Source organism: Schistocerca nitens, chromosome 1, assembly GCF_023898315.1.
Source record: "Schistocerca nitens isolate TAMUIC-IGC-003100 chromosome 1, iqSchNite1.1, whole genome shotgun sequence".
In the NCBI taxonomy this organism is placed as follows: domain Eukaryota; kingdom Metazoa; phylum Arthropoda; class Insecta; order Orthoptera; family Acrididae; genus Schistocerca; species Schistocerca nitens.
Window position 1 is genome coordinate 520,365,602 of NC_064614.1, and position 72,089 is coordinate 520,437,690.

A 72,089-nucleotide genomic window follows, 5' to 3' on the forward strand; every position below is an offset into this window, starting at 1 on the left:
AGTTACTTTAGAAATGTGAGACGTTAATTACTAGTGAGCAAACCATTAAAGGTCAGCTGATTATGTGCCCATAGTTGTAAATGGGAAGTGAATATTATTTGACTTAAAACAGTTTTCAACTCGTAGCACAGGAATTATTGTAGCTGAACAACAATTTCATAGTTCTCAACTTTTGGCAAGTGAAACCATTAATGAACTGTTGTATTATATCACGTTCTTGTCTGTTTTGAAATGTGTTCAAAATATGTAGGAATTCACACTTGGTGACAGCGATATCTTAGCTTTGAGCGACTGCCATCCAGAGAAGATTTATCAGTTGTCAATGTAGGGATTCCATGCTGCTATTGTTTTCCACTCACTGTTTGTTTATGTATTATAAAATTAAAGTGGCTTGAGAGCCCACATCTACATGCGTCTTCTTCTTGACTTATTCTTGTCGATTTCCTCTCCATTATCGTTTATTGTCAGTTACCTAGGTATAATATTCTGAAGAGACGATAAAAAATGTTATTGTAGTTGTATTTTCTTCTTTAGCAGTCTAAAGGTATTCATGACCATTATCCAAAAGCTGTGATATGTTAATCTTAAAACAATTGCCTTCAGCTGTTAAAATATAATCTAAGGGGCCTCGAGCTCTATTTGGATTTGTATTCGTTGTGTGCTCCGTTTTGTGCCCTTATTTTGTGTGCATGATTAATAACGAAATTCGGTTGTCTGATTGTTTTTCATGTCACAGATTAGAATCTGCATTTCTTTATAAAGTAAGATAAGCAGAGTTTTCTGACATTATCAGCACCATATTGTCGAATACAGATTGTGAAGTTAGTGGGTGAGGTAGCTAACAGTTGAAGTGATGCATTCTTGTTTTCGTGACAAAGTGGCAGTCGCTCAAAATAATCTTTTCTATGCAAGACCATGCCCAGTGTATACAGGGTGTTACAAAAAGATACGGCCAAACTTTCAGGAAACATTCCTCACACACAAACAAAGAAAATATGCTATGTGGACATGTGTCCGGAAACGCTCACTTTCCATGTTAGAGCTCATTTTATTACTTCTCTTCAAATCACATTAATCATGGAATGGAAACACACAGCAATAGAATGCACCAGCGTGACTTCAAACACTTTATTACAGGAAATGTTCAAAATGTCCTCCGTTAGCGAGGATACATGCATCCACCCTCCGTCGCATGGAATCCCTGATGCGCTGATGCAGCCCTGGAGAATGGCGTATTGTATCACAGCCGTCCACAATACGAGCACGAAGAGTCTCTACATTTGGTACCAGGGTTGCGCAGACAAGAGCTTTCAAATGCCCCCATAAATGAAAGTCAAGAGGATTGAGGTCAGGAGAGCGTTGAGGCCATGGAATTGGTCCGCCTCTACCAATCCATCGGTCACCGAATCTGTTGTTGAGAAGCGTACGAACACTTCGACTGAAATGTGCAGGAGCTCCATCCCGCATGAACCACATGTTGTATCGTACTTGTAAAGGCACATGTTCTAGCAACACAGGTATGAAATCATGATAAGGTGGAAGAACATGGGGCCCAATCAAGACATCACCAACAATGCCTGCCCAAACGTTCACAGAAAATCTGTGTTGATGACGTGATTGCACAATTGCGTGCGGATTCTCGTCAGCCCACACATGTTGATTGTGAAAATTTACAATTTGATCACGTTGGAATGAAGCCTCATCCGTAAAGAGAACATTTGCACTGAAATGAGGATTGACACATTGTTGGATGAACTATTCGCAGAAGTGTACCCGTGGAGGCCAATCAGCTGCCGATAGTGCCTGCACACGCTGTACATGGTACGTAAACAACTGTTTCTCCCGTAGCACTCTCCATTCAGTGACGTGGTCAACGTTACCTTGTACAGCAGCAACTTCTCTGACGCTGACATTAGGGTTATCGTCAACTGCACGAAGAACTGCCTCGTCCATTGCAGGTGTCCTCGTCATTCTAGGTCTTCCCCAGTCGCGAGTCATAGGCTCGAATGTTCCGTGCTCCCTAAGACGCCGATCAATTGCTTCGAACGTCTTCCTGTCGGGACACCTTCGTTCTGGAAATCAGTCTCGATACAAACGTACCGCGCCACGGCTATTGCCCCGTGCTAATCCATACATCAAATGGGCATCTGCCAACTCCGCATTTGTAAACATTGCACCGACTGTAAAACCACGTTCGTGATGAACACTAACCCGTTGATGCTACTTACTGATGTGCTTGATGCTAGTACTGTAGAGCAATGAGTCGCATGTCAACACAAGCACCGAAGTCAACATTACCTTCCATCAATTTGGCCAACTGGCGGTGAATCGAGGAGGTACAGTACATACTGACGAAACTAAAATGAGCTCTAACATGAAAATTAAGCGTTTCCGGACACATGTCCACATAACATTTTTTCTTTATTTGTGTGCGAAGAACGTTTCCTGAAAATTTGGCCGTACCTTTTTGTAACACCCTATAGGAAGAGGAATTCTACAAAGGCTTCATATGTCCAGGCACTGTGCAAGGAAACACGAATATACTGTATTTCCGTTGCAGCCCCAAATTCAACCAAGGCTTATTTCTTTATTATGTCCCACTTGAACTTTAGTTTAACTAATAGTAGATGTTTAACTTCATAATTAAGAAATAAGCAGATAGTGCTCAATAGGAAATACTAAGAATAATCATGAAACTTAGTACACTGACTCTGTTCACAGTAAGAAAGCCAAAGAAAGGAGTGTGGTGGTGTATTTGCGACTGTCATCTCTAGCTAAAGAGGGGTATAGGATTTAGCGATCTAGATGGTAGCTACAGCTGGTCCTACCAAGTGTTTAGTTTAGACGGTCTCTAAACGGTATCTTATTTGTTTTAGTGAAATATGTTCTTTTTTTAAAAAAAATGGGTGTCAATAGTTCTGTCAGACTGACCAGATATCGTTTACAACAGTCGTTGCGTTTAATTTTATACACACCTTATGCAATAATTTTAGGATTTGATTTAATTATTCAATGTTACAGTCTACGTTTTTCTTGCGTGGAAGCCTACAGCTGAACGAATTTTTTCGATGTTTTTGCGGTTATAATATCTGACACCTTTCCTTTGTAATCTATAGGCACATTAAAGGGTTTCTGGCTTTGATGACCCTCTTTTAACTCAAAGTTATCTTTTCTCCATATGCTTTCTAATGTTTTGGACATTTTAGTGACTAATTCAGTAGAGGTAAGACAGTGAAGAGCTGAGAGTGTTACGTGCCAGTGACAAAAATATCTACCAAAATCAAAATTGTTTCGAGGTCACCGCTGTACCAAGAACTAATGTCTATACACGTTCAGTACCAAGAGGCTTACAACAAATACATGAGAGTTAATCACACTTAAAGGCCTTTGTAACAATGTGGGTTAGTGCAGCCAATTTACAATAATGATGTGGCTCCTGTCACAAGAGTAGACGTGCCCACTGGATGTCACTGGCAATCTCAGGTGCTAAATGGTCATACGTGGTACCTACATTTGGAAAAAATCACAAAACATGGAAACGGATAAAACGTACAAAACAGGAATGTATGAAAACATGCAATATGAAAATCTTTGGGAATTCTGGAAAAATTCTGTAAATCTATAACCTGGCAATATTATACACAGGAACCATCAACATTGGACAGCTTCTTAGACACAGTGGCAGCGATTTACTAAAACTCCTTAACCATCTGGCAGAAAACTAATCATCATAATGAAAAACATATCCAAAGCCAGAGCGCACTGCGACACTGAAGGAACAGTTTAAGCCTGCCAACCAAAATATTTCTTGTTCATCTCGTAAGGATTACTCATGCAAATACACTAGTCACTCTGCTGTGGGACACAGTAAAACTGAAAGTCTTTGTCTGAAAATGTTTCCCAGTGGGTTAATTTTCCTTGGCGTTCCACCGGCTGTGCATTGAATGACGCAGACAGATGCTAGCAAGTAGGCGGAGAAATTTCATCAGCTCCTCGAGGTCACATCCAACTGTAACTTACATTCGCTTTTAAGCAATTGCCCTCCACTGTCAAAGCAAGTGTTACGCAATCTAATAACAAAAGAACCCAAGGGCATATGATGTCACAAGTTATGTCGCAATAATACCTATGCTCTGCAACCCGAAGGGCTAGATTTCAACACTGGCACGTGCAGATATCTTAATTTTCATATAATTTAATTAAAATTACGCAACAACTTTTAATGCTCAACCACGTAGTTCCTCATAAATATGAGACTTCCTTAACATTTTTGGCAGGGTAGGGAACGATGCATTCAACTGAAAGGAAATCACGTTATATACTCAAATGAAGTCTAACATTGAATATGAGCATTTGTTAGTCATATGTACATCGGTTAACTGTATGATTACACTTACTTTGAAGGTTATGGCTTGAAAATGGACGTAGTGGTCCGAATTGAGTCACCACGAAGACATGACAACTTTCGCAACTGAGATGGATACTGGCAAAAATAAAAATATTTCATACCGAAGTTGCTCGTCCTATCCTCCTTTATGGTGGAACTCCATAAACATTCTTGTATAAAATTTCAGCTAATTTCTACATGTCTATATTTATACACAGGAATAATTCTTTCTTTGCATTGTATGGCGTAGTTTTAAAAATGTACAGCTTAATCTTCAACATACAGTTTAAATCTACCTCTGACTCACGTATTTCTTTCCCCATCCAGGAAATTGACAAGGACAGAGAAGTTATGTTCTCTAATTATTATAAGTAACTGATTTTCTTCCTATACTCTATCTCCTTTAGGGCTTTAAGAAACAGTTCTGTTTTTCCTTGCATTTGCTATATCTGAGAACATTTCGGAGTTTTGATTTTTCCTCTTATTCCTTTCATAACACTGTTTTTAAAATATTCCTGTCAGCAAATCACCGAAGTACTTCAACTGTCTTTACAACTCACTCCTCTCCATCTTCATAAACCGTACTTCAGTATTACATTGATCGTTGTTGAGTTCTAATGTTACTCACAGTCATAATGTAGTGCTATACCAACACTCACTCATTTAGAACCACATGCCATTAACATGAGCATACTGGTAAACATTTTTGAACTGGACTGATACTATGTTCTTACTGCAAGGTTTACATGCCTCTAGATAGCAGTTTGAGGTTTTTTTTATTATTATTTCGTTTGGCATCAAGGATACATTACTTGAATTGAACAGCAATGATGTTACTGGTAACACAATATGCATATACTACAAATAAAATAGATTACTTTCATTTATGGTAATAAAAATCTTAGATTAGATCGATAGATCAATAATATACATATGGATAAAAACACTAGGATGAGTTACATGTAAAAGAGAAAATGTGGTTTTTATAAACAGTAATATTGACAAACAGAGCTTCAAGTTGTAATAAAAACTATAGGTTAATATCTAAAGTATCCAGCCAGGAGATTGCTTCCTCAGAGACCTCATGTATGCTGGTCAGAGTTCCAGCATATTTCCGTAGGGGACTCTCTGTGACCATGTGGTGTATTGTTTGTCGTTGGTGCCCGCAGTCACACTTGGCACTTTCAGCGATTCCCCACTTATGCTTCAAGTCCTGGCATCTTCCGTGCTTGGTGCGTATGCGATTTAGGTTGGTCCACGACCTCCTAGGTAAGTGGAATCCAGGAGGGACTCGTTTAGGATCAGCAATGAGACCTGCAGAATCGGGATTGGCTGCGAACCATTCTTCCCGCCATGCTGTTTCTGGTTGGAATCCTTCAGAAGTAAGCCTTTTTCCATGTCTCCAGTTTGAGGTGACAGGCAACCTTGAAGATTCCTGAGCTTAACGCAATGCACGCTGTTACACACACATGCCTGTGACCTCAAAGCACTGAAGCTTAGAGTTGTTGGTACAATTGCAGTCAACTGAGACTATTATGCTGTTTTGTTTGGGATTTTTACTTTGGCATCAAAGCTTAAACGCTGTTATGAAGTTGCACTGTTTTATTACGTGAAATTTCATGCAAGTTAAGGTATTTACACACATGGAAACGATTGAACTCAATACCTGGGGGCTCCGAAATTTGTAACAACTGCGTGAAGTTAAGACAATGCACTTTTGTATACGATATTTACTTGTGGTATCATAGCTTATTAGCTTTTATGAAATTACACGGTTAGTTACGTGAAATTACATGTAAATTAACCTGTTTACACACATGCAAGAGGTTAAACCTGGGCGCTCTGAAGCGTAGACAATTCAATGAAGTTGAGACAGTTACTCTGCTTTGTTGACGATATTCACTTGTGACATCGGAGCTTATGTGCTGTTATGGAATTACCCTGTTTTGTTTACGATATTTACTTTTGGCTTCAGAGCTTTTGCATTGTTACGAAATTACGCTTTTTTGTTATGTAAAATTACATGCAAATTAAGCTACACTGTGCAACAAATTGAATTATCACTTTTTCAAAACTCTGTAATTGTCACCCATTACGACACGTAAGTTTGAAATTTGGCTCAAAGTTGCCTAGAACCTTCCTCTGTTACTGATGCAAAAGCGTGGCGACCTGCAGTATCACCAACGGGCTCGGCCACGCTTCAAATAGGAATGTATAGCCAAGTAAAAAAAAAAAAAAAAAAGGCCAATTTTGCCAAAAGCCTGCGCAATGCTGCCGTAGACGCGTCACGCAATGGCAAGGTCGTCACAACCCTTGTTTTGACACCTCTGTTGTGGACATCAGAACCGTGTTGGAATCACGCGGTTTTCTTGTGGGTGGCCGAGCAGAACATTTCCAGACGAACCGCAGCCCAGAATCGACTCGAAAATACCTAAGACGGTGGCATAAATGGCGACAATGCAACCACCTCTTCCCTTGGGGCTTTGATTCCCACACATTTTAAGCTCGAAAACGACGGTTCGCAGTGCAATGAGCAGCAGCATGGCGATCGTGGCCGGTGTTAAAAGGCTCGGTGCCGTGACGGAATTGGACCATCACACTACTGCACTGAACATATCTGCACAACATTGTAAATGTCTAAGGTATGCGCTGTGGATCTCGGTACCACACTTGTTCCATTCTCTCTGCATAACTGTGATTGATAATAATAATGCTCGATTACCTTGTCTCTCAGCTTTCTTTCAGAACTTCCAGGTTCTGTCTCGGGGTTGTTTGCACGGTAGTGTTAGTTGTACATTAACAGTGATGGTAGATTCACTGATAAAGAATTGGCTGTTACGCACTTCGTGCGTGCGTTTATTGAATGCTGTGGGTCAGCAGTATAAATACATTATGCTGAGCTGTTCTTGTAACAGTTAGGGGGGGGGGGGGGACAAGAATATAGGAACACCAACACACAACAGGTTACCAGGTTTAATGTGGCTCAGGAAACACATTCACATTGAAAGCAACTTCCAGTCTTCTCGTGACGGATAAATTCAGTTTCTGCATGGTTTCCATGTGAATCTCATATAATTCTTCCTGAAAAATACAGGCAAGTTCGGGTAACAAAGATAGAGGAGGACAGCAGCAACGCAACCCTCTCTTCAAAGTAGAGCACAATGGCTCAATAATATTGAAATCTTGTGATTGTGGTGGCCGAGGAAAATGCAACAGTTCATCCTCGATCCTCGTGCTCACAAAACCAGTCCTGGACGACGCGAACTGTGACGGGTCTCCCTGGAAGATAACATCACCATTGGGGAACAAGCATTGCACCATGGGATGGAACTTATAGCGAAAATGCTCACTTTATTCTTGGCAGTAATGCGACCTTGCAGAGTAATCACGGCGCCCACGGAATACCACGATAAGGCTGTCCTCTTGGGACGTAAACTCGGCCACAAGTTGTGAACAGCGTGACTCATGCAACCAAACGACACTCTTCCATAGCTCTATAGTCCGGGTTTCATAGCTTCGACACACCGTTTCCCTGATGGGAATTTGCATCACTGGTGAGTGGTTTTGAATACCAGCTCGCTTATGGAGCTCTATTCTGGTTGTTTTGGTGCTGACTGGGTTCGCCAGTTCTACATTCAGTTTCGCAGCGTCTTTTGTAGCTATCGTTCTTTTATTTTTCCTCACAACCTCCATCAATCACCATCCGTTACTATGAGTCAATACAAATTTTCGTCCATGTTGTGACTAGCGGATGACCAGGCAGCAATCAGTCGCAGATAATGTTTATTGCAAAGCCATACCTATGGCAACTAGTGTAACTAAGTGAATGAATTACACATTCTCACTTTTCAGCGAGCTAACGGACGTCTTGAAACCCTTATACTGAAATATTTCGAAAGGATTTCTGAAAAATCTTAGATATTTTGTCGGTGGAGTTCTGGTTCACCCTGGACAGACGTGAACAAACGTGAACTAATCTTATGGGGATGTTCACAGATGATGGCTGTTGCAGAAGATAGTAGTGGATATATTGTAAATGTGGATTACGACACGTAAAGTCTTCAATAAACCTGGATACCATTTTATTTCATGTGCTGGCTTTATCACTGTCACTTGAAACATACAGGATCCCTAAGGAACACCCTTTGCCTATAAGGAAAGTGTTCACAAAACAGAAAGAAACGAATTTAGCAGCATCACAATTACCGAACTAAGGAAATCAGTTTTCGACCAATTTATACTACCATTAGTGAAGTATGACTAGTGGATGTGGACATTAAATGTGTTCATTTTTTTGTCCAATTTGTCCTAGCATTAGTGACTATGACTATGGGACATGGACATTAAATGTGTTCATTTTTAAAATAACTGACAGTAGCTCAACGTGCTATGGAAACTCAGTGTTGGGCTACACAAAGAAACACAGAAAGAAACTAGTAGACGTCAGACATACAACAAGTAACGCAAAGGAATGAGTATATATATATATATATATATATATATATATATATATATATATATATATATATATATACACTTTGAAATGGCTGTGAGCTAGTCATGTCACTCGTAGAAAAATGCCAGATGACCAAAACAAATGCTAGGTTAACCGCAAGCCCATAAAGGAAGACCACCGTACAGATGGAACAAAGACGAACGACAGCTGGATTTGGTTGGCATCGAGAAGCTAAAGATCGGTAGAAATGGATGAAGCTGCTAGGACACTTTGTTGCACGTCGTCTCAGAGAGGCCACATCACCAAGTGGCTTATTTGGCTGATGATGAAGATGATGATCTTATTGCTCAAGTAGAATATTTCATGCAAACATTGTTAACAAATATTTCAAACTATAGCCACTCTGGCGGTTCGCAGTGCTACAACATACGTAGAAGTCATTGTAAGCACAGAAAGTTGTCCCCTCTTCCCTGCTTGGAGACCCAGTGCGAAAACTGCCCTGTGTAACACACATTTCTACTTGTGACGACTTATTTTTTTTTAAACCTGAAATAACAAATTTTCCGAATAGCGTAAAGTAAAAATCGATTGGGTCTCAAGTATTAAACGTTTACATACTCGCGTTATTGCCAGAAGTCCTAGCCAGCTTCCTTTGAAAATAAAATCTTTATTGTGATCCTGAATTTCAGTACCAGGTATCCAATTAAGTTCTCAAAAAATCAGACAACAGTCGAAGGGAACTGTATCGCAGTTGTAGTTGATATGGGGGATACTGTGAAGAGTATACAAGGTGTGGCTGGAAAAAAACCGGACTAGTACTGGTGAAACAATAAAACGAATGCAATAAGGCTCAAAGTCGCGTGGCCTGTCACGTGACTCTCGCTCCGCCTACTGCTCGAGTTTCATCTGCCTCCTGCACTCAGTCTGCCCGTGGCGTCTGTTTTAAGTAGCTGACGTTTTGTCTGTGCGTAGGAAAATGTTGAGTGTACAGAAAGAACAGCGTGTTAACATCAAATTTTGTTTCAAACTAGGAAAATCTGCAAGTGAAACGTTTGTAATGTTACAACAAGTGTACGGCGATGATTGTTTATCGCGAACACAAGTGTTTGAGTGGTTTAAACGATTTAAAGATGGCCGCGAAGACACCAGTGATGACACTCGCACTGGCAGACCATTGTCAGCAAAAACTGATGCAAACATTGAAAAAATCGGTAAACTTGTTCGACAAGATCGCCGTTTAACAATCTGCTCTGATCGCTGTAACGTACTTTATCAGTGAGATTACGAGTAAATTAATAGATTAGATCTGTTAAGTGCCAAGCAAGGCGGATGTTGCTAAGTATAAATTGAAACCGCTGGAGACACTGATTCAGTCAATGGATTTCACAAACATGAGGCACTTGCTGGTGGTCTACTGCCTCTTTGGGGCTACAGCTTTAGGTAACTTGGCTTTCTATGTTTATCGCAGAACTATACACATACCTACTTAGACTAGTTGCATCTCTCAATGCTTGTACACCTGAAGACTAAATAGTTGTAGTAATGAAAACTGTGAACTGTTGCTGTTTTGTGACTAAGTAAGCGAACAGAACAATGACAGTGACCGAATCCATAATGAGGCTAAGCAATCACTGGTGTATAGGAAGGAAACTGATATTGAAGTCACTCTTCCTGTAATGAGCGTTTCTTTTTTGAAAGGTGTTTTCGCACCAGATTTATGATTTTGTGGCATGGTTCAAATGGCTCTGAGCGCTATGGGACTTAACATCTGTGGTCATCAGTACCCTAGAACTTAGAACTACTTAAACCTAAATAACCTAAGGACATCACACACGTCCATGCCCGAGGCAGGATTCGAACCTGCGACCGTAGCAGTCGCGCGGTTCCGGACTGAGCGCCTAGAACCGCTAGACCACCGCGGCCGGCTTTTGTGGTATGTTGCAGCTGTTAGAATCTTTAACAATCCTGTATAACCTCCTAAAACCTTTTACCAGCCGGTGATTTAGTATTGCATGACATTATTACTACAAGATAATAGGTTGTAATATAAAAGTGATCTGGCAGCTAACATAGACAACGTGTTCCCGAAGAACACACAAAGACCCAAGCCACCAGTAGTGTTATAGCAGACCTAGTACTCGGAAAGAGAACTATACCCACTTTATGAGACACATTCTACTCTCCTATTTAATAGATATCATGTTTATTGGTTGGTATTATTGCAAACTGTACTGGTACCCTTTTACACAAATCGCCAAATATTCAGGGTGGAGTCTTTTTTAGGTCGATAAAAATATGAAATCTGCGTCATAGAAGATTTATGACTCGACACAGCACACCCCATATCTGACGTGCGTGGCGAGACGTGCTCATAGCAAAGAAATACTGGCCGGCCGCATTGGCCGAGCGGTTCTAGGCGCATCAGTCTGAAACTGCGCGACCGCTACGGTCGCAGGTTCGAATCCTGCCTCGGGCATGGATGTGTGTGATGTGCTTAGGTTAGTTAGGTTTAAGTAGTTCTAAGTTCTAGGGGACTGATGACCACAGAAGTTAAGTCCCATAGTGCTCAGAGCCCAAGAAATACTGGCGTCCAGCACCAGAACAGAAATCGGAAAAAAATACGAAAGAAGGAAACAGGATGAGTAAGTCACAGAAACGTCTCCCAGCCTGCACCGATACTGCGGCCTGTTGTTGCAGTGTCTGGACACGGCGGCCGCATCGTGGGCGGCGAGCCGGCGGCGGACCACGAGTTCCCTGCGCTGGCGTCTCTGCACGTGAACGGCAGCCACTACTGCGGCGCCAACGTCCTGAATGAGCGCTGGCTGCTCACCGCCGCGCACTGCGTCATAGCCAGGTAAACGGCCGCTGCCACACTTGTACAACAAACAGGTGAACAGCAGCAGTGAGCTGGTTCAGTGGTGCAAAATTTCTTACGTTTCTTACAGGCGTTTATCCAAACGTGCAGAAATGTACTTCCAGTGTCCGATATATGTTGCTGACCTATAAAATTACATTATCATGAATAATATTGTAAGAAACGTCAAATTGCTGTGAAGTAAATTACATTCCTGAATATGAAAACTAATAGAATCTCAACGCATTCGCACAAGTAAGTAGACTTAATGCCATTTTCAATCAGTCTCGAAGGAAAGAATAAGCAGTGGATTTCTTATTCGGCTACCACATATCAATGTTGATTGTAAGATGATTATGGAATTGCTTGTGTATGGAGAGACAGTGGCTGTCACTGCTGTGGAAGCTCTGTTTCATCGTTCTGTAGCTCCTGATAGCCGGTACCACCCGAGTGCCTTAGAAATGCGCACCTGGTGGATTCAGGAGGGCCTCATGCGGAATATCGTTGGCCCCATGTGACATGATATTCACTTTGCTAGGCAGGGTCTGACAGCTACGTCACCTACCGTGACTCAGGAAATGAACTTGATTGCAGCAAGGCTAGTATCGACAGGGACAGAGCGACCACATCTGAAACATCAAGGACTGTCAGTAGGTCAACCGTTGTTGCTGGTTCCGTCGATAAATGGTACTTAAAATCCGTCTTGACTGCAATTTTTTTTTTAATTCGTATGACCGGTTTCGGTTCATTCAGAACCATCTTCAGATCTGATATTTCAGTTAAAGGAGTAACCCGTCCAAATCCAGCAACTTTCACATGCTACGATGTGACGTAGCATGTGAAAGTTGCTGGATTTGGACGGGTTACTCCTGTAACTGAAATATCAGATCTGAAGATGGTTCTGAATGAACCGAAACCGATCATATGAATAAAAAAAAAATTTGCAGTCAAGACGGATTTTAAGTAACATTATAAAATCACTTATTGCTGTTATCCCATAAGACATTATGTCTATTTTTGCATCCATCGATAAAGTTGCGGCGACAGTGGTGCGTCCAACGACAGTACTAGACACAGGTATGACACAACATCCTGGTTCTGCATCAACGTCATGATGGACTTATGTACATAGAAGCTCAGAGAATTGCATTCGTCATCATCATACAGACCCAGCATCAGCATAGTGTTATGGCATGCGACTGAGCACTCAACACAATAACCTCTGGTTTGCATGGACTGCATTCTGGGAATCAGACGTTATGCTGCGTTGTTATGACTGAAGTGCATCTACTCACACAGATCCTGTGTGGGCTGCAATTATCGCTAGGCAGCGAAACTTGGTGGATATGCGTAAAGTGGAACCGATTTACACTGTGAAAAAAATCAGACAAATCTGGCACTGTACAGTGTTTTTATGACGGTGTGACAAAAAAAATGGTTCAAATGGCTCTGAGCACTATGGGACTTAACATCTGTGGTCATCAGTCCCCTAGAACTTAGAAATACTTAAACCTAACTAACCTAAGGACATCACACACATCCATGCCCGAGGCAGGATTCGAACCTGAGACCGTAGCAGTCGCGCGGTTCCGGACTGCGCGCCTAGAACCGCGAGACCACCGCGGCCGGCCACGGTGTGACATGAACGCTGTCATTTGACAAACCATAACGTGAGTGAATGGCATGGCCATATGAAAAGACCGACCGTGCTTTGTTGCTGCAGCTGTTTTATGTGTACAGCAGCAATTACAGTGCAGCATTGAGAAACTATCGCTGACTGAAAGGTCTCAGGAGAGGTCGAATATCATTAAATGTTTTAAAGGAGATGATGATGAAATTCTAAAACGCTGTTGAGGATGGTGTGGCACCTGAAAGACAAAGACGTCATATTGCGGTGGAAGTTATTGACTAGGTTGCTATCTCTGTAACTGAACATGCAGCTCATGCCCTCGATAGTACTAGTGCTGGTGCAGCGTCATCAGAATTGGCTGTCCGACGGTCAACAGTATGTAAAATTTTGTGGTCTACTGTGCACTGGTACCCGTACAATATCCAGAGGGTGCGCAACTGAAACTTCATGATATGTTGCAATGTTCAGTGTTTGCTCTTCTGTTTCTGTTACACATCGAAGTTAATGACACTTGGCCGGGCAATACTCTATGGAGTGATGAGGCACATTTTACATTACAGGCTGCAGTCAATACACAGAACTGCCGAATTTGGGGTAGTGTTAAAGTGCTTCTTGTGCAGGAAGATCCACTGCACTCGCCTTTTTCGGCTGTGTGGTACTGATTTACAAGAACCTTTATTCTTGGTTGGTTCTTCTTTGAAGAGAATACACTGAAAGGGCCTGCCAGTTGTACCGCGACGTTTGCATGTGTTCGAGACCCCCTCGTACAGCATGTGATTCCTACTTTGGAGGAGGGCAGCTGTGTGGAGACAACTGTTTTCATGCAAGATGGGGCAACGTCCCACGTCGCTTGCCTAGTGACACATCTGCTTAACGCAATCTTCCACGAACTTGTTATCTCCAGAGGTTTTCCACAAGCAAGGGCTGAAAGATTATCTGATCTGAATCCACGTGAGTCTTGGCTGTGGGGATATCTAAAAGAACAACTTTACCAAGGACATGTTCGGTCTCTGCCTGATCCGTAGGTCAGCACATACACTGAAGAGGCAAAGAAACTGGTACACCTGCCTGATATCGTGTAGGGCCACCGAGAGCACGCGAATGTGCCTCAACAAGACGTCGCATGCACTCGACTAACGTCTGAAGCAGTGATGGAGGGAATTGACACCATGAATCCTGAACAGCACGTTGCAAGGCAACTCACATATGCTCAATAATGTTCATGTCTGGGGAGTTCGGTAGCCAGCAGAAGTGTTTAAACTCATAAGAGTGCTGCTGGAACCACCTGTAGCTATTCTGGACGCTTGTGTTGTCGCATTGTCCTGCTACAATTGTCCAAGTCCGTCGGAATGCACAATGGACATGAATGGATGCAGGTGATCAGACAGAATGCTTACGCACGTGTCACTTGTCAGAGTCGTATCTAGATGTATCAGCGGTCCCATATCACTCTAACTGCACAGGCTCCACGCCATTACAGAGACTCCACCAGTTCCAACAGTCCCCTGCTAACATGCAGCGCCCACTGAATCATGCGGTTGTCTCCATACCTGTACATACCCATCCGGTCGATACAATTTGAAACAAGACTCGTCCGACCAGGCAACATGTTTCCAGCCATCAGCAGTTCACTGTCTGTGTTGAGGGGCCCAGGCGAAGTGTAAAGCTTGGTGCAGTGTAGTCATCAAATCATCAATGGTACATGAGTGGGCCATCTGCTCCGAAAGCCCATATCGATGATGTTTCGTTGAATGGTTCGCACGCTGACAGTTGTTGATGGCTCAGCAATTTGCGGAAAGGTTGGTTTTCTGTCACGCTGAAGGGTTCTGTTCAGTCGTCGTTTGCCCCTTTCTTGCAGGATCTTTTTCCGGCCGCAGCGATGTCGGTGATTTGATGTTTTATCGGATTCGTGATATTCACGATACACTCGTGAAATGGTCGTACCGGTAAATCCCCACTTCATCGATACCTCGGAGATGCTGTTTCCCATCGCTCGTTCGCCGACTATAGCTCACTTCAATCTAGATAGCCTGCACTGTAGCAGCAGTAACCAATCTAACAACTGCGCCAGACGCTTGTCTTAAATAGGCGATGCGACAGTAGCGCCGTATTGTGCCTGTTTACATATCTTTTTATTTGAATATGCGTGCCTATGCCAGTTTCTTTGGCGCTTTAGTGCAGAAACATGTTGCTCATTTTCCATTGAAGCTGCCGCGAGCAACTGTTGAAAGGGTCATTTTACAGATGCAGCATTTCGTCGACATCTCCGGTGCTCATAGGGAACAAATTGGCTCAAATGGTTCAAATGGCTCTGAGCACTATGGGACTCAACTGCTGTGGTCATTAGTCCCCTAGAACTTAGAACTACTTAAACCTAACTAACCTAAGGACATCACACACATCCATGCCGCAGGCAGGATTCGAACCTGCGACCGGGAACAAATTGTGTAAGCGGCAGTTAATAAAATCAACGTTATGCCTTTCTCACTTGTTTGAACTTATCTACCCATGTCCCGTTATTAATACATTACTTATGGAAATATTTGTCCGTCTCTCTTGCATACAAAGCGCCAGATCTCCATCTTGTGGTCAAAATTGGACCTACTTTTATTCCAGCTTCACATTTACGTATTAACTTATCTAATAAGTTTCCCTCCCATAGCATAATACTGTCCACACTCGGCCTCCATGAGTTGTTGTTGTTGTGGTCTTTAGTCCTGAGAATGGTTTGCTGCAGCTCTCCATGCTGCTCTATCCTGTCTGTGCAAGCTGCTTCATCTCCCAGTACCTACTGCAACCTACATCCTTCTGAATCTGCTTAGTGTATTCATCTCTTGGTCTCCCTCTACGACTTTTACTCTCCATGTTGCCCTCCAATCCTAAACTGGTGATCCCGTGATGCCTCATAACATGTCCTACCAACCGATCTCTTCTTCTAGTCAAGGTGTTCCACAAATTTCTCTTCTCCTTAACTCTATTCAATACCTCCTCATCAGTTACGTGATCTGCCCATCTAATCTTCAGCATTCTTCTGTAGCACCACGTTTCGAAAGCTTCTATTCTCTTCTTGTCCAAACTATTTATCCTCCATGTTTCACTTCCATACATGGCTACACTCCATACAAATACTTTCAGAACCGACTTCCTGACACTTAAATCTATACTCGATGTTAACAAATTTCTCTTCTTTAGAAACGCTTTCCTTGCCATTGCCAGTCTACGTTTTATATCCTCTCTACTTCGACCATCATCAGTTATTTTGCTCCCCAAATAGCAATACTCATTTACCACTTTAAGCGTCTCATGTCCTAATCTAATACCCTCTGCATCACCCGATTTAATTCGACTACATTCCATTATCCTCGTTTTGCTTTTGTTGATGTTCATCTTATATCCTCCTTTCAAGACACTGTCCATTCCGTTCAGCTGCTCTTCCAAGTCCTTTGCTGTCTCTGACAGAATTACAATGTCATCAGCGAACCTCAAAGTTTTTATTTCTTCTCCATGGGTTTTAATTCCTACTCCCAATATTTCTTTTGTTTCCTTTACTGCTTGTTCAACATACAGATTGAATAACATCGGGGAGAGGCTACAACCCTATCTCACTCCCTTCCCAACCACTGCTTCCCTTTCATGTCCGTCGCTCTTATAACTGCCATCTGGTTTCTGTACAGTATTGCCTTACGTGTTACAACATTTCTTCGGAATCCAAACTAATCTTCCCCGAGGTTGGCTTCTACAAGTTTTTCCATTCGTCTGTAAAGAATTCGTGTTAGCATTTTGCTGCCGTGGCTGATTAATCCGATAGTTCGGTAATTTTCACATCTGTCAACACCTGCTTTCTTTGGGATTGGAATTATTATATTCCTCTTGAAGTCTGAGGGTATTTCACCTGTCTCATACATCTTGGTCTCCAGATGGTAGAGTTTTGTGAGGGCTGGCTCTCCCAAGGCTATCAGCAGTTCTAATGGAATGTTGTCTACTCCTGGGGCGTTATTTCGGCTTAGGTCTTTCAGTGCTCTGTGAAACTCTTCACGCAGTATCATATCTGCCATTTCATCTTCATCTACATCCACTTCCGCCTCCATGAGTCTTTAATTGTAGCCACCCAGCGTTTCTGATTTTCTGAGGCCGAAGGCAGTGCCCTATCTTTGAGGTCTCCATGGCGTTATCTTTCAATAGGATTATATAAGATCGCACGTTGCCCGTGCTGTACTGACAATCTCACACAGAGGCTTCAGCTGTTGCCTTGGTTATAACATTTCCCTGATGCCTCACCTACTGGAAAGATACGTGATACGTTGTCAGGTTACTAGAAGGCCAGCACTCGCTAGCCTCTAAGATTGATGAATCCTGACATGTGTCTTTCTACCATCATTTCATCTCTGTACCCAATGATTATGACAGTTCATGTACTAAATATTGCTTTCTGTATGTCCCTAATCACCTACAAATTTGACCATCTGTTCTTCCTACCATACTTTTTACGCACGTTGGCGAAGGGTTCGTTATTTAGTAACATTCTGGCTTGATAGTATTAATGGCCAGCAGCTTTGTGAAAACACTCGTGATTTATGTGATCCGATTGACCTTACTATTCTATAAAATGAAATCAATTCTCGGCGTAGGCCGTAGTCATCCGCCAGTTAATGATTCTGCATCAATTTCTACGAGTTACAAAAAATCACAAAACGTGCAAAGTCTCTACGAGTGTCTGCAGCCATAGCTGGCTGAGCTACAGGAGCAATCAATGCTTACGTACGTTACTATGAACCCACTTGCACATTGGTGACACTCGATACAAGTAAATAGCACCACCGCCTGCGGAAAACTCAACTGGCTTACCTGCCCTGTACGAGGTCTGGCGTTTCGCATCATATTGTGGTACACGCACAGGCTTTAATTGTAAAGGTAGCCCTACGTAGAGGTAGGTGATCAGAAAGTAAGTATCAAATGCGTCTGGAAAAACAGACTAAACTCATGGAATTCTGCATCCTTCAACTAATTTGCTGTACGGGAGTGTCAGTTTCAAATCAAAGATAAATGAGCATCACTCCAGAATTCTAGAAGCATTGACGGAAGCTTCTAGTTCGTAGCAATCCTCTCAACAACGCAACTCTGATGTACTAACAACCCCAGGGGTATATCGCAGAAAATAAGGTACTATAACGGATATATACACTACTGGCCATTAAAACTGCTACACCACGAAGATGACGTGCTACAGACGCGACATTTAACCGACAGGAAGAAGATGCTGTGATATGCAAATGATTAGCTTTTCAGAGCATTCACACAAGGTTGGCGCTTGTGGCTACACCTACAACGTGATGACATGAGGAAAGTTTCCAACCGATTCCTCATACACAAACAGCAGTTGACCGGCGTTGCATGGTGAAACGTTGTTGTGATACCTCGTGTAAAGAGGAGAAATGCTTACCATCACGCTTCCGACTTTGATAAAGGTCGGATTGTAGCCTATCGCGATTGCGGTTTATCGTATCGCGACATTGCTGCTCGCGTTGGTCGAGATCCAATGACTGTTAGCAGAATATGGAATCGGAGGGTTCAGGGCGTTAATACTGAACGCCTTCCTGGATCCCAACGACCTCGTACCACTAACAGTCGAGATGACCGGCATCTAATCCGCATGGCTGTAACGGATCGTGCAGCCACGTCTCGATCCCTAAGCCAACAGATGGGGACGTTTGCAAGATAGCAACCATCTGCACAGTTCGACGACGTTTGCAGCAGCAGGGACTATCACCTCGGATACCATGGTTGCGGTTACCCTTGATGCTGCATCACAGACAGGAGCGCCTGCGATGGTGTACTCAACGACGAACCTGGGTGCACGAATGGCAAAACGTCATTTTTTTGGATGAATCCAGGTTCTGTTTACAGCATCATGATGGTCGCATCCGTGTTTGGCGACATCGCGGTGAATGCACATTGGAAGCGTGTATTCGTCATCGCCGTACTGGCGTATCACCCGGCGTGATGGTATGGGGTGCCATTGGTTACACGTCTCGGTCACCTCTTGTTCGCATTGACGGCACTTTGAAGAGTGGACGTTACATTTCAGATGTGTTACGACCCGTGGCTCTACCCTTCATTCGACCCCTGCGAAACCCTACATTTCTCGCAGGATAATGCACGACCGCATGTTGCAGGTCTTATACGGGCCTTTCTGGACACAGAAAATGTTCGACTGCTGCCCTGGCCAGCACATTCTCCAGATCTCTCACCAATTGAAAACGTCTGGTCAATGGTGGCCGAGCAACTGGCTCGTCACAATACGCCAGTCACTACTCTTGATGAACTGTGGTATCGTGTTGAAGCTGCATGGGCAGCTGTACCTGTTCACGCCATCCAAGCTCTGTTTGACTCTACGCCCAGGCGTATCAAGGCCGTTATTACGGCCAGAGGTGGTTGCGTTATTACGGCCAGAGGTGGTTGTTCTGGGTACGGATTTCTCAGGATCTGTGCACCCAAATTGCGTGAAAATGTAATCACATGTCAGTTCTAGTATAATATATTTGTCCAATGAATACCCGTTTATCATCTGCATTTCTTAATGGCCAGTAGTGTACGTGAAACGTCAGGATGCTTCTAATACTGCTTGCACCTCGCTGCAGAAGTTCTCCGCTCGTATTAAAATTCCACAGTCAGTCGCAACATAAAGATCACCAGCGTCTATCCATTACAACTCTGAGCATATACACAGCAAGATATTAAGCGTAACCCTACTCACCAGTATCAGTGTTAGGCACAACGCAATGGAACGACGTAATCTTTGTTCATCTGATCTAACCACGTCTGTCTATAGTTTTTGTTTAGGTTCAAAACATAAGTTTTGGCGATCATCTTAAATCACTTCCCAAGCGAGTGTGCATTGATATGCTTCGTAAACATCAGAAGAACTAACAATAAAATTATTACGCCGCGGACGTTGAGAGGCCACTAGCTACATGGTCTGATCTCGGCCAAAATCCGTTGCAGTCTGCCCAGAACAATGGGACATTACCCAATTCCTAAGCTTTCCTGAGCCTGTGTCATTAGACTTGTTACTTTTAACAACATTCATAATTAACGTATTTTCATGGGTGACCCAACCACGCTATAATCTCTCCGCGCCCTTCTTTTGGCAATCGTACAAGAAGGACTAATCCTTTGCTGCCACCATGCAGGGAAATGGACAAGTCCACACAGCTGTTGCTCCATCTTACTTTGTGCTTTCAATGGAAGTATTCATACGTAAACTTCTAGACGCCTCTCCCTCTCCTCTCTGGCACCTTGCTTCCTCCTACTTGGAACGATCGCGTGTCTCCCGTGCCGCGAGTCATCACCTTGCGTTGACATCAATGAGACATGGCTGCCTGAATTCTAAGGGTCAGATTGATTAAAAAATCACGTAACACCCTAAACAAAGGTCTGATAACACCAGAAACAAACGTCGGGTTCCGAAATGGGTTGAAATTTTAAAATTCCAGCCGCCTCTTATGTGGTCTGTTCTACAACAAGTTATGCTTGTCCTCAGCTCCAGATATTACACAACAGTATGTTCGGAAATGACAAAGAAACAGCATGTCACTGTTAATTTTAACCCTGTCTCCATATATTTGAAAGCTTAATTTTGAAAATCAGGAGCAATTTCTGGACAAACTGCAATCTTATAAAACGACTACAACTCGTTACTATCAAAGAATTTCTTTAAACCCTTAATCTTGTTGCCTTTTCTATTTTCTCTTTATCTAAATTATAGAGGACCTTTTTGGTTATACCAAGTATCATACTATTTCTGTTCATAAACAACACCAATAATATATCAGTATTTGTAGTACAAAAAAAATCAAAATCGAAACAAACAGACGTAGACAAAATTTACAAATTACAAACACATTACAATGTTTCACATTACTACTTTATTTTTCTCCCTTCATTCTCACCTATACCCTTAAATCTTTCCACACTCAGAACAGTTTCACAAACTTTGTGGTACAGTTGATGATGATGGTCGGTGTATCAGAGATAGCTGTAGAGGGCTATGGGTTCTCCAGTAGTCACTTTTCTGTCTGAGGGTAATACCTGCCGATGGACAGTGCGGGTTCTGCCCACGACATCTGACCTCTGACGACTCATCCCTCTTCAGTTGTCAGCTGCACACATGACTACCCCAACTGACTTGGCTCTTACTCAACTCCAGACTAAGTTTACAAACACAAAATCTGGCTCTGCAATAGTGTCCTAATGCGACCACTTGTCTATCCACGTAACAATATTCCTATGCGAAATATCCCCTTCCTACTTTCTCTTCAATTTCTTGCATAAGATCAGCTTTCTTCTACCTTACCGTGAACACTTTGAAAGCAATTCTATAGTTTTGAAAACATTTTAGGAATGAAGATAAACATAATCCGTTGTACTCGGGTACTCTGTATTAACTTGCATCACACCTTGCAGGTTACCACCTTCACCTTAGTTAGATCTGAATGTATTTTACAACTTTCAATGTCACACCGGCACTCATGGCTTCCCAGTCCATTTGATTTCAAATGATAAAGGAAAAGTAGCTTTCTTGTACCGTAGCATTCATGGCAGCTTTGTATTTACAAATTACATAGCCGTATCACTAGTAATTGAGGCAGATTAGTCCATTTTAAGACATACATCACGTTAAAAGTAATACATTGGATCACTAACACTCAGATCAGTTTGGTCTTTCCCTTATGAACAATTTACCAAGCATACCTCTTTACACAATTCATCAAACAGAATAATTCTATTATCTCTAACTCATATCGTACTATCGTGTGCACAATTTTACCTTCACTTCAGCCTATTTATTCTCATCTTTGGTATCAGATGGGTTTGGTACAAATCTTTAAACACAGCACCTCTGATAATGTGTATCCCAAGGGTTAGTAATAGACTCTATCATTGTTCGGTCAGTCTTTCTGGATCAACTAATATGTTTCTGTCCAGCTCATATTATCTAACCCTCTGCTCTGCTATCCCTTCAACGGCTATGATTATTCAAATTACGTAAGAAATAGGGCCCAAACACGATTTCCCAACAGGCCTTATTTTGAAAACAAATATGAACTCAAAATAAATCAAATACTTGAAAAAATGCCAAATAAACAGAAGCAATAAGAGAGCAGAACAAGGTAACAAAGGCGCTGCAGTCTGGAACCGCAAGACCGCTACGGTCGCAGGTTCGAATCCTGCCTCGGGCATGGATGTTTGTGATGTCCTTAGGTTAGTTAGGTTTAACTAGTTCTAAGTTCTAGGGGACTAATGACCTCAGCAGTTGAGTCCCATAGTGCTCAGAGCCATTTGAACCAAGGTAACAAAGAATTCTCCTACCCAGTTTTAGTACACACAATTGTCCAACTGTGAAGCGTCCCAAATCCAAGGATGAGCACTACATTATCTAATTAAGGTACCTCTTCATCAACATGATGATTACGTACTTTATCTATATCTGCTTTTCTCTCGTCCCTTATCCAGGTAATATGCATCACTTTAGTCCTTTTGCTTCATCCAGTTCTTCAATATGATAAACTTCTGAGGTAACCGAACACTGGTCTTTTTGTGTTACCAGGTGCATTTCAACCACCTGTATCTTCAGCTGGAGTGTATCTAAATCAAATTTAAAGAAGGGATAATTTAGAAAATCAATACCCATGATCATATCTGCTTTATGACCTACAATAATTAAGGACGGATTTGTCATCTCAACAGAGACCCATGGTTTAGGGGCAACAGTTCCACTCCATGTCGTCAGTCAAATATAGTTTACTTGTATGCACTGCAGCCAGTATTTACAAGTCACAGGCAATCCGTGCCACCTGAGAGCGCATCTACTATACTGCTGTGTTCCCTGGAAAGTGGTAATCTTTACACTTTCCTAAGGGTGTGAACAAGTATAAAGCCCGAAAAGCGATGGAAGCCTTCCCTTGGAAGAATACTGTGAAACATGAATTGGACAAGGACAACGTGGTATGAACAGCTCTCGAAATCCAGTGGTGGGTAACTACCTACACTCCTGGAAATGGAAAAAAGAACACATTGACACCGGTGTGTCAGACCCACCATACTTGCTACGGACACTGCGAGAGGGCTGTACAAGCAATGATCACACGCACGGCACAGCGGACACACCAGGAACCGCGGTGTTGGCCGTCGAATGGCGCTAGCTGCGCAGCATTTGTGCACCGCCACCGTCAGTGTCAGCCAGTTTGCCGTGGCATACGGAGCTCCATCGCAGTCTTTAACACTGGTAGCATGCCGCGACAGCGTGGACGTGAACCGTATGTGCAGTTGACGGACTTTGAGCGAGGGCGTATAGTGGGCATGCGGGAGGCCGGGTGGACGTACCGCCGAATTGCCGAACACGTGGGGCGTGAGGTCTCCACAGTACATCGATGTTGTCGCCAGTGGTCGGCGGAAGGTGCACGTGCCCGTCGACCTGGGACCGGACCGCAGCGACGCACGGATGCACGCCAAGACCGTAGGATCCTACGCAGTGCCGTAGGGGACCGCACCGCCACTTCCCAGCAAATTAGGGACACTGTTGCTCCTGGGGTATCGGCGAGGACCATTCGCAACCGTCTCCATGAAGCTGGGCTACGGTCCCGCACACCGTTAGGCCGTCTTCCGCTCACGCCCCAACATCGTGCAGCCCGCCTCCAGTGGTGTCGCGACAGGCGTGAATGGAGGGACGAATGGAGACGTGTCGTCTTCAGCGATGAGAGTCGCTTCTGCCTTGGTGCCAATGATGGTCGTATGCGTGTTTGGCGCCGTGCAGGTGAGCGCCACAATCGGGACTGCATACGACCGAGGCACACAGGGCCAACACCCGGCATCATGGTGTGGGGAGCGATCTCCTACACTGGCCGTACACCACTGGTGATCGTCGAGGGGACACTGAATAGTGCACGGTACATCCAAACCGTCATCGAACCCATCGTTCTACCATTGCTACACCGGCAAGGGAACGTGCTGTTCCAACAGGACAATGCACGTCCGCATGTATCCCGTGCCACCCAACGTGCTCTAGAAGGTGTAAGTCAACTACCCTGGCCAGCAAGATCTCCGGATCTGTCCCCCATTGAGCATGTTTGGGACTGGATGAAGCGTCGTCTCACGCGGTCTGCACGTCCAACACGAACGCCGGTCCAACTGAGGCGCCAGGTGGAAATGGCATGGCAAGCCGTTCCACAGGACTACATCCAGCATCTCTACGATCGTCTCCATGGGAGAATAGCAGCCTGCATTGCTGCGAAAGGTGGATATACACTGTACTAGTGCCGACATTGTGCATGCTCTGTTGCCTGTGTCTATGTGCCTGTGGTTCTGTCAGTGTGATCATGTGATGTATCTGACCCCAGGAATGTGTCAATAAAGTTTCCCCTTCCTGGGACAATGAATTCACGGTGTTCTTATTTCAATTTCCAGGAGTGTATATGAAACTAACAAGAGTTAGAGTTCAACTGAATACTAACGAGTCGATTCATTATTTCAAAATATGCTCTAACGTAATGTATGAATGTGTAATACATGAGTGCACTTGTCACTTTGAGTTAATATTAACAACAGACTCTATCGCGACCTCTGCTTTCCTGTTCTTAAGGTAACTATTACAATACCCTTGATTAAATATTAACGCTGATCCAATACAGATGGCAAATGGTGGTGATACAATGATGTAAAATTTAAGCTCAAGACAGTTAAAATGGCATAAATTAAAAGTTTCAGCTGAAACTAGGTAACTACTCTAAGTTAAAATTTAAACCCGCACACCTATCTTAAAAACGCATATGGTAAAACCTTAAACAAAGTTTATAATGATAAACTGATTTCAGTTCAAATTTCAAAACACTCTTCACAAAAAAATTAATTTAGCAATAGAACTTACAATACACACTACGAATGACAGCGGGATCCCTACCCAAGGTTTACACACATGAATTACAGTCGTGGCACAATTTAAAATTTACTCAAGTACTGTAAAGAAGTATCAGACAATTTGAAAACAATCTTAGGAGCCAATCGCCTTCAAATGAACGCCAAATAAGGAGACGCGTACTGTTCAGTTAGAAAAGGTGATTACTTAAAGAGTGATCTGTAACATTAGAATTCATCCAAGGCTACCGCAGTGAGTTTACAGTGGCTTAAGCTTGAAATCATGTTTTATTTCACACTTCAGTCCTGCGTACACTTCTCGGCGATTCATTAAACACGCCATTAAATTCGGATGATAAAACCTGAAACGTAAGTCAGTTACCACCGGTTCCTTAATACACGCAGTGTAAATGGCACCCACAAGGGCACACTCAATGACAATCTTTACAACATGAACAAATAAAATAAACAGATCACCAGCTGTTCAATGGTGGAACTGCTCAGCTTCTCATGGAGTGAACAAGTAGTCGTCCATAAATGCAAGCAGGGTGTAGCGACAATGTAGTGAGACTGTACAGACCTGCCACCTTTGCTCTGAACAACAATCTATTCCGGACAACGGATACTGGAACCAAAAGCGTAGACACCGTTCACTGTCAACACATCTACAAACACCAGTACGGTGCGACCACCGAACAACTGAATCTAGAAGCGGTGGTTCTTTTCAAAGAAACGGTCCTCAACCTCAACGAGATCCAGACAAGACGTTTTCAGACATAAACAGGGCTCTTCTCCAAGCACCGGCCTGGGTCACCACATTCCTTGTGCCGCTGCTGACGCAAAACATCTTCCCTAACCGGCACACGCCGCCTAGTGGACCACGTCACACGACAAGTTACTCTCTGGCAAAGGGAATCTATACCACCACCGACACCACCAGACGGTCACAAAGTCAGGAAAATACACAATGAGTTTTGGGATGCTTCCGCACATGGCACGCTCTTATAGCGTCCTTTGTCCATGGAGTAACTGATATCTCTCAAGTGACATTAAGCAAGCCTGGGTCATGTCCAATTAAAACTTCAGAACACTTTCCGTGGGCTAGTGACGTAACTCAGACACATTTCATTTTAAATAGGTAAACGGGAAAATATTACAGCGTCTCATGTATGGTGAAAAGGTTGTTTTTTCCGGTAACTGAACAAAACCTTCAAGTCACGTACTTGTCTTTACAGCGGGTGGTCTCAGCAGACCATACTGGCCGGCACCAACTCCCAGACCAGTGGAGGCTCCGTCCACCAAGTGGAACAGGTCATCATACACGAGAACTACACTGGCATGGCGGACTCTCTTGCAGATATAGCACTGGTCAGGGTGAGTTTCATGTGGATTATCTATGTATTCGGAATGCCTACGCATCTCGTAAATTCGCAAGCAAAACGCTGTTATAGTAGATTACAGAATAGGTTGTTAATATCTGTTTTTATGAGTCATTTTCTATTTGGAAGGGCCGAAGTTTTTATGAATCATAGTGCGCACTACTTTTTAGGTTACTTTTATAAATTCTGTTGAAGCATTTTTGGATGTGATCTTCACGCTGACTGATGTCGGACAGAGTGCACTGTAGTTTTGTAGCTATAAGTGAACCATGTTCTCCATGCAAGTCCTCGATAAAATGACAAGCATCATTTTACCCGCTTCTACTTCAATTGTATGAATGTAAAATTACGACGTAGGCCTTTGGTAGGGAACATCATGATCGTAAACGTTAAGAAAACAGATAAAAACACACGCTGCTATTTATGAATTTTTACAGGAGTGTACACAACGCTCATATATTGGTGGAGAGATATTAGAGTAGATTACAATCTGTGGGTAACGCAAAAGTTCTCAGGCCCGGCTACATTGTCACTGGAGGGGAAAAGAATGGACGAAAACTGTTATAAGAGACACAGAAGGTATAGGAGTACGGAGCTTCAGTTACCCGAAGTGGAAATCAGAAATTACTGAGGTGTCCTTTTCTAGAGGTACACATTGTATAATTTAAATTTTAAGCGAGGGGACGTGTGGTATGCTTCTGAGGCTTGCTGTCATGTTGCTAGCGTTTCTGTTTTTTCTCGCAGTTGTTCTTCGGATCATAGTGATATGTTTTCCGTACGGTATTAATGGTCGTCACGCAGTACCTCGCTTCGTTCTGTTACTTGTGCGCGCTTGCTTTCGTTCTGTTACTTATGCGCGCTTGCTTGCACTCGCTCAAATACGCAGAAATACACAAGTTACACATAATGTCTTTCTTATTTTTTGGCTCGGACAACATTCTTGAGGGAAGACAATGTATCACCAATTATTTAATGAGTTTTCTCCCGTCTCGAGCATGGTTTTCGGTAGGTTGGACTTGGTTGTAACGCGAATGCCAGAACTGGTACAACCCTCTCATTTATTCCCAACTAGTATTTCCCATTTATCCCAACATCAGCACATCTTACACTTGACTGAATAGCGCCGCGGTTCACAAAGGGCAGGATCCAAAACAACCCGCTCCACTCCTTGGGGTGGAAAACGAAAATATTTTTAAAAAATGCTCGTCGTCGCCTGTATACCGTTGTTAGTGTTGTACCCAGAACGGCCCTTAGTTAAGAGTTGACAATTTTTCCTTCGTTGGAGACCAGTCATAATATTTATTTTGAATGAAATCATTGCCACCATTTGACAGTGTGATTTTATTATTTTTATTGGTTTCACTATTGTGATTTTGGCCGTAGAGACGTTTTCGAGTACAGCGGTGAAAATCAATGTTTGCTATAAACTGATTTTTTCGCCATTGCACTTGAAAATGGTTCTAAAACCGAAATCGCAATAATAAAACAAATAGATAAAAAAGCTCCAATGATTTCAGTGCAAAAAAGTTAGTAATATTGAGCCAAATAGCAGTGGAAGCTGGAACGGTATCTAGAACTGTAAAGTATTAATAGCAAGTGAAGGTATAGGGGACAAAAGTTGTCCACAAGTTAGTGTCAGGTGCGCTTGTGACTATTTCCGTGGTGCAGGTGTCGCCGCCGCTGCCCCTGGACGGTGTGACCGTCTCCACAGTGCGGCTGCCCACGCAGGGCCAGGAGACAGAGGACGGAGCTGCCGGTGTAGCCGCTGGCTGGGGGTACCTCTCGGTAAGTACAGGTCACCCGGGCTGGCTGCTTCTTCCCATACTCCACTCGCAATACGCTTACCAAATAAAAGTACGCTTGTGAGTCGGTTCAAAATGCTGTACGGCTAAGTGAATGAAGCAATGAAATCTACTTCAGTATCAATCTTCCGTGTACAATACGTCGATGGAATTCATTTCAGAGTGACTACGGGAACGAAACGCTGGCTCCATGGCTGCAGAAACTCGACGTTATCGTTATCAACAACGAAGACTGTCAGAAGGACTACAGATTCAACATTATCTTGCCAGAACACATTTGTGCAGGAAATCCGCAGCCTCAGCATGGAGTGTGCGGGGTGAGTATCTGCAACGTTTCCACCCCCCATCACTGTTACAATAAAGACACGTAAACATCTACAGTGTATATAACTTAATAATTTTTCGGTATGAATGGTGCTGTTTGTACGAAACTTCGCTTCTCAGAAATTTGAAACGGCCTGGAAAAGAATGATATCTTGCATGTGTCATAATGACTAGATGATGGAAGATACCTCGTCCTTTGTCGTTTTCAATCTCTGTGTTCATTTAACCTCCTTTCTACCAACGATATCGTATGCTTGGACGATCAGAACATTTACTTCAATGTCCATTTGTTTTTGAAACTAATGTTTTGACTGTCACATGTAGTAAACACTGGGATGTGTTTCCATAGTGAGATTTTCACTCTGCAGCGGAGTGTGCGCTGTTGTGAAATTTCCTGGAACTCGGGACCTTTGCCGTTCGCGGAACAAGTGCTCTACCAACTGAGCTAACCAAGCACGACTCAGGCCCCGTCGTCACAGCTTTACTTCTGCCAGTACCTCGTCTCCTACCTTCCAAACGTCACAGAAACTCTCCTGTGAACCTTGCAGAACTAGCACTCCTGAAAGAAAGGATATTGCGGAGACATGGCTTAGCCACAGCCAGGGGGATGTTTCCAGAATGAGCTTTTCACTCTGCAGCGGAGGAGACGAGGTACTGGCAGAAGTAAAGTTGTGAGGACGGGGCGTGAGTCGTGCTTGGGTAGCTCAGTTGGTAGAGCACTTGCCCGCGAAAGGCAAAGGTTCCGAATTCCAGTCTCGGTCCGGCACACAGTTTTAATCTGCCAGGAAGTTTCACTGGGATGTGTTCTTAATATACCCACATGCCGTCCAATTGCTAGTTTATCTAATGACGTTAACCTCGTGTTCCTTCTAGTCTCAACAATCCGCCACATTTTCTGAGACGTAAAAAAATTAATGCCTCTCAGTGCCTTGAATTTCTCTCAGCTTCCTTAAGATTTCAACCCTTCATTTCCGCATTATGAATGGCTGTAACCCTACTTGTTTGCTACACAACCTACTCTGGATGTTCGTAGTTTGCAATACTAAGTCTAATTCTACAGCTGCATTTACATCCAAACTCTGGGAAGCACTGTGAAATGTATGACAAAAATTCCTTCCCACTTTAACACGTATTATGTTACCTTCCTTTTCCGTTAGCGAATGGAAGGCAAGAAGAATGCTGGTCACTGTGTGCGTTTTATGTAGTCTAATTTTGTCTTCGCATCCCTACGGGAGCGATGCATAGCATGCTATAGTACATGCATTAATTTATCAAGATGGTCCAAGTGGGCTGACGCGGGAATGTTGACATCTCTCTTCAAGTATCAGCCACTTTTACTGCTTTTAACCATTCTCGTAACGACTCGCATGTGTCAAACAAAACTGTATACGTCCAGGAGCTCCTGTTAAACGTATTTGATGTGGATTTCACAAATTTCTCGAATAGGACAGAAGAGTATTGTCTAAGCAGCTTCCTTTGTAGAGTAAGTGCCCTATCCCAGTATCCTACCAAGGAAACTAAAACAGCTTTTCCTACGAGTCAGTCGATGCGAACATTGTAATTCATGCCATCCGTTGCTACACATAAAATATCTCTCACTGACGCTTTAGTCTTATGATACTACTTTTCTACGTTTTGCCATTGTATTTCTGAACATCTAAAGCAAGTTGTCAATCTTTGCAGCTCTTTGAAATCTTACTAATCTTACTGAAGGTGTAGTGTTTTTATTTTATGTAACTACAGATAAACGTCCATTGGTAAATATATGACTTTATTGTTAATGTAGTGTGGCATGTCGTTAACATAAAACGTGAACACTGAACAGCACAGATCCCAACACACTTCCCTGGGGGACACCTGTAATTACTTCTACATCTGTCAGTGAAGCGCGAACCACGATAACACGATGTGTTCTGCCTCCCTGGACTCCTTGACTCCCGTATCAGATCCACCAAGCCACTCTAGTAAAGACTCGTAAAGTCATTAATAGTCTGGACACTATGCGAAAACACAAACACACATAGAACTAACATAATGTTACAGTAATAATATATTTTCCATACTATTTCTCTTGAAGTTAACTCAAGGAAATGAAGTACACTATCGCAACAAAATAAGATGTTATCTCACTTTAGTTGGGAAAGTTATTTTATATTAGTAGATCAAACGTCAGTGGGTCAAAGTGTACTTAATCAACGTGCATCAAGTCCCTATACAGATAATTTAACCCAAATGTATTACAAAAATGTTATACAGGTATGTATGTATTCATGTTCCGCACCTTCTCCTATGTCACTGGAGAGATTTCAACCGAACTTGGTACACATACCCCTTACAGTCTGGAGAGAATCGCTGTAGGAACAAGAAACACCTACCTTTCAAAGGGGTGGTGTGTAGTCCACGAAGCTCGAATACCCAGATTTTATTCAAGCAGTATTTCATAATGAGAGCACTTAGTGACCTGCGACAAACTGAACACGTAGTTTCAAATCTTTACGAAGCATTTTCTCGCTGATAACCCACACAAAATGATGAAAGGAAAAAAGTTTATACCTCACTGCTTTTTCGCTGTTCATTCAGTAAAATTGTCACATCGGGTATGACGTGTGAATTTATTCCTTCATTTCTATTAGCACTATTGTCAACATATTTCGAAGACGATATCAACATATGCCGTTGAATATACCTGCAAAGTTATGTCACTGTACGACACGTATTTCAGAAGGTATGACATAAACATTGATAAACGTGAAAACGAAACTGCAGGGCGAAATTCGCCAGAGACGCAGATGAAATATGGGACAAATATGTGTGAAATACGTTAAATATAAGTGACAAAGCTACAGATAAAAATATGTCATAGACCCCTGGATCAATTTCAACAAATTTGATATACATATTACTTACTGTGGGGATAAGAAGTCTTACTGAGTTGGGGTGGTAAGATGATGAGAGAATAGGGAGTGGAAGACATGAATAGAAGGAGAGAGAGAGGAGAGATATGGTGAGAAAGAGATGGACAGAGAGAGTGAAATGGAAAATGGACTGTGAATAGGAAGAGGAGATAGGGAGAGTAGAGAAGGAAATGGACTGGGAGAGGGAGAGGAGAAGATGGACAGAGAAGATAAGAGGAGATGAACGGAGAGAGAGGGGAGGAGGACATAGACTGAGAGAGAAGGAGGTGTACAGAGAGAGGGGGTAGAAGGAGATGAACAGGTGGGGGCACAGAACAGACAGACAAGATATTGAGAAGAGGAGGTAGAATAATAGAACTGGAGTAAATACATACCAGCTAGTTATGCATGAATGATTGTCGTCAAGAATAAGATGCTTTATAGAAAAGTGAATTAAAATATAACTTGAGGTCCTGTATCTTCTCTTCCAGGCTCTTCATGATCAGTACTCTCAAGGTCTCGTGAGAGAAGTCATTGCAGTGTCACTGTCTAGTTTCAGGGAAACTTGTTGGAATTTGTAAAAAAGTCACTTTAAACTGTGATGTTAGCTAACGGTAACCATAAGCACCGTGCTGCGTTAAATAGGATATAGCAACATGTATGAAAAAAGACTGTAAAGAGGCCTAACTATACCTTTTGAAAAAGCTGCATTGTGAAGGAATAATGGCTGGAGCGGGCAAGTGTTGTTACCAGACCATGGCAGGAACCATCTTATGAGCTACGTGATGGGACAACAGAGCAACATAGATGCCTCAGAGCTGTATAATTAGCTGTGAACTTTGAAGGAGATTGATTTGGAGCCCTGCAGCACCACCTCGATTCCAGGACCACGCTAGACGATGAGATCACTAGGCTCCGTCATCTGCAGCTGTGGTCTGGCCAGCTGCCTTCTCCACTAAGTCGCCATCTGTGAGACTCAGTGCCACAGCGCCGCTGACTTCTCAACCGTGCCTACCACCGCCAGACTCGTGGCAGCAGACAGCGGGTCATGTCCTATGGATGGCAGTCTTCCCTCGTCACAGTGATGGATGCGAGCCAGGCCTGAGTCACCTAGGTACAGGTACTCAACAACGGAACACAGTTACAGCAAGGCCGACCACGGTGGCCGTGCGGTTCTGGCACTGCAGTCCGGAATCGCGGGACTGCTACGGTCGCAGGTTCGAATCCTGCCTCGGGCATGGGTGTGTGTGATGTCCTTAGGTTAGTTAGGTTTAAGTAGTTCTAAGTTCTAGGGGACTTATGACCTAAGATGTTGAGTCCCACAGTGCTCAGAGCCATTTGAACCATTTGAAGTTACAGCAAGAGGAAGAAACGTGCCAATGACTGGGCCTTGGCCCCTTGCAGACTACCAGCCGCTGCTATATCTGACGCCAGCAGTGCAAGGCACTGATGCATGAAACTCTTCACTGAGGCTGAAGCCTACTGCCTGCCTCCTGGCCCCTACCGCGTGTTGGCCATCGTTAGCCTGTCACACACAGAGACTACCTCACACTGTCAACGACGAGATGTGGAAATGAGATGCAATAAATTATTTATCTCTACCATCAGTCTGTCACTGGGCCCAACCAGCCAATCACTCCACATCGCACCCTGCTGAGTGGCGCCAGAAATTGGCCTCTCCTCTACCGAGTGGTGTCAGGGGAACTGACTTAGCGACCTGTGGACAACGAAGTGTTTACCACCCCTTGCAGCATGACGTTCGTACCACAGCCTCCAGTATCTTTGTTATGGGGTGAGTGTGTTTTGGTGACCATCATGGGGGTCGAAAGTTAGGGGTCAGTATAACTGCAAAATTTATGTGGAGCTTGAAGAACCTGTGGATGTCTCCCATTTTAAAGATAACTCTGGACCCTGAGCGACGTGCAGAGTGTTATTTACTGGGGCGTTCTGCCCCCTGCATTGGAAGGGTGGCAGTTGTTTATTTTAAGTTTCAGAGTTTTGGTCATACGTCAAGACAATGAGGGAGTCCAAGTGGCCCATGATTAGACTTTAAAATTAAGTGTGTCAGTGATACAGCCTGAAAAATGTTGTGTTCTTGTTACTGTTGGGTTGTTGAATTTGTAAATATGAATAAGGGTGATGCAATTGAGAAACCAAGGACACAACGTGTCACCGGTGAGCAAGCTACCTAATCATTAGTTAATAGGGTACCAGAGAACACTTTTGTGAATAAGTGGCTAGCAGAGAAGGATGAGGGGTTGGGGTGGTTGAAATCGCGGAGTCGTGAAGTCAGCTCTTGCGAATCTTCCTGCTCACTTTTCCAGTGGGGCATCCGAGGACGTGCTACCGTTTGTGGAGGATCTCTTGTCAGCAGTTGACATAGAGGGTTGGTCGCAGAAACAGTTGTTGGAAATCGCAAGATTGCGCCTGTCGGGAGAAGCAAAGTCCTTTGTATGATGCACAAGGCGGAAACTTTTTGGCAGCTCAGCCAAGGATTGGTGCAAAGATATACGGTAAGAAGCGGAATACTGCAAGGTTTTTCCATGAACAGTTGAGTGCAATTTCCAAGGGACCTAATAAAGCTGTAGAGAATTTTGAGGACAGAATCAGAAAAATTAATATTCATAAGTATTAACTGACGCAGAGTGATGAGGTAGACTAGATGTTGTTGCAGGAAACCGAACAGGGATTTAGAACTAGAAGTGTCGAGCAGGAGCCGCAATTGTTTGTCTAGGGATCTTCATGCGCCAGTAATGGTAGCAACGGAATTTGAAATTGATGTTGCGACAGAGGAAAGAGATCGACGAAATGCGTTTGCATCGGATATAAGGTGATTTAACTGTTTGTGTACGAGGGAAGTGCAGAGGCAGTGCCACAGCCACGAAATTGTACGGGTGGTAGGGACTATGAGCCATTTTTGTGGAAATAACAGTAGGGTGGTATGAACCAGAAGCAGTATTATGGGTATAATGCTAGGGGTGGTCTGGATGATAATAAGCAAACGTTAAACTTAAAAGAGAACCATAGAACCGCCGAAAGGCGTTCCTAGTAAAGGATAATGAAGCAAATGGTGATTGCAGAAGTGGAATGTGTCAAAATGGAGTGTTGAAGGGACTGATATTGCGTCAATGTTTAGTGTATCCAGACAACGCTTTTCTTTTTCAAAGGATATGTGTCACTTTGTGTTGGAAGAAGTAAATTAGTAGAGTCAGGTTATTAATAAGGATCGCGTGAATACAGACCCGCGGTTGAACACAGGTGGTGTGAGATTTTTAAGTAACAGGGATTCCCTGGGCCTAACGAACTGTTATAGAAAATTCGTGAGAGGATTTGCGTATATAGCACGAGGTGTTAAACAAATACTGGAAAACGGCATCAAATTTGTCTGATCTGAGGAGTGCGAGAAACCGTTTGACAAGTTAAAGGAAATATTAAAAAATACTTGTTTTGAAAAATCGGGGAAAGTGAGGTGCCAAGCGACCATAGGCCTATTCACTTCGCTAACAACATATGATAAAGCACCATGATATCAAAACCATGAGAAGTTGTAGAGTGTGTAGCACAATAGGTGCCAAAATAAATGTCCTGTAGCATCATGTAAGTTAGAAAATAAAAAATAACCCACTCAGATAGCACAAAAAATGCTGAAACGTGTCTGGGTGAAACAAAACAGAAAAAAGATGTCTTGCATAAGCCGGAATTCCTCGTCCTATTGCTCAACTGCATCAGAGCATCTGGAACATTACTGCGATACACCACGAAGCGTCGAGCTATACGTCAGTTACAAAAAACAGTTGTATTTTCCTATAAGATGGATTTTGATAGTTTTTAGTACGTTTCTGAAGGTGGATGTAACTAGATAAAGAAAACGCATTTACGCACTATTACGAAGAGGAAGTTTTCGTAATCTTATTTGGAGAATATTGGGGCGAGATATCGACATGAATTCAACTAGGCTCTCGCCCCATGTCCATCCCTCCCCCCCCCCCCCCCCCTCCAATGACTATGGACCTTGCCGTCGCTGGGATGGCTTGGGTGCCCATATGATACAGAGAGCCATATCGTAGGTGCTACCACAATGAACGGGTATCTGTCGATAGGCCAGACTAACGTGAGATTCCTGAAGGGGGAACGCAGCCTTTTCAATTGTTGCAAGCGCAACTGTCTGTGTGATTGATTGATCTGGCCTTGCAACATCATCCAAAAAGATCTTGCTGTGCTGGTATAACAAACAGCTGGAAACAAGGCGACGCTCCATATGCAGTCGGGCTAAATCAGGTGATGCTAGGGGAATTGGATTAGTAAACGAGATACTTAAAGTAATAGGTCATTTTGATTCTTTGGGCAGCAAAATTACTGATGGTAGCCAAAATAGAGAGGATATAAAATTTACTCTGGCTATGGTAAGAAAACCGTTTTTGAAGAAGAGAAAACTGTGAACATCGAATATAGATTTAAGTGTTAGCAAACTTTTTTCTGAAGTATTTGTGTGGAGTGTAGCCATACACGAAAGTGAAACATGGACGATAAATAGTTTAGACAATAGGACAATAGAAGCTTTTTAAATATGGTGCTACAGAAAAATGTCGAGAATTAGATGGATGGATCACGTAACTAAACAGAACTGGAGATTGAAAGGAAGTTCGTGGCGTAACTTCACTAAAAGAAGGGATAGGTTCGTAGGACACATTCTGAGACATCTAGGGATTGCCAGTTTAATATTGGAGGGAAGTGAGGAGCAAACATCGCAGATGAAGACCAAGAGATTAATAAAGTAAACAGATTCAGAAGGATGTAGGATGCAGTAGTTGTTCGGACATGAAGAGGCTGACACAGTATAGAGAAACTAGTCTTCCGACTGAAGACCGTAACAACCGTAACTCACTGGAGTGTTAGCCTGTTTCTTGGCCACATACAGTTACTCCGCTGCAAAGAGTTATTTAAGTGCTACCTGTATTAATATTTGGGTTAGCATTGTTTGAGGCCTTCCCGACGGACTGATTGCAAATATAGTTCTCGGGCGAGGCACTGTATACCGTCGTGGAGTTTCCACTATATTTCGACGCCGAACGTACCGCCGGAGCTGTAGTTTTTTTTTTTTCGTTTATTGTAATTTAAATTCCCTCGCCCCATGTGATGGGGTTGGACTGTCAGCAGATACAAGTTACCATATAAGAGTAAAAGTTTAAAACATATTATAAAACTGGACACGGCGGTTGACGAAGTGAGTGGCATATTGAAAAGACAGAGATTCAGTTGCATAATTTGATATATACAAAAAACGGATTTGTTGATTAAGTGAAAGATTAGCACAGATGAAACGGCAAATGAAAGTTTCAGAAAAGTAAAAAGATGGAAGCAGAGTCGCGTAAGTTAAGAAGTAAAACACTGGTGTGCTGGTTGATTAATATAGAGACATACATGAGTGAAATGACGACTGGACCTACATTGCCAGGAAGAGGGTTATCATGGGATCGTAACGGTTGGGGTAACGAGTAAGAAGGTGATTGTGGGGGCGGGTATTAGGAGGACGAATGCGGGAGAGTGAAGAGGGATGCCGTTCCGACTAAACGTTAGGATGTGGGTGGAGAGGACTCGAGAGGATGGAAGCTCTGAGCGGGAGAGGTGGGGTGGGTTCCGATTAGATCTGGCAGAACGACTATACATCAGGGCGGATTTCATGGTCAGGTAACGGACGCGATTTAAATTTCGTTGGGAGATGATGTGCAGAGTGTGTGGAGACATAGTGTTGGGTGAATGAGACGCGCCAGAGTACCAGGAGCAGTGATTAGGGGGGGAGACTATAGGATGGGTTGTGTCGATTTTAAGGGTTATGTAGAATATTCGGAGGTGTTCAAGATGGAAGAGGAGAGAGGGGAAATTTATAAGATGTTAGAGAATGAGGGTGGAGAAGAGTAGCAGATTCAGAAGGGTAGGCAGAGTGGATGGGGTTGAAGGATCTGTAGGACATCATAAAAGGAGGGAGAAGCGAAATTTTACTCCACATTTTCGTAGCAAGCTGAGGCAGTGACCGAGCCTCCTATTTGTGACAATCTGAGAACTGAGCAGGCGTTAACGCGCTAAATTTGTTGACCTATGGCGTAGATACGCTGGTCGGTAGCGAGAGAGACAGCTACGCTATCTGTCGGAAGACGAACGAACTCGCGGAGACTGTCGATCGTACCGCGCACTGCCGTCGGCCGCCCACCGTCGCCGTTGTCAACCGAATATCTATGTCGCCACAGCAGCGTCATCTCTCGTACGACCATTCTTTGTGGTCGCTGTGATCTTAACATGGCCAGCACTGTATCCCATGCCGAGCTGAACTGGTATCCTATGTCCCTGTTAAGCTGATTAGTCGAGCTGCGAATTTCCACTGTTCCTTTAAAAACGTTGACAGACGAAACTGTTTGGGACGTTTCCTTCTATGAGAAGATCATGACGGGTACCCATTAACTTCATGTATTACAATTGCGGTTGTTTCCGCAACTGACTGCTGACTTGGAGAATTTCATCATCCAACTAGATGGACAATACCCTCACTCGACCACTGATGTTTGTCACTACTTAAACAAACTTCGCCATCACCGTACTGAGTGCAGTGGTGAAGATGATGTGGCTCAGTTCCGTTCGCCGACCAGGTCATCTGACGTACAGTCTCTTGACATTTTCCTATGGGGCAAATTATACAAAATCAATTTCATTACTACAGGACTCGTACTATGCTAACTAAATAAAGAGTAAATAATTAGAACAGCATTATTTTTCTAACGTAAAAAGCAAGTTACAGGACAAATACAACCTTATATCACCGATACTCAAATTAGAAGTAGAAAGAAAGATTAGTTCTATTAGTTTAAGAAAAGTGATCGACTCACCAAGTTAACCGAGGGCGCTAATGCGCTACTTCCTGGAGGCGCGCCGGCCCCGAATCGAACCCGCCTGGCGAATTAACGACGAGGGCCCGTGTGCCGGCCAGCCTGTATGTGGTTTTTAGACGGTTTCCACATCCCCCTAGATGAATACTGGGCAGGTCCCCATTTTCCGCCTCAGTTACACGACTTGCAGACGTTTGAAAACGTTCGCACTATTTCACGGATTACACTAGACGCAGACAGCTGCGGTACAGTAATTCTGTCCCGAGGGGTACAGGGTGGTGACAGGAAGGGCATCCGGTCATCCTCCGCCAAATCCATAGTAACAAGGCCGAACCCGCGTTGAAGTGGGACAAAGGCCCAAGGAAATGATGATGATGATCAGTTTAACATAAGTGGTCGAAAATGTGCTTCAAAGATAACTGAGATACAAGGATGAAGTTATTTTTTGAGACGTAAACTTATGTCTCACACTGAAATACCAAGTTCTGACAGAGTGATTGCTTTAAATAAAATGTTTCGCTGCTCAGAGTTCTTCAATGGCGGAGACAATGTGTATCATAGCATATGGATGCGTCATTCAAGGTCACTTCACCCACGTCACTCAGCAGTTTGAAGATTCAACGTACAAGAACGCAGTTACATAGCCGTTGTAAAAGGAACATGGAGTAATTTCGTTAAAACAATTGTCTTGTTATAAAATAATATTGGTTTCCTGGAAACAGTTCAGTAAATCAATAGGCAAGGAATTATCTCTGTGTCCTGACATTCATGTAAGTGATTTGAGAGCTACAGGTTTGATAAAATTTTGCAGTAAGTTTTATTGTTTTTAGGCATTCTCGTAACGACTCCTATAGGTCTAACAAACCTACGACCATTGTTGCCGTCCTTCTTTGTATACGTTCAATAGTTTCAGTTAAACCTACTTAATACGGATTTTAGAGATCTGAGAAATTTTCAGGATGGGAAACATTAGCGTTATGTAAACAGCTTCCTTTGTAGACTAGCTGCATTTTCCCAGTATGCTGGCAATGACCGGTCCTGCTTTACCTACAACTCAAAGCAAGTGGTCATTCTAATCATTCTAATTCAAGCCAATCTGTTGTTGCCCACAGACTATGACACTGATATTTTACACATAGTGTACTAATTTTAAGCGCTTTTAGAGTGCACGAGCTTATATTTCTGAAAATTGAAAGCAAGTTGTCTATCTTTTCAGCCCTTTGAAATCTTACTGATCTGACTGAATGTATAGTTTTTTCATTGTACTTAATTACAAGTAAACCCTCATTTACACATGTATTAATACTATTTACCAGGTCAGTAACATAAGATATGGAGAGAACAGGTTTCAACACACTACATTTTAAATATTAATACGATGCAACGCTATCACATCTTCCCAACTGACCACTCCTATCACTATTGAGAAATGTGGTACACATCTGGACTTTCGAAAAGTTAAATTTTTAGGCTAATATTGAATTATTTTATTCGATGATATACGCTTTGCCCAGCTGCATCAGAAAGTGCAGGACACTACGTTGATGCACCATATAAAGTGGACGTACATGACCGTTGCTCGAAACAGTTGCTTTTTCTCATACCATGAATTACGGTAGTATGGTATGTCTCCAGAGGTCGATGTAACTAGACAAAAGCAGAGCATTTACCAATAATATGACGAGTAAGTTTTTGTACTCTGATTTGGCGAATGTTTGGACCAGAAGTCGACATTTGCTGCGGTAATAACATTCAGATAGCCCACAGATTCTGTGGTTCGTTGGGTAGCAAAGCCTCCATTGAATCCCATATATACATGTATCAGTATTACCTGTGTATGTGCCATGGTGCATTCGTTGTAGTTCTTCAAAACGGCGAATACTGAACGTTTGTCTAACAGGAAATGTGGCACTTCTGAGAAGGAGAATTCTTCTCAGTGTCTCGTGTATCTAAGCCAGTGTCATCATAAGCGTCCTGTGCACTAATCTTGTTGAATCAGCATCTACTGTACTCTGCTCTAAGTTGCATTTATCTTCTTAACAGAATGAGGAAACTACCAATATCAATAATTATGAGAGAACCATTGACCTCCAAATTATAGTTACATTATACTTATATTTTTGAAAAACGTGGATACTCTTACAAGAGTACATTGTGACAACGTAGCTACATTAAGCTCTATGTTTTTTTTCCTTCTTTTTCTCACGCAAATAGATATGAAATGATGTCTCATCCCTAATGTATAAACACTTGCTGATCCGTATCTCCTCAACAGTACCAGTGTGTCCTAATTCCATCTATTGGTTGGTTGCCGTAACATTTAAGTTAAACAATGTATGTGGCGTCCTGTATAATTTGGTTCTTTGACAGCATACTGTCTCAAATTAGAACCCAGTTAATATTCAAACTTCTTTGTTTCTTATGAAACCATATTACTGAGAAGAGGAACTCCGTTTCTCTTCAGAATTCTAAATCTCCTTCACTCATATGATCTTATCATATTACATTTGCATGTGTAACACTTGCGCATTTACTACATATTCTCTATTGTTTAGTTTGTTGAACAACGTACAATTTAAACAGTTGGTGCACATAATTTGTGCTGTTGCTAAACGATTCTTTCTAATTCTTTGATCGTCGACGCTTTTCGACCGTTATTAAACTGTGAGCTGTCATGAATAATCGATCTGCATATTGCAATTGATTCTTTACCTCGTTCCTTATTGCTTTTATGCTCATAATGTATCAATTCTGTCGATGAAGTTTCAACACAGACATTTTTATTGAGGAGTTGCAGTAGTTTGTCTTTTATATTTTACAGTAATTAATTTTTAGCCGATATTATTATCGAGAGTAACATATTTAGCTAAGCTAGTGTCATCGTACAACAAACTGCCCATGCCATTTACCACGCCATGGGCCGCGAAGTTCACTAATCTTTGCCGTTGGTTCTTCCTATAGTTAATGCAAGACTCTTCATGGAAAAGAGTTGTGAACCAATGTGTCGTATGAAAAAAACGTGTACACTGTTAGCCATTAAGACTGCAACACCAAAACGTAAGTATAACAAATAACAAAATTCTAGTTTTTGCACGTGCACCTATCACGCGTTATTAAATTTGTATTTGGTTTGGAGATATACAAGAAGCGAATTTTAGTACAGAGCAAATGGAGCAAAAACCTGGCTGGTCATCTAATCGGAACTGAGATCGGATGACAGTCTGTGTTACTCCAACTCTGTGCTGGAGTTCGTGTATTGTGGTGTGTTTCTCTGCATCCCAAGACCAAATGTTTTACCAGGAGAATGTTCTGACCAGGGCAATAGCCGAACAACCTCTTTACTAAGTTAGGTAACATTTAGTGTCGAGTTACCTCGTTGGAGGATAATGTAAAGGAAACCTCGAAGGTAGGGCACAGCCACAGGCCCTAAAACTTCAAAACGTAGCGGTTGTTGTTCAAACTACCGGTCGCATGAACTGGTAGTGACCGTGTTGTATTCCCTATGTCGCCTCGTGTTATCGCACCAGTTGCCAGGTCCGTATGAAGATGACGACTGGGATCTGGTAACGTTAGATCTCCTCAGAAAAGCATCTTGTGGATGTTGTACGCAGAGTCCTCTAAGAAAACAAGTTGGTATCAACCCTCCATCCGGTGTTGTCGTTGGATGCACCACCGTCCGTCCGCTTCTGTGCTGGCGCGTCGAGGGAAGACGTGAGAATCATTGCCGTGCAGACAGCACGTGGTGCTGTTGTGTCATCGTACTTTCCATGTGGATTATTGTCTTCCTTCAAGTAAGCATATTTGCTGACTCAAGGCAAATGGTGCGGTTGGGCGATACTGCTCGGCGGAGTGAACTTTCCTCTCTCCTCTTGGGCGCTAGTCACGTGTGGCCGTTGAGATACTGCATGACGCTGAACCAATTGATTCCACATTCACGTAGCGGTCGCAGGCTCCTGACCAAAGCGAGTGGCAGTATGGCGGAACAGTAAACTTCACTCCGGACGGGCCACGATCCTGCCGCAGTCGCGTTCCGACAGCTGTTGGCAGACACATCTACCTCTTACACGAGGCACAGTGCATTCTGCTCAGAAACAACCAACATTGAAAAATAGCTTCTGATTGAGAAACCCACATTATAACCTTCTCTTATTTACAGAATATAAATGGAGTTACTTTGAACGATTGAATTGAAATGCAAATCATTTGCGTACTCAAGATGTAGCACATTTGATGCTAGTTTAACGTTTATTTGATGCCTTATTCACAGTATTGCATGTTCAATGGTGAGGAGTGTGCAGTAGTGTGCATGCTATTAAATCTTTGACTTTATTCCATTTTATAGGCAAAGACATATGCCTACACGCACATCTTTTACAAAGTGCATATTAAAATGAGGTCGCCTTGATCTTTCGAGGAGTCGGTTGACTTAGTTATCTAAATTAACTGTTGAATTTTCAGTTTCGATCACGTCTTAATTTTTATGAACAAATAAATGGTTCTATCTTTTCAACCATGAGCAGATCAGTTTACGACTTTATATCTCGCGTGTAGTTCTCTTACAAGATTTGATCATAGTTGTACAGCCGAAACCAGTTATGAGTTCAGATATACTAAAATATGTCCAAGACTTCCAGTTCTAAAGTTTGAATGAGAAGTGCTTTATGTTTCTTTAAATTTCTCTTACGCATAGAATCTTCCACCATCTTTCGTGTGTGCTTTCGGGACAGCGGTGTTTCTTGCTCCGATATTTCAATTAACAGCCGAAACATTGGGAGAGGAAATATCGCTGTCATGGATTCTTTCTCATTCTGTTCAATATCGTCCTAGACACCGATGCTGACGAATGTGAGAAAGAAAAGAAAAGTGGGTGTGGGAAGCCAATCCTACAAGGCTTTTCCAAAAACAGCTTTCCATGCCATACCTCGCATTTAAGAACGATCTGGCGATACTGAGGACGAAGAAACTGCTGCAAAACAGCTACAGAAACGTAAGGAATGTGCAGAAAATGTACTGTTACAAACCTCATTCGAGAGAACTGAATTCTTATGTTCAAAGACAGAAATTTGCTAGCCTGAAACAAACTAATGTAAAATCAACACGGTCCCGTAATTTAAATACCTCGGAGTTCATCTAAGGGACAGCCCTTGAAAAAAATATCTCGGAAAAACCGCCTCCAAAAAGTAAAAAAGCATTAGGGTTAATCATAAACACCTACAACAAAAAAAGCGTGTCAAGACGGAAAAAAATTCGCCACTACAATAAAGTCATAAAACCAACAGTCCTCTACGCAAGCGAAACACTGACACTCATCAGAAAACGGGAACTCGAAGAAATCAAGAGAGAAGAAGAGAAAGATCATTAGAAAAATCAAAACAACAGAAAAGTTTTCAAGTGTCGAAACTGACATAAAGAAAAGGAGAATGAAATCCTTTGGTCATCCCAAAAGACAGGGAAAGTGGCAGGCAAAAAGGTTAATAGACTATGTAACATTATTTAAGAACTCAATGCGTTGGCCGAACAAAATTCGAAAGGCCCTCAAAAATGGAAACATAAGGCCAATGAAGATTTTGGAAAGAGACACCTTCATACACAATGTAGACGAAGGGGAAGTTGCATCAGAGCAACGGAAACAAAAACAGTACAGACCGAAGTTATATGCGATTGCAGGTTTTCTCGGAGTATTTCAGCCATGAAATCTTCACGGGTTATCAGCCAAGTGGCATCCATGATCTTCAGGCGAAGATGATGGATACACAATCCATTTAAATGTTGCGACTAGAAGACGAAGCCTCTCGGCTGACAACCCGTGAAGATTTCGTAGCAGACCAAAGTTGTCGGAAGAACGTGAGCAAGCCTTCTCGGAAAGAATGAGAGCCTATTGGAACAACGATAAAATCCTAAAGAAAAGTTTATTGGATTATTTCCTTAACGCCTTTCATTAACTGGCAAAATTCGCTAATAACAATATAATAATAATAATGACCATAATAATAAATGTCGTGAAGGAGCTTAAATAGCGTACTAAAGTAGATTGTTTTAAATTTTCTTTTTATTGTTACTGCCATCGGAACAACTATACGTAGTGAATTTGTTTCCAGGGTGACTCTGGCGGTCCTCTCTACGTGGACGGGCTGCTGGTGGGCACCGTGGACTTCATGCTGTACTGTGGCGGCATCACGCCACCCAGCGTCTTCACGAGGGTCGCTTCCTTCGTGGACTGGATACAGAACAACATCCAGTAGGTCTGGCGTTGTGCGTGGAAAGTGAACCATGATCAGTATAAAATGTCTCAAAGTTTTCTTTATTTTCTCCTCAATAAAAGAACCCTAACATGAAAATGCATTATGTTGCACTGTAACACCTTCCACGAAATTGTTTCATTACATGGTGACAGTAGTCAAACGGATTTTCGAAAAATATCAGCTGACTGGCACTCATGTAAATTTCTTTCGTTAAACCTCAGTTATTTTACTGTCCATGGTCGATTTAAGATGGGAGGAAAGATGTCGTAAGTAACACTTGGGATCAAAAACATATATAAATTTTACTCTTGAATACATTTAAGGAGCTTGAAATCATTATTCACCAAAAAAATTATTCAAGTCTTTTAAATTAACAGTTGGAGTTCCACGAAACGACTTTTATCGATATTAAAAAAAAAATCACTGAAGAAGGATTGCTGTTTCTTCGTTTTCTCATAAAATAAGCTTACTAACAAACTTTATAGAATGTTTCACTGAACCTATTTACGTATTTTGCTTTCACCAAGCGACTCCGTCACTTTTTTTATATTTTCTGTATTTTATTGCCTAAATTTTTTAATAACATCGATACTGTATTTTACAGGGAAAAACACTTTTAAAAACACCATTGTGTTTATTTTACGACTGGCATAGACACATAGCTCTTATTACAAATTTTAACTAATTGTCTAAAAATTTTTTTGCCCTCATACTACACTGATTTACTCATACATTATAATTATTACAAATGTTTTCTAATTCTCCCAGTATTTTAAAAATCACGTTATTCTCTAAGCACAAAGTTGAAAATTGGAGCAAAACTGTAAGTCAACCAAAGTAACGGTTACTGGGACAATGTCTTCGCGGGAACCGCGTAATCTACATACATAACGGCTTTTGGGACAACGTCTTCATGGGAACCGCGTAATCTACATATATCTTGGACGCCAATAGGCACCATACAATGTCGCCTAGGCAACATCGTCCTACAGCATGGTCTTGGACAACGTTCCATGGGAACAACGTTGTCTACATATTGTACATTTCTGGATGCCAGTAGGCAATATACGTAGCCTAAGTAACAGCGTGCTACAGCATGGACTTTGACAAGCAACGACCAACATCGCCATTTCCATGGAAACGCCGTCGTCTTCAAGTACCAACAAGGACCACCACCACCTAGCGTTCAAAGTTCGCATAATCTTTCTATTGGTGCACTTGTATTTAAATTTAAACAATTTTATTATTGACCTACACTATTTATTTAAACAGCAGCACTTGTACTGTACAGTTAGTTTGATAGTTCATTTGCACGTCATAAATATTTTTACGTAAAGTAAGATTCCATTGCCTGCAGTTGACGTAATGCAGCCAATTGGCGCGCTATCAAGCACTGTACAACGCGAGGCTGTAAAGCCGCTAGCAGCAGGTATCGACAACACGCAGCTGGTCAGCGCGTCGCTATCTCCAGCAAATTGTTAGAACAACACTCCTTTTTAGTTTAATCTTTGTGAAACGGTACAGTAGTTTCCGCTCCATAAGCAGCAGGTTTCACTGCTCACTCGCACCGGGAAATACAAACAGAGGCGGCTCCACCGCCAATTTTATTGCACGACGCGGCCGGCCGCGGGTGCAACAGAACCCACATGCTGAGATTCTATGTACTTGCCACGACAGGGTCTGAGGGCCTTTCTGTGTATACAAAGTATTTAAGAAGGAATGACCTGATTTAAAAATTCAATTTTTATTGACAAAAGCATACTACGAACACGGGGTGAATTGCAAAAGACTCATAAAATCTTAGAGTTTTAGCTACGCTACTACAAATGCTCTGTGTGTCCACACCAGCAGCAACACAAACCACATCTGGGCTAAAGTTAAATTTATCATAAACTTTACAAAATGTACGGATACGCTTTTAGAGAAGATATGACGGCTGTTATTCTGTTCTTCAAAAAATGGTTCAAATGGCTCTGAGCACTATGGGACTCAACTGCTGTGGTCATCAGTCGCCTAGAACTTAGAACTACTTAAACCTAACTAACCTAAGGACATCACACACATCCATGCCCGAGGCAGGATTCGAACCTGCGACCGTAGCAGTCGCACGGTTCCGGACTGCGCGCCTAGGACCGCGAGGCCACCGCGGCCGGCCTATTCTGTTCTTCACTTCTTATATGTCACGAGGTAAAGGGGAGATGAACACACTGTCCTTCACATATCCCCACAAGAAAAAATCCCATGGGGTCTTGTCCGGCGATCTTGTAGGCCAAGAATGTATGGTAGTGTCTAGGGAAACCATTGTTGAGGCAGAGTCTCATTGAGAAACTGTCGTATGTTGTTTTGCCAGTACGGCATAACTGCATCCTATTGGAAAATGAAGTCATCGGAGCTCTCCTGAAGTTATGGAAAAAAGCCATTCTTGCAGTTTATCGCAGACATTCTGCTTCAACGCTAGATAGGACGCACAGGACCCTATGGCACTGTCCTGCATTCTTTGTCTCCAAGATCACCAGACATCAACTCTGCGATTTTTTCTTGCGGGGGATATGAGAAGGAAAGTGTGTCATCTCACCTTTACCTCGAGACGTAGAAGATGAGAAGAACAGAATAACAGCAGCCATAACTTTTGTAAAAGCAAATTCATTGTGTACAGTATGATGAATTTAGCCATCGTAAAACTTCAAGAGCCTCTAAGTAATTTGCAATTTATCCCAGGTTTTTAGGGTGTTTTTTGTCAATAAATATGAGTTTTCAAATCAGATCACTCTTTTTGAAACATTCAGTCTAATCACTACTGTTCTTTCCTTGTTACCTCAAACGGACTTTCGATGCAGCAATGGAATACAGGATCTACGGGTGACCACGAAAGCCTTAACCCTTAACTCACGAGGTGTGGTCTCTCAGACCGCGCGAAATTTTCGAGCTCGTTCTCCTTAAATGGCCTACGAAGTTTTGTTCTCGGTTGTGTTATCACCTTCTGTGTTTAGTGTTGACACGTTTTACGGATAGGTGTTGGAGTCTCCTCGTGAACTATGTACCTGTTTTCTCCAGTACGGTACGGGCATAGCTCAAAATGTGTTGGCACAATGTGTCATTTTTAACTTACCCGAGTTCGATGAAATTGTTAGTCGGTCTATGGAGGAAGGTGCCAGTGATATAGATCAAGATATAAACGAAAAAGACGACGATTTTACATTAGCCTGTGATCACAGTTCTCCTATCGAACAAGAGTATCATTCAGAGGAAGAGCTTCATGAAAGTTGTGATGGGGATCTGTCTGTTTCTTCAATGAAGTACTTAAAGTGTCTGTTAAAATTGAATGTGTTCTGAGTGGTGATAAAAATGTAGTTCCCAGCGATGAATGTCAGTTTGACAGACTTTCTTTTCGTACCTAATTGGTGGAATTTTTAAGCACAAATTGAAACCCTGGAATTTACTTTTATTTGGAAATTTATTTGCTACAGAGATTGTATAACTCTTCAGAATGTAAAATTCAGTATCCTAACAGTCAGTCAGTGTGTACTATTTAAAAGAACCACACAAAATTATGTGCTTTTGTGTAATAAGTAGTAAAATGCTGCAGGCTTTCTTTAGTCCAATAAAATAAACCAGAAGCATTTAAACAACACTTCAATAACTGTAAAAATGAATGTTATACAGCATAAATTAAAACTTTCAAATGATTTTTGCCTTAAATCTCGGTTTAAACATAAAGGTCCCAGAGACCCCACCTCGTCGTATACGTCACCTCGCAAATTAAGGGTTAACATTTTTCGTATGACGAGTTTACATATCAAAAATTCATTTCTGTGTAGTATATATGTTGAAAAACTGCATATTACTTCATTTACATTTTCCTTCATGATGGAATGCGGTAACGCAGTCGAAAGATACAAAGCGATTAGCAATAAATTGGCCTCTGACAGCAACAAATGATTTTCAGTTTCTGTCTGTTATTTTTAACGTGTCAAACAAAGAATTTGAAGAGAATTTTTCCACTCACGGGCAAACCTGTTCCGTAAACTCAGCATATCACTTTCTATAATTACTAAGAATGGTTCCTGGCTGACGAAACATCAGACTTGTGCCCACGACGACGTAGTTCAGGTTCTCTTGAATCACGTGGTAGGGACATTTCGGTACCGCGATATGAACAACATGTATGATTCCTCCCCATGTTACTCTTTTCAAATATAAGTTGGAATTTACTGAAAAAGATGAAAACAACTGTGCATCATCTCATGCTCACATAACTGACGTACCAGTCTATATAACACCATGGGTTCACTGACCCTCTGAGATATATATGTGTGTGAATGTGTGTTTTGAGTTTATGGGCGCTCAACGACTATATTATCAGCGCCTTTACATTACTTGAAAAAACGACTGTGGCTAAAATCGCTAAAAATGTTATCACACACTGAGGATTAAAGCTACAAAATGATGCACACTAACTGTCTCACTCCCCACACAAGCACTCTATCGCGCATGCCGCAACACAATTGAGAAAGGATGAAAGGTGCTATACCTGGGATTAAAACGTAAGTAAAACGACGGAGGTGCTCAAATAACGGAAAAGGGAATTTTGACTATCTGAGCACTTACAAAAAACGTGTGTCAGCCGGTCACATTGTTTACACATTAAGAACATGACCTGTACTCCACAAGTGCCACATATTGGAGGGTCCTTTCTCCAGGGCAAGAAGACGTCAACGCAAAGGCGAGTAAGCAGGACCTCATATCGCCTACGTGGCTGGAAGAAAGTGCGCCACGGCTTAGTTGTGGGTCTTCACTAGACGCAGCTTATGGTCTGTCACTTTCAACCACTCATCCTCCCATCGACGCATGATTCTTTTACGTTCGCTCCAGGTACATCATCCGTATGTTAATAGTGTGTACCATTTATTTTCCCTGATGTTGCACAGTATTTAATAATCTTGGAAAGATTTCATTAGTACATTGACGTACTTAAAGCAAAATGTCTTTCCGTTCTCCATGTAAAACGATCGAAGCACGTTGTGCGGTTTCTAATCCATGTGATACGACATGCGACCGACCTTCTAAAACACTGAAAGAAGTTCGATAAGAGAGCGTCGGTTTTCGCAACCAGAGATAGTTTCTCTAAAATTCTCCCTGGTATGTGACAGCGTCACATCTGATAAAATTACCGGCATTTCGTCTTCTGCTGCAGGCAGCCTTCATCAGTGACTCTGATATTCATGTCAGATCTTTGTTCAAACCTGCCATTGCCCGCAATTCCTTCGAAACACAAGGTAAGCCTTCTTTCTTTGTATGCAGGATATTGTCATGTTGATGCAAAAATTTTTCTATTTCAAACCGTCTACTTTTTGTAGGAAGCTTCACGGGCCACTACTATGCCCTGCATCAGAAAGTAGGAGGGTTGCCCAGAAAGTAATGCACTGCATTTTTTTCCTTAGCTGAAAACAATTCTACGAATGCGAAACGTTACGTGTTTATTATTTGAAGTCTGCTGAGTGAGCGCACCAAATTTCCGTCACTTCTGGCGGATAGCGCAGCTGCAGGATAGTTTCAAAACGACGTCTGTAGGTGATGTACGATATGTGTGAGTGAATTCCTAAGGGACCAAACTGCTAAGGTCATCGGTCCCTATAGGTGATGTACGTTACAAGCAACGTGTCGTCATTGAATTTGTCACTGCAGAGAAAGAAATTGTTAGGAATATTCATAAACACTAATGGAAAGTCTATGGAACATCTGCTGTCAACAGAAGTACAGTTAGTCGCTGGGCACGGAGGGTGAGGTCATGAGAACTCCACAATTTTCAGCGGTCGGGGACACCATCCACGGCTGTCACACCTGTCACACCTGACCCAGCCCCCTCGGACTTCCATTTGTTTGGGCCATTAAAGGATGCCATTCGTGAAAGACATTTTGAGGACGATGAGGAGGTGATTCATACACTGAGCACTGGCTCCGCCACCAGATCTATGATTAGTACCGACCGGGAATACACGCCCTTGCTTCGCGCTGGAGGAAGGCCATCAAGCGGGATGGAGATTACATGGAAAAACTGGGTGTATACACTCCTGGAAATTGAAATAAGAACACCGTGAATTCATTGTCCCAGGAAGGGGAAACTTTATTGACACATTCCTGGGGTCAGATACATCACATGATCACACTGACAGAACCACAGGCACATAGACACAGGCAACAGAGCATGCACAATGTCGGCACTAGTACAGTGTATATCCACCTTTCGCAGCAATGCAGGCTGCTATTCTCCCATGGAGACGATCGTAGAGATGCTGGATGTAGTCCTGTGGAACGGCTTGCCATGCCATTTCCACCTGGCGCCTCAGTTGGACCAGCGTTCGTGCTGGACGTGCAGACCGCGTGAGACGACGCTTCATCCAGTCCCAAACATGCTCAATGGGGGACAGATCCGGAGATCTTGCTGGCCAGGGTAGTTGACTTACACCTTCTAGAGCACGTTGGGTGGCACGGGATACATGCGGACGTGCATTGTCCTGTTGGAACAGCAAGTTCCCTTGCCGGTCTAGGAATGGTAGAACGATGGGTTCGATGACGGTTTGGATGTACCGTGCACTATTCAGTGTCCCCTCGACGATCACCAGTGGTGTACGGCCAGTGTAGGAGATCGCTCCCCACACCATGATGCCGGGTGTTGGCCCTGTGTGCCTCGGTCGTATGCAGTCCTGATTGTGGCGCTCACCTGCACGGCGCCAAACATGCATACGACCATCATTGGCACCAAGGCAGAAGCGACTCTCATCGCTGAAGACGACACGTCTCCATTCGTCCCTCCATTCACGCCTGTCGCGACACCACTGGAGGCGGGCTGCACGATGTTGGGGCGTGAGCGGAAGACGGCCTAACGGTGTGCGGGACCGTAGCCCAGCTTCATGGAGACGGTTGCGAATGGTCCTCGCCGATACCCCAGGAGCAACAGTGTCCCTAATTTGCTGGGAAGTGGCGGTGCGGTCCCCTACGCCACTGCGTACGATCCTACGGTCTTGGCGTGCATCCGTGCGTCGCTGCGGTCCGGTCCCAGGTCGACGGGCACGTGCACCTTCCGCCGACCACTGGCGACAACATCGATGTACTGTGGAGACCTCACGCCCCACGTGTTGAGCAATTCGGCGGTACGTCCACCCGGCCTCCCGCATGCCCACTATACGCCCTCGCTCAAAGTCCGTCAACTGCACATACGGTTCACGTCCACGCTGTCGCGGCATGCTACCAGTGTTAAAGACTGCGATGGAGCTCCGTATGCCACGGCAAACTGGCTGACACTGACGGCGGCGGTGCACAAATGCTGCGCAGCTAGCGCCATTCGACGGCCAACACCGCGGTTTCTGGTGTGTCCGCTGTGCCGTGCGTGTGATCATTGCTTGTACAGCCCTCTCGCAGTGTCCGGAGCAAGTATGGTGGGTCTGACACACCGGTGTCAATGTGTTCTTTTTTCCATTTCCAGGAGTGTAGATACGTCCCATCAGCATACAACCGGTGAAGATAAACTATACATTAAGAAAGCATCCGAAAAGTAATATGCATCAGGAAACTTCTGAAAAGGCAATTCAAGAGTCAGGAAAGCAAGAGAAGTGAGGAAAGACTAACAAAGAACCAGGGAGGGGGAGGCAAAACCTACCCTCGTCGAGCATCGAGGACAAGTTTAAAAAAATGTTTACTTCCAATAGGCGGACTCAAAATTGTTGTGGGCCAATATACAGGATGATTTTTATTGACGTTAGAACCTACAAAGTAACGTAGGTGGTGTTGAGATAACTCATTTAATAAAATACACATGGGGTGGTAAATATTTGGAAATACCCCAAAAGTGGATTACAGAACTTGAACATGTTATGTCATCAGTGACGTACCTCGCAGCACATCCACCAGTTGAGGCTATCGGTTTGCTGCACCTGATCATCCCAACCAAAGTATTGAAGTTGGTGTCGCTCCGAACGTACGTGGGCGACCTTAGATCGTGGGGCTCAGGATTCAAATCAAACGTCTAGCAGGCAGATTTTATTTTTTCGTTCGGTAAATGGAAATGCCGTGTGGCTAGGGCCTCCCGTCGGGTAGACCGTTCGCCTCGTGCAAGTCTTTCGAGTTGACGACACTTTGGCGACTTGCGTGTCGATGGTGATGAAATGATGATAAGGACAACACAAAACCCAATCCCTGAGCGGAGGAAATCTCTGACCCAGCCGGGACTAGAGCTGGGGCCGTTAGGTATGACATTCCTTCGCGTTATCCTCTCAGCTACCAGGAGCGGACTTTCGTTCGGTGATACAATAATGTGTTTACAATGAGTTATTAATTTATTTACAGGTCTCTTGGTCTCCGCTAGTTTACAAGTACAACAAAAACCTACCGTGTTGCCTGAGAGGTAAATGAGTATAATCTTCCGAATTGCATCATTACCAGTAAATGACCCACGTTTTCATTACTACATAATTTATGTTAACAAAAATCAGGGGGAAAAGGGAATAAACCCAAAATGAGGCCACCTTTCTCTTGGTTACAGCGAGGATAATATTTTTGCAATTTCTACATTTCCAGAAGGTGTTCGAATATTAAAATTCATGGAGAAGAAGTAAAAACTTTGAGGTTCGCCGATGACATTGTAATTCTGTCAGAGACAGCAAAGGACTTGGAAGAGCAGTTGAACGGAATGGACAGTATCTTGAAAGGAGGATATAAGATGAACATCAACAAAAGCAAAACGAGGATAATGGAATGTAGTCAAATTAAATCCGGTGATGCTGAGGGAATTAGATTAGGAAATGAGACACTTAAAGTAGTAAAGGAGTTTTGCTATTTAGGGAGTAAAATAACTGATGATGGTCGAAGTAGAGAGGATATAAAATGTAGACTGGCAATGGCAAGGAAATCGTTTCTGAAGAAGAGAAATTTGTTAACGTCGAGTATAGACGTAAGTGTCAGGAAGTCGTTTCTGAAAGTATTTGTATGGAGTGTAGCCATGTATGGAAGTGAAACATGGACGATAACTAGTTTGGACAAGAAGAGAATAGAAGCTTTCGAAATGTGGTGCTACAGAAGAATGCTGAAGATTAGATGGGTAGATCACATAACTAATGAGGAGGTGTTGAATAGGATTGGGGAGAAGAGAAGTTTGTGGCACAACTTGACTAGAAGAAGGGATCGGTTGGTAGGACATGTTTTGAGGCATCAAGGGGTCACAAATTTAGCACTGGAGGGCAGCGTGGAGGGTAAAAATCGTAGAGGGAGACCAAGAGATGAATACACTAAGCAGATTCAGAAGGATGTAGGTTGCAGTAGGTACTGGGAGATGAAGAAGCTTGCACAGGATAGAGTAGCATGGAGAGCTGCATCAAACCAGTCTCAGGACTGAAGACCACAACAACAACAACCTTGAATACAAGTACTGTATCACTCAATTATCGCTTCACGCACGCACTCGAAAATACCCTCCGTATTTTAGATGTGACGTCTCACGTTCAATATTTGTCATCCGCTTTTGAGGTATTTCCGGACATTCGCAGTCCTATGTGTCTTATATTAAACTACTTGCCTCAGCATCATCTACATCACCACAGGGATTTTTAAACTTTAATAAGAACATCCGTGCGTAGGAGATGATGTAATAAACACAATCGTTTCATAAATAAAAAGTATAAAAATTTACAATAGGCATCCGCAACAGAGAATTCAGATAGTCCAAATTCAAGTTAAACCGTTGTAGTAGAAACAGATTCTCTTACTGAAAGTTGTCTGTCGCATTGACAACTTTCAGTACTGATTGTCTTTCGGTCCTCTTTAAGTCGCATAGAATCTGCAGATATGCAGGCTAAATCACCTAAAACTTGCACCTTGCACGGCAAATATTGTGAAAATGGAAAGTGCTATTAACGAGCGGTTTCAAAGAATGGATTGGTAGTCAGGGTCTCGTATTTTTAGCCAAAAAATAGATTGTAACAATACCAAAGAAGGTAATTTTTGTGCAAAAATACACTTCTTGAAACGGGATAATGCCTATTGACATTAACACACTAAAAGTAGGGTAAATAAGAATGTCAGTGGTGTTTGTTGCATGATTTTAGTGCGAGTCGTTTACGAGATATTGTACTTTGTAAACTTCTCGTACCGACACTTGTGCAATAACTGTGGTAGCACACACTAAAGAAAACCACAAATGCATACAGCAGTTATGTGCATTGTGACCAGTAACGAGACAGTTGACCATCACAGTTTGTGTTCAAAATGACCACCAGCAGCGGCAGTACACATTTCCAGTCTGGTATGGAACAACTGCTGCACACTTCCTAGCATTTCAGCGGAGATGTCAGAGCAGGCTGCAGCAGTACGTCGTTGCATATCATCGGTCGTAGTTCGTATGTTCGTGTAGACAGCGTTTTCAGCTTTTCCCATACAAAAAGTCTGTAGGTGTCAAATCCAAGGAACGGTCCAGCCGAAGTAGAAATTGTCTGTGCCCAATCCAACGGTATGGAAACAATTCTTGAAGAGATGCTGTACTATTTCGTGCACTGTGAGCTGGACAGCGATGAAGTTGATACCATAGTTTTCTCCCAGTCTGCAGAGGAACGGCTTCTAGCATCCGTGGAGGCTGGTCTGTTATGAAACTGCGATATTTTTGCGCGTTCAGTGTTCCGTCTATGGAACACAATGGTTCACTATCGCTGACTTCCAGCTGACGAAGCCAACGAGGATTGTCGACATATCAGTAGTGCATTATTCGCCATTTTACCTGCCCGTGATTGGTAAATGTGGCTTCATCACTAAACAAGATACACGACACATCTGAAGTATTCTGGCTTAATGCCCACGTACAGAAGTTAACACGATTCTCATAATCGTTTCCATGCAGCTCCTGAGGGAGAGAGATGTTCTATGCCGATGGCAAATGGATAGCACACTTGCCCGACTCATGCCTCTTCGTCGTGGAATTGTGCGGTAGCTAACCTGCGGATCAACTGTAGCAGCAGCAAGAACATTAATTTCCTCCTCTTCTGTCGTCACTTTTTTTTCCTTCGGTTACGTTGTCTAGGAGTTACAATATCACTGGTTGATGAGGCTGATAAATAATTGCCGAGATGGTTGACTTCTATTGGGATATCTTGCCGCATACACGGTGCAAGCATGAACTGCATTCTTCCTTCTCTCTACATAGACCATGAGCATGTCGGCGTTTTCTGCGTTGGCAAATCCCATCGTTCACTCACGAGTTACTGCTTGGACTGTTACACACTAACTGACTAGCAAGTCGCAGTGCTCTCAAGGACACGCAGGCACACTGTAAGCACACATAAGAACATCGTACATAGCAAACGCTATAGGTTGAATGGCACTAACTAGTGTCGGTGTGGAAACTACAAAATAACGATAATTCGTAAACGACTCACACTACAATCCTGCAACAAACACCACTGACTTTCTAATTTACACTACTTTCAGTTGTTAAAGTCAATACGCATTGTGTCATTTAAAGAAGTGTATGTTGACACAAATTACAGTTTCTTATTGGCTAAAAATACGAACCGCTGACTACCTGTTCGTTCAGTGAAAACATACATTAGTAGCACTTTAGATTTCCGCTACATTTGCGGTGTACTTTTTAGGTGATTCACCCTTTATGTTCTGTACCAAGCAACCCATCTCTCAAGAAACGGTGGAGGTGGTGTGAAGCGTCCCAACTCGATGGACTGCCACGGTAGCAGCTGCGTTGTCTGCGCTTTTTGTCTTCTTTTGAATCAAACATCGGCAAACCATACACCTAAGATTATAAAATTAACAGGAATAATTTTCTTTATTTAAATGTACAGGGTGTTTCACAACTCCCTTTCAGGCTTCTACGGATTGCAGAGGGGACGTGGTAGATAAAGTTTTGAATGGGAAGCCCTGTCCGCTAATGAACCATTTCAACCTATGTTCGGAAATGTAGAAATCTACCATTTGAATATAAAATAAGTTCGAAGATCAGATCACCATCATATCTACGCACGCAGCGGAACATTGAACTCTGACTCGGGTGCTCTACAAGGTCTGTTGCAGGTGGCGACTCTGCAGTCTGTTGCACAATCTGTGTTTGCGATGCAGGATTTCGTAATCCTGGTGTGTGTTGAATAATTTCTGCTGCCGCCATTAGTTCAAGGAGATATTCTTCAGAGTGTACAAAACATATGCACAAAACTCTTCATATCCCCCCACAAGAAAATGTCGATAGAAGTTAAATATGTTGACAGTGACGGCCAAGAAGTTGGTGAACCTCATCCTACTACGTTTCACCGCATGCTTGGTTGAGACGTTCGTAGAAGCTGTGAGCAAGATGCACGGGCGCGCCGTCATGTTGGAAGCACAGGCAGTAACTGTGACAGTGTCCTGTCTTCCGGTGACGCCAGCGGTACTTCTTCTCAAAAATGTGACGCCCGACCACCTTCAGTGATGTACCATTCTATATATTGACACCGAAGCTTTCCTGAAATCCACCTGAAAGTGTGGGATGAGGGTTCTCGTCATCCCAGATGTGGCTATTTCGAAAGTTCAAAGCAGCTTCCATGGTGAAGTGAGAGTCGTCAGTGAAGAGAACGTGGCGTGGAAATTCGGGCTTGTTCACACGTTGATGTAGAAACTACGCACATAATCTGGCAAGCATCTGCCAGAGTCACTCACGCATATTATGTCAGTGTTAGGGGTGGAGTTGCTGGTCACGCAGATCATAGTGTGGGCAGTGTTTCGAGTACTGGTCGTCTGGTTCTCTTCTGCGTGAGGAAGGACAGCCTCTTTACAGTCGAGAGTGGAGCATGTCCGTGCAGCACCACAACGACCCTCCTAGTTGTGAACGTACCCATTTTCCGCAGCCCTTGTTGTACTGAACCAAAACTTCATTGTAAATTAATTACACCTCTGTGTACTCTTCAAATGTGTATTCCGCCATCCTGTAATGTCTCAGTCGTCTTTACTGCTCAACGACGTACTGACACGTTGTCAGAGCGCTGAAGCAGTAACTGTAAACGGAGAACACATTACGTCGGGGTACTGGCGACGGCGCCCTGTTCTCCCTTTGTGTACGTACCGTGAAACGGTAAATATGTAAGTGATTCCATCTTGAAACTTATTTTATATCCGAACGGTGTATTTCTGGGCATGGATTCCTTATCAAAACTTCATCTACTAAGTCTCCTCTACAATCCCCAGAAATTTGTAATAGGAATTCTCAAACACCCTGTCTATCTAGATTTTTGATGAGGTTACTTTTACATGGGTATACTTTTCATTATAGGGAAAAAAAGTAATTGTAGTATATGTATTTCGATGACCTTCACTTCGTTTAGCATTGAACACGCTTCCAGCATTGTTCTTGTTATAGATGATAATTAGGCAGGTTCAGCGGGAGACAAGATTCAGACTTTCAGAGTGCTCCAGCTTTCTTGGTCGAGTGCCTACGACTGTGAACGCAATTGCGAAACTGGCCAACAGTACCAGCAGGAAAGAAGAGCCTGCAAGGTTCAGTTAGCCGAGTTTCCAAAAGGTTCATTCCTCCTCTTTGTACACTTTTATTGGAAAAGATTCACTAGAGTAGAATCCTTGTATTGTAGTAGCTGATAATGGTCTTCATTTTGTTTCAGCCTAATAAGAAAATCGCTGTCATAGATATAGGACTACACACATGAGAATCGCTTCATTTCAGTCTGCATCCAACTCGAGAATGACTTGCTCATCCGTTTAAGACATAGGTGAAGAAACGAATTTAGATTGAACTGGAAGAAGGGGCCATCTCTACGTATCTGAAAATTTACCTCTCAAGCAGGTGTAAATCCGCAGTCTTCCTGAGATGGTACACAGATCTCGCCGGCGCTAGAGACTACTTTTATACCTAGGCACTCACCTATGGGCTCTCGGGTCAGGTTCCGGTACAGTATTAGGACAACGTGGTCGACAGACCGGCTGCCACGAAACCAGACCTGCACAACGTTTAAACGCAGACTCCATGTCCCAGTACGAGGCTCCTGCCCTCTCTCCCACCCCATTTTCGACAGCACGGAAATGATCCAGATCAAATAGAAAGTTTTCACGTCTCCAGCAAGAGGAAGTAGGTAAGTCCCATGTCGGAATGACTGTCACTCCCCATCACCTTCTAGAAAATATAGAAAATGCCTTTAAATCGTGTTTAAATAAGCGATGGTGGAGAACGATGCGCCCTCTCCCATTACTGCAAGCACGAACGGGAGTGTGTGTGTGTGTGTGTGTGTGTGTGTGTGTGTGTGTGTGTGTGTGTGTTCGACTATCCGAGGGGTCATCCTGGCTTTACCTCGTCTGCCATTTCACATGGAAGGTCCCGAAGCCTGTTGCGGCCAGTAACGAGATTCAAGCAGACAGCACCTCCGTTCCTGTTTTCGACGTTACCATTACTCGTAATTTCGATGGCTTCCTTCATTACGCTGTCCGAAAATCCATTGCCTCTGCTCGTCACTGTTGGCTGTCAAATATGTAATATGTGGCTTTCGTCCAAGCTGGCTTGTCTTCAGTGACCATTGCCGTTCTTTCTACCGGTGCTGAACGTAGGGACCCGGCTCCAAGTAGCGTTGTGTCTGCAAAATATAACACAGACCACATTTTACAATGATACTGTAGACGCCAATCGTGAACAGTTCCACTAGATCCTTGGCTAGCTTACGAGATATCTAATTTTCTGTGGTGGTCGTAAGATTGTTTTCACATCGTATTCCTAAAGAATAAAAAAAAAACGGTTCAAATGGCTCTGAGCACTATGGGACTTAACATCTTAGGTCATCAGTCCCCTAGAACTTAGAACTAATTAAACCTAACTAACCTAAGGACATCACACACATCCATGCCCGAGGCAGGATTCGAACCTGCGACCGTAGCAGTCGCACGGTTCCGGACTGAGCGCCTAGAACCGCGAGACCATCGCGGCCGGCGCCTAAAGAATCCCTGCGACTGTTATATTTACGTCGCATACAACATACGGTAAGTCATTTTTAAGACACAACTACGGCTTTAGATATGAAGCTCCCATCAATCGACTTCACGAATGAAAACTACCTGAATTTTTTTTACTGTAGCCGTCACAAAATAAAATCTCTCTTACTTTAAAAATTCAAACTGGCCTTCCACTGTTCTATCCCACTACGTTACCATTTGTTCACCAATGTGTCTTCATTTCTTCAACAGTGTCTTCGACTGTGTTTACCTGTTATCAGAGAACATTAAGTGCCTGAGGTCTGACGAATTCGACGAATCATCGACCGTCCTCCCGGTTCCAAGGGTGACAAGTCGTGGTAATGCTGATACAAATATTGTGTTATTTATTTGATACACAACCTCCACCTCAGTAGACTCTGTAAAATGGATATTATAAAAACGCTTGCCGTCTTCGCCGTCGGTGTTCCATGTACGGCAGAATCGCCATTCTCCTGTTCCTTCCCATGTCATTTCAGCGCCACTTTCTTATCAATGCGTTCTTGATTCGTGTATTGATGGAGCCATTACTCCGGTAGCCTTTCCTCAGATACGGCAGAATGGCAGGCTGGCTTTCCTGGTCACTTATGGCCTGAGTTCTGTGAACAGCGGTTTTTAAAATAGCGCTGCGCTGGTGTAGGTGGTGGCTCCTAGTTGTAGGCAAAAACAGATCCCTTTGCATTCGTTTCCTGCACACGAAAAGACCTAAGGCGTCAGTGTAATTCTTTCATGCCTAAATTTCAAGGAACGGGAGACAGTTCATGATGAATTTTATATTTTCATGAGTGAAGTACACCTGAGGCCTTTCTTGCATATAGTGTCCTATACGTTTCTGTGAGAAAAAGCTCTCAAATTCGTGGCACAGGGTCTCAACTGCTGTTTCTTTAGGAACTCATGTGCCCTGAGAGAGTAACATCTTTGTTTCTCTAGTATCGATTGTATCTACACTGTGCTCGTCTCTGGTCCATTGCTGAGAAACCAGAGGACTCCTAGCCGCGAGAAGGCGTTCATAAGCGGCGTCGGACGTGGATACAGGGTTCTGCTCGGTTAGCTATGGTCAATTCAATTGCTAGAACCTTTGGACAGTTGGAGATTCAGGTTTACCGAGGACGTATGAGCGTTTTTTTGGGCCGAACTTAGTTGGAAGATGGAGGCCAAGCCTGTGAAGCTCTGTTAGCGCCATCACGCCAGTTGGAGTTTATTGTCAACTACAGTTCAGAGAACTGTTGCCTGTCCGTATTGTGGACTATATGGTGAGGTCTTTTTTGTAATGGGCAGTAATTTCTCAGTGTATGAGTGAACCACTGCATCCTCGTTTCTTTTGGGTCTACTTATTATTTGTGTCGTTCTTCCTGCCCATCTAGTGGACCAAAGGCGCTCGTTTGTGTTTTGATGTTTGGCTGTATTTGGCTGATTTTCTGGATATGTATTCACTATTTGTGGCAAATGTGTATTAAATTTCAAATATTATTTTCTACTTTCCGTATTACTGAGCAACGTGGCTGTCTTGTTGAGTCCGCTTTCTGCCACATCGTTCTGTAGATCCGCTGCCCTGATTGTTTTATGTCACGCCTGCCAGTCTTGTTTAAAGTGTCTTGTATTTTATTAAAGTAGTGTTCAAGACACTTACTATTGACCTTATTTTTAAACTATCTACCTCACATATTATTTAGCGTCTTGTGATTTACATAAACAGTATTTATTCAATGCTCGCAAGTCCTTAACACAGTGATGGTTTTAGCATTTCGTTAGAAAAGTGTTTATCGCTTATTGCAAGGCCAATTGACTTCATTCATTGGTCTTCAGTATTTTATTACAATACTGGTTAACACTTTCAGTGCTTGTCAAATTTCTTTTATGCACTGATTTTATATTTAAATGGAATAGTGTTTAGTTCTGCTTACAGGTGACTGCAGGACACATCAGCCATTAATTATTGCATAGTTTATTAGCGACTTTAGTGTATGCTTTTGTCGATCTGGTGACATTCACTAAATCCGTTTGTGATACACCTGTGGAAAAATTATCTATTTTCGTAAGCCAGCTGACCAACTGATTTTGCGAACTATTCGCCTGTATGATAATTAGCTTGTCATTTGTTTATTTATCGTTGCGCCCCACCGGGCTTAGTTGATTCAATTTGCGTGTTACATTATCTATTGAACCTGAATATAGGAACTAGGGGTCGCAGTTGAATATTTACAGCGCTATGCCAGCGTGAATACGGTAGTCGGTTTGAACATTTGCTACGACATACTTACGTTCATTAAGTGGTGCCAAGTCTGTGTACAAGAGCATACTCATTTTTCATTTATTTTGACTTTTTTAAGACATACTGTAACATGAAACATGGACATTTGTTTTCATTTCTAAAGAACTAGTGTACTGAACGTCAGCTAACTATGATACTTGTGTGTGATGCTTTAAGTATCTCTTGACCTTCATGTGACGACTGTTGAGTCCAAACATATTCTTTACGTATACGTTTGCTGTGAATTACATTTCATTTTGAGTAAAAACGTCCATATTTAGATTTCAGGTAGGTTCCCGTGCCTCCTAAGATATGCAACTGTGAATCCTAATTCTTATACTCAAATTCCTTTGTTTGATTTTGTCTTTCTGCCCTATACTTTCGGTCAGATTGTTTTCCTGCACCCTGTATATAAAGTACCAACGTGCTTAAATGCGTCGTATAGTATCCAAAAATCAGCTGAATGACTTCCTTCTTGTCGGAATTACATTCGCTTCACTGTCAATATGAACACGTCTTTGTAAAGGGTGACATGAACATTGCCTCATTGAACGATACTCCCTCCAAATTAAATCTAATAGATCGTTTACTTGCAATGATATTAGCATTCCCCCATTACAACGCACACAGCACACGGCATACAAATTCACTTACAGGTTTAACCGCCACAAAAATACTGACAACGTACGAGATGTAGGTGAGACCTCGGCTCCAGGACTCACAGCTCGTGATGGAATATTCCTGATCTATTCCTCATACCCCAAAACTCAAATTGCATCACATAACATGCAGGGACATTAATCACATAGATCGCGAAACTCAGAAACACAATGTCATCAAATAATCAGAGAGCCCACAACTGATGGTAACCCTTTGAACCTGGCACTAAACTCACAAGTCTCTAAGCCAAACGTGCTCCTATACGTACAGTCCGTTTATAAGAAACTCCTGTACCTTGGTTGACAACTGACGTCAAATGACGAAGAACAGGAACACTACTCACAGACGTTTCAAAGTAAATCTGAAATCGGAACGCTACAACGAATGCAGAAAAGTGCGAAAAAAGGGGAAGGATTACTTTCGCAATACCGAATATAGCATGTTGGTACATTTGTGCGTTGCCATATGGCACCTGGTATTCTGTGGTGGAGTTTCCATAGCTTAGGTGTCGGAAAGCCAAAATCAGAAAGTCTTTTTCAGGTGTCAATTCACAAACTTAACGAACTGTCAGCACCAGTCAATGCAGCGCTTCAAAAAGGTATCGTCCACAGGGATCTCCAGACTATGTAACTAACCACGAAACCTTTCTCCTACAACATGTTGCAATAAACACAATAGAAAATCAATACTGAGAATCTCTAGTGATGAGATAGCCAACGATGATGTCAGCGTAAACATCATCCAGAACTCTGCAGGTAGCTAAGTACCTTCCCTAACAAGCGTACTAAACTGTTCTATCGTGAATGGAACATATCCTACTCCATGAAAAGGAACGTAGCCCTAAACGTCCCTAAGAACGAAACCCCATAGTTAACTTGTTTTTACCAATCAGTCAGAATCTTATCGCCATATCCAAAGCTCTGGAATGTACTGTTCACGAATACTGAATACTTACGCAAATTCAACTTATGTAAGAATGACTGTCTCGTTTCCATATATACCATAGTCAAACACGCCATTAACTAAGGTAACTGTTAACCTAAAATATTCCACGGATAACGGTGAGACCATTATGTTGACACTACAGGACTTCATCAAAGCTTTTGATACCGCCAACTTAACTTGACTCAGTAAAACACGATTTTCAAATAGTGATTTGAAAGCTACTTGAAAAACGAAGAGCTACGCGTTGTCTGTAGTAGTGAAAAGACATCCTGGAAGCATGGTCTCTAAGGAGTGCCACAGGGGTCTGTCTTGGAACCACTATCGTTTTTCTTGTATGTCTTTTATTTATTTATTTATTGTTCCGTGGGACCAAATTAAGGAGAAGTCTCCATGGTCATGGAACGAGTCAATACATGAAATTATAACACGATATTAGAAACAGATAAAATAAAATATAAAAAAACATATTCATGTGACAAATCGTAAAATTAAATAAAGAAAATCAACAATGTAACACTGGAATTTGCTTAATTTTTTAGCTCTTCCAGGAGCTCCTCGACAGAATAGAAGGAGTGAGCAATGAGGAAACTCTTCAGTTTAGACTTAAAAGAGTTTGGGCTACTGCTAAGATTTTTGAGTTCTTCTGGTAGCTTATTGAAGATGGATGCAGCAGAATACTACACTCCTTTCTGCACAAGAGTCAAGGAAGTGCATTCCACGCAGATTGGATTTCTGCCTAGTATTAACTGAGTGAAGGCTGCTAACTCTTGGGAATAGGCTAATACTGCTAACAACAAACGACATTAAAGAAAATATATAATGTGAGGGCAATGACAGAATTCCCAGACTATTGAATAGGGGTCGACAAGAGGTTCCCGAACTTACACAACATATAGCTCGAACAGCCCGTTTTTGAGCCAAAAATACCCTTTTTGAATCAGAAGAATTACCCCAAAAATAATACCATACGACATAAGCGTATGAAAATATGCGAAGTAGACTACTTTTCGTGTTGAAGTGTCACTTATTTCAGATACTGTTCTAATGGTAAATAAAGCAGCATTTAGTTTCTGAACAAGATCCTGGACATGGGCTTTCCACAACAGCTTACTATCCTATCCGAACCCCTAGGGCCGGCCGAAGTGGCCGTGCGGTTAAAGGCGCTGCAGTCTGGAACCGCAAGACCGCTACGGTCGCAGGTTCGAATCCTGCCTCGGGCATGGATGTTTGTGATGTCCTTAGGTTAGTTAGGTTTAACTAGTTCTAAGTTCTAGGGGACTAATGACCTCAGCAGTTGAGTCCCATAGTGCTCAGAGCCATTTGAACCATTTTGAACCCCTAGGAATTTCAACTGTTCCGTCTCGCTTATAATAAGCCCATTCTGTCTGATCAAAATATCGGTTCTTGTTGAATTGTTAGTTAAAAACTGTAAAAACTGAGTCTTACTGCGATTTAGCATCAAATTATTTTCCACAAGCCACGAACTTATTTCATGAACTACATTATTTGATACTGTTTCAATATTACACGCACGATCCTTCACTATCAAGCTGGTGTCATCAGCAAACAGAAATATTTTTGAATCACCTGTAATACTAGAAGGCATATCATTTATATAAATAAGAAACAGCAGTGGCCCCAGCACCGACCCTTGGGGAACACCCCACTTAACAGTGCTCCATTAGGACCACTCTCAATATTGCGGAGAATTACCTTATGCTTTCTGTTCTTAAAGTAAGAGGCGAACCAATTGTAAGCTACTCCCCTTACTCCATAATGGTCCAACTTCTGCAGTACTATTTTGTGGTCAACACAGTCAAAAGCCTTCGTTAAATCAAAGAAAACACCTAGCGTTCGCAACCTTTTATTTAATCCGTCCAAAACCTCACAGAGAAAAGAGAATACAGCATTTTCAGTTCTTAAACCATTTCTAAAACCAAACTGAACATTTGACAGCAAATTATGTGAATTTAAATGCTCCAGTAACCTTGTATATACAACCTTCTCGATAACTTTAGCAAACACCGATGGCATAGAAATAGGTCTAAAATTATCAACATTATCAATGTCTCCCTTTTTATAAAGTGGCTTCACTACCGAGTACTTTAATCGGTCAGGAAACCGAGCACTCCTAAAGGAAAAGTTACAGATATGGCTAAATACTGGGCAAAGATACATAGAACAATACTTCAGTATTCTGCTAGATACCCCATCATATCCATGAGAGTTCTTGGTCTTTAGTGATTTAATTATTAACTAAATCTCCCTCTTGTCAGTATCATGGAGGAGCATTTCAGGTAACAGCCTCGGAACACTTTTTTCTAAGAGCGCTATATGATTCCCTGTTGGGACTAGGTTCAAATGGTTCAAATGGCTCTGAGCACTATGGGACTCAACTGCTGAGGTCATTAGTCCCCTAGAACTTAGAACTAGGTAAACCTACCTAACCGAAGGACATCACAAACATCCATGCCCGAGGCAGGATTCGAACCTGCGACCGTAGCGGTCTTGCGGTTCCAGACTGCAGCGCCCTTAACCACACGGCCACTTCGGCCGGCTGTTGGGACTAGGTTTCTATTTAGTTCACCTGCTATTTTCAGAAAGTGATTATTAAATACTGTACATATATGCGACTTATCAGTAACTACGCACTGATTCTAGATCCTCGACCTGCCTCTGCAGACCAGCCACTTCCTTTACGACTGACCATATGGTTTTAATTTTATCCTGATATTTAGCTATTCTATCTGCATACCACATACTTTTTGCCTTCCTAATAACATTTTTAAGCACTTTACAGTACTGTTTGTAATGGGCTGCTGCATTTAGATTTTGACTGTTTCTAACGTTTTGATATAATTGCCACTTTGTTCTACAAGATATTCTTATCCCTCTAGTCAGCCACCCAGGCTGCCTGTTTGTGCTAGTACCCTGTTTTGAACTTTCTAACGGAAAGCAACTTTCAAAGAGCACGAGAAAAGTTTTGAGAAAAGCATTATATTTATCGTCTACTGTATCAGCGCTATAAACATCTTGCCACTCTTGTTCCTTGATAAGGTTTACAAAGGTCTCTACAGCAACTGGATCAGCTTTCCTAAATTCTGATGACTATATTTAACACGCGTTGCAGCACAAAAATCTTTTAGAGTTAAAATTTGTGCATCATGATCTGAAAGGCCATTCACCTTTTTGCTAACAGAATGCCCTTCTAGTAATGAGGAATGAACAAAAATGTTGTCTGTGGTTGTTCTACTGTTCCCTTGCACTCTCGTTGGAAAGAATACGGTTTGCATAAGATTATATGAATTAAGGAGGTCTACCAGCATCCTCTTCCTTGCACAATCACTTATACAATTAATATTGAAGTCACCACATATAACTAACTTTTTGTATTTCCTATAAAGTGAACCAAGAACCTCCTCTAGCTTTAGCAAAAATGTTGTGAAATCGGAGTCTGGGGATCTATAAATAACAACAGTTAGAAGTTTAGCTCCGTTAAATTTAACCACACCTGCACAACATTCAAACACTTTTTCAGTGCAGTACTTTGAAACATCAATTGACTCAAATGGGATGCCGTTTTTCACATACATGGCTACTCCCCCAAACCGCAAAGAGCTCCTCGAAAAGCTGCCAGCCAACCTGTATCCTGGTAAAGGAAGCCTCTGAATTATCTCCTTATTTAAGAAGTGTTCAGATATACCAATAATTTCAGAGTCAACATCTATAAGCAGTTCACTAACTTTATCTCTAATAGCTTGTATATTTTGATGAATTATGCTAATTCCCTCATTACTCGGATACCTAATATTTGTCAAAAGTGGTTCCTTTGTTAGAGAGACTTCCCTTACGCAGGAATACCTATCAGCTGACTTCAATCTAATAAAGTTGCAGCTCTAACACCCACTACTGCAGGAATTTTCCCATGAGTGATCCCACCAACCCCACCTATGCTGTCACCTATAAGCTTTGCCAACCTCCCCTTCCCATACCTGTTGAGGTGCAGGCCATGTCTAGTGAAACCCGTCCTGCTGATAGACTCCACCAACACCACTGAAATGTGACCCATGTTTTCTGTCATCAGCGCACCCCCAAGTCTCATGTTATGAGGCCGACTGTGACGCTGAAACAGTCCCACGAAATGCACATTGGTGTTGGCAGTCTGAGTGGCTATATTTTCCAGGTCACCATCTATGTCATACTCCCCATCCCTATCAATACTATTACCAGCCCCACCCACAATCACTACCTGATCCTCTTTAGAAAAATCCCTACATATCCCCCCTATGTTAACAGTCACCTGAGCCAATCCTGCATTAGGCTTCACAATGCTGGTGACCTGGTACTCACTCCCCAGCACTTCCTGCAACTGCTGGCCTACACCTGTGCCATGAGAACTACCTAACAGCAGAACCTTCTTCTTCCTCTTCGACTTTGCAACTGTTCTAGCCACCGTAACTACTGAGGTCTGCTGCATACTTCCTACATCTACAGCTACTAGAGATTCCTCTCCACTAGACTCTGACAGTTGGTCATATCTATTGTAAACACCAATAGTAAAACTATCTGAAAATCTTGTTCTCCTAGCAGATCTCTTGCCAACAGCCAGCTCCCATTCCCCAACCCCCTTCTCCCTCCTCACCCTATCTAGCTCCTCCTGTGCATTTTTGAACTGCACCTGAAGGGCACAGATCTTACGCTCCTGCTCCTCTATCAACTTACTCTTGCTACATAACCTGCAGTTCCAGGAGAGAATCTCACCAGAATGCCCACTGGCTTCCCCACTGCATTCCCCCCAGTGAAAATACTTCGAACAAGTCTCACACCGCAATCCACTACTCACAAACCTACGGCAAAGCCCACACTTCTCACTCATGGTAAAATTTTACTTTGTCTAAGTTCCGCTACTACAATAAGAAGATGTTAAAAACCTGACTACAATAAACACAAACTACTATTATTAACAGTATTAATAAACAACAAATGTGAATATAACAAAAGACTAATACAGAAAGAGAATCAAACGTCTAATGACACAGTAACGAAGCTGAAAACAGTTCCCAAGAGTTTCTTCTGAAATTATTTCACCAGAAACACAAAAAACTCCGGTTGAAGACTACTAAAGTTCCTAAATAAACCACTATACACAAACAATTAATTAGTACTTAGCTTTCGATGCGCCGCTACAGCTGCAACTGGTCAGCGCGGAATGTAAACACAGGTAAGACGTTACGTTGCTCGATACGAAACACTCACAAATATCAGGTCACAACACAAGAAAGGCAGAGGTGAATGAAGAAACCACTAATAAGTCACTTATAAAGTAAATATTATCACAAAAACCATTAAAATATGTATCTGAAACCTAAAAATATATAAAAACTTGGAGAGCGATCTCACACGCAGTCACTCGCTTATGGGCCGGCCGAAGTGGCCGCGCGGTTCTGGCGCTGCAGTCTGGAGCCGCGAGACCGCTACGGTCGCAGGTTCGAATCCTGCCTCGGGCATGGATGTGTGTGATGTCCTTAGGTTAGTTAGGTTTAACTAGTTCTAAGTTCTAGGGGACTAATGACCTCAGCAGTTGAGTCCCATAGTGCTCAGAGCCATTTTTTTCACTCGCTTATGACATCACACCAAAGATTCTCAGTAATATCTTTTTGGGTCTGTGCACTTATGAACATCATTTCTATGCTAACGATCTCCAAGTGCAGTACTGATGACGTAAATAGTGCGAGCTTCAAAATGAATGATGATCTGCCTTCCGTAGTAATATGGGCGCAAACCCACATCAGACATTAACAAGTTCTGAACTCTGCGAACAGTTGCCTCCTGTTGTTCTTCTTGGCGGTGTTTAGTTCAGTAACAAAGCCAGTGAAAAATTTGGGTTAACTGTTGACTAGTATCTCGGAACAAGGTTCTACGGGATGTGAAACGTTTATTTTTGCAGTCACTCGTTATACCGAATCTCCAATATTCCGTTGTAATACAACACAGAAGTAGTGAGAACACCACATGGTTGGAAGTAACCTTGAATACTTTTGTTCGTTACATTGGCCACATCTGTCTACCTGAGCATGTCAGTCCCCGATACAATCAGTTAGGTTAATCACGACCAGACAAGTTACGTGACTGCCTCACACTGTATTTACACCATAAACTCCATAGTGCACATGCACCGTATTACCTTGCATCAGAGATTAAAACGGTCCTAACCACTAACCATTTAACTTCACAAATTTCAATTATGTTTTAAACCTTTGGCATAGACCATAACACGTCCTGACGTAATTGGATGTAATATCCGAACCGACTAATGTCACCTCACAGCGTAGAACGAACTAACAGTAAGTGTTTAATGTACTGTCGCATATCAGAGCACTACGAGGTCACAAATAAACCCTCCTGAGCAAAATTATTTCAAATTACTACATCAACTTCATCAGATACAGCTCAACTCAAGATGCTTCAACATGGAATCAAGATACTTATAAAATCGTCATGTGGCTAGCTTTCGTTCTATGCCAGTCAGGGAAGGATAAAACTACACTCGCCTACGCTTTCTTACATGCTAATAAGTACTTGTGTGTGTGTGTGTGTATGTGTGTGTTCAAATGGTTCAAATGGCCCTAAGCACTATGGGACTTAACATCTGATGTCATCACTCCCCTAGAACTTAGAACTATTTAAACCTAACTAACCTAAGACATCACACACAACCATGCCCGAGGCAGGATCCGAACCTGTGACCGTAGCGGTCGCGCGGTTCCAGACTGAAGCGCCTAGAACCGCTCGGCCACAGCGGTTGGCTCTGTGTGTGTGTGTGTGTGTGTGTGTGTGTGTGTGTCTGTGTGTGTGCGTGCGTGCGTCTACACGGGAAGGTCTAGTGTGATGATAATTACTAAAATGTGATGAAGTGTATCAGTTACGTTTGATGAAGTGTTACTCAAAGCGCAAATGAATGGATGTGCATTAATGACGTGTATTTAATGTATTATTATTGTGTGGTGTCTGTCCTGTCACATATGTCCACCGGAGCAGACACCATTTTTGATACAGCTACCGTACATCTTAGGGTTTTGCACATCAATCGGTAAAATCGGAACCCATATAGGATCACTTTCTCGTCCGTCCGTCTATCTGTCTGTTAGTCTGGCTGATGAAAACCCTTTTTCTCACCAACGGTTTGACGTAGCAAGTTCGAATTTTATCACTTATTAAGGTCTACGGATCCTTGTCGGAGTAAAAATGTTTATATTTAAAATCGGTCCAATCGAAAGATTGGATTATTTATGTCGATATTTTAATACTCGCAGACGCACTCGTTAAAACCTATGGGATATTTCTCGTTGACCTGGAACCACGAAATTAGGCAAAAAGTAAGGTTTGAAAAGTAAAGGAGAAAAACAGAAAATTGTTAATTTGTAATTATATCACACGAAAAGAATTTTTTTTTCATTTGTCATCCGACCTCAAACTTCAAATTAAAACATTCGTCCAAAGTTTTGGAAGCCCTGAAGCTGATATCTTGCGAGCATCAGTGTCGATGATAGTAGAAATCTTGGAGATTGCAGGTTTCCGGAATGGATGAACTATCTGTATAAATAGTTACACTTGTACGGAACCCTCGACGCCCGAGTCTTACTCCCACCCGGCAGTGTGTGTGTGCGTGTGTGTGTGTGTGTGTGTGTGTGTGTGTGTGTGTGTGTGTGTGTGTGTGCGTGCGTGCGTGTGTGTGTGATTTTAAGAGAACTACGTATCTCGGCAGCAATAGGGCAATGAATTAATTCAATGGCAACAAGTGAAAATATGTGGTAATCGTATCAAAAAAGACACAACAGTTGATTAAATCAAACCACTTTTGATTAAAGTCTGCGATTCAATGTGTACGTTATACTTTGCTAGAATAGAATGTAGGTCATGTTAATTTTTTTTAATTTCGTTTTTTTTTTTTTTTTGACAAAAGTTTGTCTATCCTTTTCTTGTATTACTGACATCAATCAATCCATCTTTCATATAATTTTGTCGTAAAATTTCGTAGTTTGATAATGTCGCCAGAGTATCTTTTCTCTGCTGGCGTTTTCTAGTATTTCACAAGCCACGGAGGAGGATTACGCTGCGAATCTAAACTGAGTGTTTTTTTTTTTTTTTTTAATTCTCATTTTTACGGCACTTGATCACTTGATATCCAGCACACTATGTACCGATAATTATCTAAAAATGAATGATCGTTGGACTGAATGGATGTTGGCGTAGTTATAAATGCATGCTACTGGGTCAGTTCGGGTGGAAATTCATGGTTTATTCTCCCAGTAGCAGCTTGGGAAATGCCGCTGACAGTGATCCCCGTAGCCGGTCCATGACGATAGACAGCCGCTAAAATCATCTGCGCAAGCGTTTTAAACTTCAGGCTACGTCACTTGTTCCTCCTAACCCACGTACTAGGGACGCCGTGTTCGAATTTTGAACGTTAAACAAAGAGAAAA

General features: G+C 42.6%; 1 protein-coding gene across 1 annotated transcript; it reads left to right on the forward strand.

The window, feature by feature from the left end:
• Nucleotides 1-10,208: 10,208 nt before the first annotated feature.
• Nucleotides 10,209-44,852, forward strand: LOC126236229 (chymotrypsin-1-like). Its single transcript, XM_049945365.1, has 6 exons — nucleotides 10,209-10,283; nucleotides 11,541-11,697; nucleotides 26,473-26,611; nucleotides 28,285-28,401; nucleotides 28,580-28,735; nucleotides 44,613-44,852. The coding sequence occupies exons 1-6, from the start codon at nucleotides 10,220-10,222 to the stop codon at nucleotides 44,754-44,756; spliced, it is 777 nt and encodes a 258-aa protein (XP_049801322.1). The 5' UTR covers nucleotides 10,209-10,219; the 3' UTR covers nucleotides 44,757-44,852.
• Nucleotides 44,853-72,089: the final 27,237 nt, after the last annotated feature.

Bases quoted from the DNA above. Each gene is read 5' to 3' on its own strand.
- LOC126236229 (XM_049945365.1), top strand. From the start codon at position 10,220: ATGGATTTCACAAACATGAGGCACTTGCTGGTGGTCTACTGCCTCTTT. The intron at 10,284-11,540 runs GTAACTTGGCTT...CTGTTGTTGCAG, and splicing joins CTTTGGGGCTACAGCTTTAG to TGTCTGGACACGGCGGCCGC. The intron at 26,612-28,284 runs GTGAGTTTCATG...TCCGTGGTGCAG, and splicing joins CAGATATAGCACTGGTCAGG to GTGTCGCCGCCGCTGCCCCT.